At 38.2% G+C, this 72,089-nt stretch overlaps 5 protein-coding genes across 5 annotated transcripts; 3 read left to right on the top strand and 2 right to left on the bottom strand.

The window, feature by feature from the left end:
- Positions 1–11,845: 11,845 nt before the first annotated feature.
- LOC141439492 (dolichol kinase-like) lies at positions 11,846–17,729 on the top strand. Its single transcript, XM_074103771.1, has 9 exons — positions 11,846–12,056; positions 12,216–12,466; positions 13,041–13,252; positions 13,592–13,780; positions 13,928–14,137; positions 14,632–14,706; positions 15,110–15,287; positions 16,071–16,148; positions 16,712–17,729. Exons 1-9 carry the CDS (start codon positions 11,920–11,922, stop codon positions 16,858–16,860), a joined length of 1,479 nt encoding a protein of 492 aa, XP_073959872.1. The 5' UTR covers positions 11,846–11,919; the 3' UTR covers positions 16,861–17,729.
- Positions 17,730–17,763: 34 nt separating this feature from the next.
- On the bottom strand, positions 17,764–21,722 carry Sirt6 (sirtuin 6). The gene is made up of 6 exons (XM_074103772.1): positions 21,447–21,722; positions 21,198–21,325; positions 20,852–21,094; positions 20,255–20,428; positions 19,851–19,974; positions 17,764–18,602 (listed from the first exon to the last, which is right to left on the bottom strand). The coding sequence occupies exons 1-6, from the start codon at positions 21,510–21,512 to the stop codon at positions 18,195–18,197; spliced, it is 1,143 nt and encodes a 380-aa protein (XP_073959873.1). The 5' UTR covers positions 21,513–21,722; the 3' UTR covers positions 17,764–18,194.
- Positions 21,723–22,314: 592 nt separating this feature from the next.
- On the top strand, positions 22,315–44,629 carry Cbp80 (Nuclear cap-binding protein subunit 1). The gene is made up of 10 exons (XM_074104298.1): positions 22,315–22,504; positions 22,590–23,371; positions 23,780–24,198; positions 24,648–24,785; positions 26,001–26,104; positions 41,095–41,348; positions 41,875–42,118; positions 43,616–43,731; positions 43,844–44,032; positions 44,392–44,629. The coding sequence occupies exons 1-10, from the start codon at positions 22,459–22,461 to the stop codon at positions 44,503–44,505; spliced, it is 2,406 nt and encodes an 801-aa protein (XP_073960399.1). The 5' UTR covers positions 22,315–22,458; the 3' UTR covers positions 44,506–44,629.
- Positions 26,120–32,706, bottom strand: LOC141439873 (uncharacterized). Its single transcript, XM_074104294.1, has 2 exons — positions 32,600–32,706; positions 26,120–29,677 (listed from the first exon to the last, which is right to left on the bottom strand). Exons 1-2 carry the CDS (start codon positions 32,636–32,638, stop codon positions 26,402–26,404), a joined length of 3,315 nt encoding a protein of 1,104 aa, XP_073960395.1. The 5' UTR covers positions 32,639–32,706; the 3' UTR covers positions 26,120–26,401.
- An 11,478-nt stretch (positions 44,630–56,107) lies between the features above and the next one.
- On the top strand, positions 56,108–66,377 carry LOC141439525 (probable alpha-ketoglutarate-dependent hypophosphite dioxygenase). Its single transcript, XM_074103813.1, has 5 exons — positions 56,108–56,185; positions 60,545–60,760; positions 63,100–63,273; positions 64,300–64,473; positions 66,052–66,377. Exons 2-5 carry the CDS (start codon positions 60,560–60,562, stop codon positions 66,301–66,303), a joined length of 801 nt encoding a protein of 266 aa, XP_073959914.1. The 5' UTR covers positions 56,108–56,185; positions 60,545–60,559; the 3' UTR covers positions 66,304–66,377.
- The last annotated feature ends 5,712 nt before the right edge of the window (positions 66,378–72,089 follow it).

Here is a 72,089-nt window from a genome sequence, read left to right as displayed (position 1 = left end):
CTATTTGGGCGTGTGCCGCTCTGAATGCTTTCTGTGCGCTCGCTATCGGTTTAGAAGACGTTTCGGACGTCGGTACTTTTGTCGGCGCGTCATCATCATCATCATCCCAGCCTATACGTCCCACTGCTGGGCACAGGCCTCCTCTCAGAATGAGAGCTTGGGCAGTAGTTTCCACGCGGGCCCAGTGCGGTGCTTGTCGGCGCGTAAAAAACGTTAATCAGAATCATCATAAAATGCGTTTAATTAAAGTAGGTAGCCAGTTAGGGCCTTATCACACTAACGAGTTAAAAGCGATGCGAGCGCGCAACGATGTCGCTGCGAGTTCGCTGCGACGAAGACGCCTTTTATTATTATACGAAAGTCTACAATAGGCGTTTTTGGCACTAAAGCAGCGAACTCGCTACGCGCTCGCAGCAGCGACATCGTGGCGCGCTCGCGGCGATGTCGTTGCTTGCTTGCGGCGAAATCGTTATACGCTCGCAGCGAATTCACTGCACGTTTGCCTCGCTTTCAACTCTTCCGCAATCGCTAGTGTGACGCTTTACGCCAATTTGTCATTTTTTTTCTATTCGACTGGATGGCAAAGGAGCAAGTGGGTCTCACCTGATGGTAAGAGATTACCACCGCCCATAGACACCTGCAACACCAGGGGCATTGCAGATGCGTTGCCAACCTAGAGGCCTAAGATGGGATACCTCAAGTGCCAGTAATTTCATCGGCTGTCTTACTCTCCACGCCGAAACACAACAATGCAAGCAAATAGCAGTTTTCACGGCAGGATTTGCGAGCAAGATAGTGGTAGCAATCCGGCGGACCTTACACAAGGTCCTACCACCTGCTGGTCTTTAGAGGTTGATTTATAATAATAATAAATAACGATTAATAGTTACAACTACAAATCAAAAGCATTTTTTTAGATCTTATTTTAACTATGTCACTAAACATTTTACGTCCGACAATAAGGTACATTTTCAAATACGTTAATCATTTAGTGTTTGTTGAGACAAAATTATAGTTTTTGGTAAGAGTTTTAAAAGTGTTCTTAAATTAAGACTATTAAAATTAATCGTAAGTTATTAGTCTTTTTTAAATGATATCACTTCATATCACTAAATATTTTACCACCGCTGCACCGACGATAAGGTACCTTTTCAAAAATTATATAGTGATTGTACCAACTTTTTACTAAACTTCACCTTGAATTCTGAGACTGAAAAAACTAGTTTTTTAAGATTTGTTGAGTTGATTTGGTCTCATTTGGCTATGTTTTGACGTACTAAATATAAGCGTTTGTTGATTTTGACTGTTTAATTACATTTGTAAACCACAAAGTTATTTTTGTTAAAGTATTTTTTTTATACATTAAACAACGTTAATTCAAAACGGAGTAGTTCTTATTTAATGTCCAATTACGCATAATATTTTTTCCTTCGATAAAATCCAATGGAAATATACTATAAATAGAAAATTAAGTAAAAAATCCATCAACCTTTTTTTTACTTTATGCACTTTAGCAAGGTAAACTATAGGAAAACAGTTGTCCAATTACAAAATTGTTCTTGAAACCTGAAAGCCCGTACAATCTACTCCTCAAATAGCATGTTATCTATGTAACTTCCAACAACATACTTTTATGGGGTGTATAAGTTTGAATTAAATTTTCTCATAATCACTTTTCTGGCTTTTGAGTTTCAACAATTTTTTAAAAATATCTATTAAACCTACATGCATGTTTCTTACATGGTTCGATAGCTAAATGTATGTAGATTATGGGGATATCAATAACTCAATACCGACAACTAGGTACCTTTTCCCAGATAACGCCACAAATCTAATTAGAAACTACTTAAAACTAGCGTCGTGTGGCCGTCCGCAACAATTCCCCCGCCGCATCCGCAGCGGAGGCTTCTTCTTCAGTCGGAGAGAACAGCCAACCGCGTCGTTGGCCGCCGGAACACGCCGCCCGTCGTGCGCACGTCCGCGCTCCGGACGCCACCATCCAATCCGGGGAAGACAGCTTCTATGACCCCGCGCGACCGCACGTTCCGGGGCAGGTTGGCGTCTGATCCGATGGCGCAGCGCATAGTCGCGCAGCGCTGGCAGCCACTCGGTGTAGGCGGCGCGCAGCTCGGTGTCGGCCTCGCGGAAACATGCAGCGTTATCGCTGTACATGAGCCGGGGCCACCCGCGACGAGCCGTCAAGCGCCGCAGCCAGCGCCATGATGGCGGAGTCGGTGGAGAGGTTGACCACCGTCTCGAGATGGACGGCGCGCGTCGTAAGGCACGTGAACAGCGCCACCCATCTCTTCTCGTGCCGCCGTCCGATGGTGAGGGGGCCGAAATAATCGACCCCGCAGTTGGTGAAGGGCCGGCAGTGCGGCTCGATCCGAGCCCGCGGCTGGTCGCTCATCGCTGGAGGTCGGGCTGTCGCGCGTCGCAAGGCGCACGTGCGGCAGACGCGCGCCACCTTCTTAACGGTGGAGCGCAGATGGAGCACCCACAGCCGGTGCCGCAGGTCATTGACCACCCGCTCGTTGGATGAGTGGGCGGCGTCGCGGTGCGCCCTCTCGATCAGAAGGCGTGTCGCCCATCAAGAATGCCGGGCCTCTTCTCTAGGCCCGGCACCGGCGCGGCGTTGATTCGCCCGCGCATCCGCAGCAGGCCGTCCTCCAGGACGGGGTCGAGCGCGTAAGGGCGGCTCCTCTTCGGTAGCCTCTCCCCGCTTTGGAGGAGGCGAAGTCGTTCGTCTGGCACCTCCGTTGGTAGAGGTGCTCCTCTCGTCGCACTAAGTCGATAGTTCGCTTTTTACAGCGCGGTTGTGTGTTGTTGTTGTTATGTGTAGATCTCGGTGGTCGCCGTATCATTAAAAAACAACTTCTTTAAGTCGTCCAAGGCTTTTGATGCCAGGACCTCTGAACTTCCGTAACACTGCCGCTGGGTCTGCATCACCGCCTCGGGGTTGGCGGCAGTGTGCAGCAGCGACTCCACTACTTCGCGTGCGGGCCGCGCAAACATGAGCGCAGCCGCGCCATGTTATCGTTTGGCGTGAAGCTGTACGCCTTCGACGATTCGTTGTAAGCCGCCTGGAACGGCAGCCACTCCCTCGCCGCATCGGAGAAGGAAGGCAGCTCGTACACTTGGCGCGGTGGTGGACGCACCCGCGCCATCTTTTCCAGTGCCTCGGCGAGCTTCTCGATGCCTCGCTGGTGGCGAACGGCGCCGCTTGTGTTCGGGTGGTGGCGGAGATAGGCACCGCTTCGGCTCCGGTTTAGGCGCCTGTTGAGGCGTCGGTTGCTACGCCATGCTGCGCCGGAACCAATCAGCCCGCCGAGGTGCGCATCAACGGAGAAGTAGCCCATTCATATCGCAGTCGTCGCATTTATTATTCGGTATGGGCTAGTGTCGCAAAAATCAACTTCAAAAATCATTATTTCGGGAAACTTAACCTAATTAAAGCTAAATTACAGTACTAATATACAATAATCTTAAAATCTAATTAGAATCTATATAATTGAAGCTTAAGGGGCTGTTTCACCATCCATTGATTAGCGTTAACCGACGGTTAAATGTGATGCCGTCTCCGTTTATTCTAACACAACAAATAGAGACATCACATCTAACCGTCAGTTAACACTAATCAACGGGTGGTGAAACAGCCTCTAAATCTAATTAGAAACTAATTAAAACTACATCGTCGCGTGGTTGTCCGCAACAAAAGCAGAGGGTCGTGGGTTCCAGCCCAGCTCCGAGTTCTTCGGAATTTATATGCGGAATTACATTTGTAATTTACCATGAGCTCTTTGGTGAAGGCAAACATCGTGAGGAACACTGCACACTCCTGCGAAGAAATTCAATGGCGTGTGTGAAGTTCTCAATCCGCACTAGGCCTGCGTGAGAACTATAGCCCAAGCTCACTCATTGTGAGAGGAGGCCTGTGCCCAGCAGTACGGCGTAAATAGGCTGATGATAACGATAAATAAATAAATAAATATGGGTGACCAGTTGCTTACCTGAAGTTCTAGGCTTTGGAATATCAATGGTGATACCAGCTGTCTTGTTCAAGGAAGCAATTCCAGCAGCTATTTCTCCAGTTGGAACCTGTACACCTGCAATCCCCAAATATATAATTATAATATTATATGAAAACAGCTATTTGTATAGAATGCTATAAATTGGGGATCAAGCAGTTGCAAAATTTCGTTTCAAGATCTTATACAATTCTTTACACCTCAATGACTGATTGAGTGAGTAGAAATGTTGGACAACGTAAAGAGAACTTAATTCAAATCTACAATACATACTTTCACTCATATAGTAATGTATGTATGTATGTAAAGCTCTTTATTGTACAGAAAATTTAATTTTAATTCAATTTCATTTTTTTTTATTCAATTCAAACTACACATACAATTTTTTTTTTTCAAAAATGGTGGTACTTTACAATAAATTACACTGACTCCTACACTAGCCAAGGCCTGTTCTGTAGGTAACCAATTTGTATGTTGGTTAACAAAACTGAGGCGGAAAGTTAATACATTTTACCATATTAATTGTTAAACCATCTAGACTATTATTATTATAAAATTATATTAGTGAACAAAGGTATTCAAAAATTAAATTTAGCACTAGTTGTAAATGAGGTACTTTCTAAAATTTAATCGAAATTATGGTGATGGTGTGTGTGTGTGTGTGTGTGTGTGTGTGTGTGTGTGTGTGTGTGTGTGTGTGTGTGTGTGCGTGCGTGCGTGCGTGCGTGCGTGGTGCGTGCGTGCGTGCGTGCGTGTGGTGTGTGTGTGTGGCAAAATCATCCCTAACAGGGATCTCTTCCAGTTGACATTGAGTTTCAGTTAAATTCTTGTGTTTAGATGACCAGATGGACTAGTGGTTAGAGAACCTGACTACGAAGCTTGAGGTCCCGGGTTCGATTCCCGTGTCGGGGCAGATATTTGTATGAAAAATACGAATGTTTGTTCTCGGGTCTTGGGTGTTTAATATGTATTTAAGTATGTATCTATATCTACATAATTATATTTATCCGTTGCTTAGTTACCCATACCACAAGCTTTGCTAAGCTTACTTTGGGACTAGGTCAATTGGTGTGAATTGTCCCGTGATATTTATTATTATTATTATTATTGTGTATCAATTTTTTTGTTTATCTTATGCTGGTTTCCGAATAAACACTATAGTTGGCAAAGAGCTTTTACTAAAAATTGCATTTTTACAAGCTTTTATTTAGTTTCACCTACTCCCGTTGTCTGTCTCTGTCTGTAGTCAAATCTTGCAAGTATAATTTGACCAACTTCCAGTAGTCAGATTGACTTGAAATTTGAAATACTTATATAAATCGCGTGACAACACAATAATCTGGTAGTAACATCCTAGTAGTCCAGCCAGGATTGTCTCTGCAGGGCGGAACTCTTCAACGGTTAATAGCATCGACTTGAAATTTGGTATACAAATGTAATTTGGGTGACAATGCAAGTACAGTCAACAAAAAGAACAGTCAGCGTAAAAAGCTTGTATTCAAAATGAAATTTTTATGGTTAGGTTATTAATAGAAAACTTATTTGTTTTCAAGGTATGGTACATACCCTAAAAAGTAATATACATATATTTTTTTTAATATAGTAGTTAAATATAAATGTATTGTGTCCTGTATTGGCTGTCACATATCTTGCTTGTCACAAACATAAACCTAATTATTTATACTAATTACTTATTTAGATTAATTGGAAAAAAATTAGTTTGCCAAAACTAGTCAGTCTCCCATGTTGTCATGAGGCAATTAAAATTTTACTAACAGAAGTGAAAATGGTAAATTATGCAAATCCGTGTAATTCAAATACAGGCACCCAACAGAATGCACACATTTTCATCAATAATAGTGTATTCCAAAATTGATTTGCTTGGTTCGCATACACATAACTGTATCTACTTACATCACCCACTTCAATATAAGTCTGTTTAAATAAACAACAGTCGCATGAAATTACCTGCAGTGCTTGTTGTAGGCAAATCTGTATTAAAGGTGTCTATTGTCCTTGCAGCAGATACTTCAATTTGAGTTGAACCTGTAATTACAAACAATAAAGTTGTTAGAATCTGGCCAGCAAAAGCTGTCCACGCATTTTTTACCAAACTTTAATCTGGTGTCATTTTAGAAGACTGTCAAAATTGATATATTGACATTCCACATCAAATTTGTTAAATAATAACCCCCTTATTCATAAAAACTTAACAAGCCTATGTTAACTAACAAATGCTTTGTCCCTTTCTAACAAATACAAATGTCGAAGTGACAGATAAGGACAAATGAATTTTAGCGGCATTTTAACTAAAATAGGTTTGATTGTCGTTTATGAATAAGGGGGTAAATAAATAAATTCTAACCCGGCTTAGATAGTTTCGATATTTCTGCTCTAAGAAATAAATAAATTATTTTTTGTTCAATTCAACCTACCATTCTCAAAATGCAAAATTTTATAAGATTATATTATAATTAAAATGTTAGAAGACTATATTCAATGCCAATCTGGTCAAAATGGTCCAAAATTGATGCGTCTGGACTGTACATAAATGGACACTGACAAAAGTCATAAAATTGACCAAGGGACTCCTAAAGTACATCATCAACTTTCACACATTACTATAATTAATGTTGGTGTAGCTTGAAATCTCGAAGTATAATTTAAGATCTGGAAAATTTTAATAATATCTAAGTATCAACATTGTTTAAACAGTGTACAGCAAGAGTTGTCAGCCACATTTCTTTTTAATTTGCCGCAGTTTGTCTGGTACAGCTTTCGTTGGCCAATATAAGTCCATCATCATCGTCAGCTCCAGCATATATACAATATGTATATCACACCACTGGCCACAGGCTTCCTCACTGATAGAGGGAGGGCCCAGTGCCCAGTGCAAGTTGGGAACTTCACACATACCACCGATCACAAGTGCGTGCAGGTTTCCTCACCATGTATTCTTTCACCAAAAGCTTATGGTTAATGTTATTTCACACATAAATCCGAAAAACTAAGAGGTTTGAATCAACAACAGGTGGTAGGACCTTGTGCAAGGTCCACCCAGAGTTCTATACCACCTTCTTGCTCGCTAATCCTGCCATGAAGCAGCAGTGCTTGCACTGTTGTGTTTCGGCGTGGAGAGTAAAACAGCCGGTGAAATAACTGGCACTTGAGGTATCCCATCTTAGGCCTCTCGGTTGGCAACGCATCTGCAATACCCCTGGCGTTGCAGATGTTTATGGGCGGTGGTGATCTCTTACCATCAGGAGACCCACTTGTTTGTTTGCTATCCAGTCAAAAAAAAAAACAACAACAACATTCTGCTTGTGAGGTCATAGGTCAACTACCAGACTACCCACCTACCACCTGCGTATCATTATAAATGCAAAGTATTTCTTTATATATACATACCTGGTAAGTTAAGCACGGGTATTGCAGCTTTGCTCAATCTCTGTTTATCATAACAATTTTTTTTTTTGTTGTTGACTCAGTCCTATTCTTGAAAATGTATGTCATCGAACATTCTGACCCCACATTCGAAATCTGTCTATTTCCTTGGCTGGATCCGGAAACACATGAAAACTTACACCTATAAATAAAAATAAATATGTTACTCTTTTTTCAGATTCGTGTAAAGCACAATTGCGCACTTGTTCTTATATGTGCACTTGTGTTTTATCCTCATGAAACAAATTTGCACTTGTGCTTCAAAAGGGATAAAACCGGCCAAGAGCGTGTCGGACACGCCCAAAATAGGGTTCCGTAGCCATTACGAAAATATTTAGTAATATTTTTCTAAGGATTTCGTATTTTATACGGAATCTTCCAAGTTTAGGTATATTTTATACCTTAGGCTGCTATTTACTCTTAAACTACTAATAAATCTCAAGCAAACTTGCCGTTATAGTTTTCCTTTTAAGTTTGATATACTTACTACGGTTGTGAATTTTAATGAAAACGCCCTATTTTAATGACAATTTGCACTTTAAAGTTGAATATTTCGCAAACAAATCACTGAATTGAAAAATTGTCTTAGCAAACCAGTAGGGTTTTAAAAGACCTATCCAACGATACCCCCACACTAAAGGGTTAGGATGAGAAAAAAAATCACCCCCACTTTACGTCTATGGGAGGTACCCTAAAAAAAATTTAATTTACAGCTTTCTAGCATTGATAGTCCCTGGGCAAAGCCGCGGACGGACGGACAGACAGACAGACAGACAGACAGACAGACAGACAGACAGACAGACAGACAGACAGACAGACAGACAGACAGACAGACAGACAGACAGACAGACAGACAGACAGACAGACAGACAGACAGACAGACAGAAAGACAGAGACATGGCGAAACTATAAGGGTTCCGTTTTTGCCATTTTGGGTCCGGAACTCTAAAAACCGAACCCTTAAATGATCGCTATACAATGATCTGTCTGTCTTTTAAGATCCTTTTTCATCAGGGACATAGGGCTCTAAGCATAATTTTCCACACGGGACAATCTTCAATGTGGAGGTAGCATGCCGAAATTAATATCAATACTCAAACCTGGTGTGCAGTACCTTGAAGCTCTGTAAAAAATTAACCTTCGAAATCAACCCAAACAAAATATACCCTCATTAAAAAAGGTGTTTCCATACAAATTACCTACAAGTTGTCCTAAAAACTTGAAATTTGGTATAAAGGTAGCTTTTATAGCAGTCAATCAAAAAAATCTGAAAATCTTAATTTTTCAGTGACCAATATAAAATACATTTTGCTTAGGCGCAGGGTTGCTGTATTTTTGTTACATCTTAATTTTTACACTTAGAATTTTTTACCAAAATTAAGGCATGATGGCACATATTTTAAATGATGTTATCAAATAGAGTAAGTTAAAAGAAGCGTATTTTACTTGAAGAACTTTTCTCTGTAATCAAAAATGGCCGAAATAAAGGTACCCAATGTTAAATTTTTTGCAAGGAGCCGGGACTTGGAAATTTTTTGGCAAAAAGAAGTCATGATGACACATATTTTCAATGATGTTATCAAATAGAGTACGTTAAAATAAGCGCATTTTACTTGAACAACTTTTCTCTGTAATCAAAAATGGCTGAGATAAAGGTACCCAAAGTTTTAAATTTTTGCAAGGAGCCGGGGACTTGGAAATTTTTTGGCAAAAAGAAGTCATGATGACATATATTTTAAATGATGTTTCTGTATAGAATACGTTAAAATAAGTGTATTTTGTTAGACAAATTTTTCTCTGTAATTAAAAATAGCCAAGATATAGGGACCCAAAGTTTGAAATTTAGGTACAAGCAAAGCGAGCAGTGGTTAGTATGAATTGAGTCCACAACGCACGAGCCGAGCCGAGCGAGCGAAGCAAGCGTACCGCGGCAGCGGCCGGCGAATTGCCAGAACTGAATTAAGCCGTTAATCTTAGCTATTGTTGAAATGAAATGAAATAATTTATTTTGCTTTAGACAAGGTAATAAATGGTTTTATAAAAATGTGTTAAGGTGCAGTGACACATGTAACCAAAAACACTGGCATGAAAACATTAACTTATTAAATAAGTTCACTAAAAAGACAATTAATTTTGTAATATAAATAAATAATCTAAATTGAATAATAGTTATTAATTTATAGATCAATGTAACCCTGTGATAATGTCAATTATTATTTTAAATATTCTTTAATTAAATAAAATGCTTTGTCTTTAAGCCACTGATATAATTTAAATCTGAATTTACTCCTGGGCAACTCAGCTATGCTCTTAGGCAACTTATTAAATATTCGTATTGCCATTGGAAAACAGTTTCTGCAATACAAGTGTGTGTTAGTTTTAGGATAAATTAGTTTTTTGGGTATCTGGTATTAAAAAGGCACACTTGCTGTTTTGTTTTAGTGCTTTCGATGTAATTTGACAGTTACATATTTCAAAAATATATAAACAAGGGACTATCAGTAAATTCAACCGTTCAAACAGCGGTTTACAAGTAGTTAGAGGGGGACATTACATATGCTACTTATACATTATTTTGGACCAATAAATACCCTATTAATGTCTACTGAATTTCCCCACAATAGTATACATATGTTAATATTGATCCAACGTAGCCATGGTATGCATTTAGTGCTGTTTGTTCATTTGCAATTTTTGTAAGCCGCCAGTGTATAAGCAAAACAATTTATTTTATTTACTATACTCTGAACATGCGGTTTCCATGAACACTTATTATCTATATTAAATTATACCTAGAAATCGTGCTTCGTTTGATTCTCTCATTATTTGATTATCATAATGATACAGTGATATTTTCAAAATAAGCCTTTCCATTTCGAAATTGTACATATGTAGTTTTATTTAAATTAACATTCAAATTGCTGTCCTTTTACCAGTTTATTATGATATAAACAGTTTTATTTATTTCAGTATTGTAAGTTTATTTATTTTTACCTGTTATGATGATTGAAATGTCATCAGCAATGTTTGATTAAAATATAGGTTGAATGCTAATTTTCTTTCTTCTACTTCTATCTCATCTGTAGTTGGTCACAGTGAAAAGTACCCCTTTTAAAAGATGCTCATTTTAACATACTCTAATTATAACAATTATTTAAAATAGGGTTTATACTCACATAGAAAATAACATTGTTTTGAATTTTAAGTCCTGGCTCCATAGTAATTTTACTTGAAAATTTTCTGTCCAAAATATGGCTATGTCTTTTTTGATTCCTGTTTTTACGCGTTTCAAGCAATAAAAAAAAATGTGTGGTTCCCCGCTTTGGTATAGTCTGACCAACTTTTCGTACATAATCTTCGGTGCGCGAGTCCGACTCGCACTCGGGTTAGTTTTTTTATATTTTATTGAGGCTTTGGTACACATGATCAGCATTATTGGGAGAGAGACTCCAGGCCAAAGAGTATTGTAATGTATAGGAATCTCCAGGCATAATAATGATGTGATACGATGGCTGTGACGCCAAAAACATTGATCAAAATAAAAAATCCTCTCAACAACGGTTAATGATTAATTATTAACCTTTTAAATACACTTAGAATGTATAACTAGCGATATAATTCGCCTTTGCCAAGCTTATAGTTCAATATTTCACGAGACTGAAAACTCAATCTTACAATTGGAAAACTATTTTATTAGAATGGTTTTATTTACCTTTTCCACTTCTTGTCATGCATCCCGGCACGCAGCAAACGAGAATACATATTTTAACAAATACGTTAGTAGTGAAATAATTAAATCAAATTCTATCTCGTCTCGACAAAAAATCGAAGGAGCCGAAGGCTCAAGTCGGCTCACCTCAACGAATTAATGGAGGAAGCACTAAAACACTTTAATTAATTAACAATTCACTCAAATAAAGGCAACGAAAGGTTGGAAAAACTGTAACAACAAGTTTTCTTTAAAACTGCCGACCGACATTTTGTATTTTTTACCGAAGGGAAAAGCAATGGCGGAATCGACAGATACGGTAAAGTAGGTACGATTAGGTAAGCAATGTTACTAGTAAAATGTTCTCTGTTCTTTACAAATTGCTTGAGAAAGTTTAATGAATCTTTGAATAAAATGTTTAATTATTAAGAATGAATGTTTAATATGATATAAAAACATATTGATGTACTTTCACTTATATTTTGGTTATGGCAAGAAAGCAGAATTTATAGGTAAGTTATTTTAACAAGGAGCGCTAGATTTCGCTAGCTTCTATGCAAATTGAGGAACCTGCATACTATTGAGAAGAGACCATAGCGTGCTTTCAAACTGTCAGTGTCAGTCACGGTATGTCAAATCAAAACTAGAAAAAAAAAATTATTACCGCACGTACTAGGCGAGACGAGTTATTATTCTTCTAAATGTTATAAATAATAAAGTTTTTCAAAAGTATTTAAAATGGCTAGCAATATTAGACACATATACAATACGGTAGACGAGAACTGCTTAAGGCATATAAGAACTATCTATGAGCTATCTCTGTCTGTAGACAAAATCATAACATCGAACTTACGAACTGCTACAATAGAAACGAGGCGAGTACCTACTGTGCTAGATTATCTTTTAATTAAGTCCAAGGGGCAACTATTGATAAGTAATTTAGCAGTTATCTTTAAACACCATAAAATGCGTCATCTTTCATACAACATTGAAACATCCCAGACTGGATTATTAATCAAACAACTTTTTTTCAGACCTGCAAAATCCAATGGGCTATGGTGTTTCACTCTTCTGCCAGTAATTTTATTCCTGTACACCAAGCTGTATGATGTGCCTCAACTCTACAGGCTGGCAACGTTTTTGTCTATAGGCCTATCATGTTATTGCATATTGTTCATATTGTTTATGTCTGTATCTTGTTTAGTGTTGAGGGACAGTTTGTGGGGTGGTTGCCTACCATCTGGACTCATAGGATCTTTGCTGGTGTACTGCTATGTTAGAGAAGGTATGTAGGTAATTATCTTATACCTTTAAACAAGTTTACTTTACTGAATAACTGCAGATATAGAGTGGGTCAGGAGACCCACTTGCTAGTTTTCCATCCAGTCAAATAAAAAAATAAAAAAAATAGACTTGAAAATTGGCAGACATTCCTTGAGGATTATAGAGGCTCACTTATACCAGATTTCCCAAAATTTGATGGGATAAGTGGCCAGTTTTTTTTATTGGCCATTTCCAAAACTTGTACATTATTGTCCTAGCATATTAGCTTGTGGTTTTTAAGGGATTTTACTAAATTTCTATAGGAACTTCCAAAAATTACATTGCGGTTTCATTAACATTGCATTAAAAACATTTGTTGTGCCAAATTTCATGTCTCTAAACCCTGTGGTTGAGATTTTATTCAGTTTCCCTGGGAATATTGGGATAAAATTCCTTTGTGCTATTTCTGACATCTATCTATCTACATACCAAATTTCATCCAAATCTGACCAGCCATTTTAGCATGAAGGAGTAACAAACACATACACACATATATAAACTTTGCATTTATAATATTAATAGGTTTTTTTTTTTAGATATGCTGTTTGCAGCAATTTTCACATTGCCCCCTACATTTATTTTTAATGAAGTTCTCCGGAGATCACTGGCATATCCAAAGACATTTACTATAGGGGAAGCAATGATTGTTGCACAAGCTGTTGTGATATCAAGTACTGTGGTAGTGGCCAATTACACTTGGTATTTAAGTGAAGATGTGAAAATGGATCTAATCAATGTTGCAATTGTTGTAAGTTAACTTTTGAGTATTATGTTAAAATAAAACAAAACTCACCAAAAACTCAAAGATACTTTTCCACCGGAATGGTGAGACAAGGTGGAGTGAGATGTTGATTAAAATTAGTACCTATGCCAAAATTTTAAATCTCTCCTAGCGCATCTTCAAGCCAAATGTGAGTTGGGCTTACATGGAATTAATGAGTACAATATCATTAAAATTAAATAATAGTGGTTGTCTGATCAAACTTTGTATAATGTATAGGAAATAGAAGAGGTTCAGTCTTAGACTAAACTTATTGAGAGATAAAATCTAGTCATAATTTCAGTGAAACTCATTGGGTGTTTTCAGACAGTGTTATCAACAGTGGGATTAATTGTTACAGCTCTTTGTCATTTGAAACAAGAGCAAAGAACCCTAGTGGTCCTTGGACAATTTATCGGAGCAGCCGCTGTGCTGGAGTTGGTGGAACTACATGTGTTACTAGGAGGGGACTGCTTACCGAGATTGTTGTATTTTATATTTATGAATCAAAAAAGGGTGAGTATTTGTTGAAAGTCTTCAATAAATATTAAAACCGAGCTGGTAATGATGAAGAAATCACCACAAAAATGGTGATACCCTTCTACTCTTTTATGTGCTCTATAGTATCCATCCGTTGATCTATTGTGAATGATTCTGTTTCAGAGACAGCTGATAGGTTTTTGGCTGTTCCTAGTGATTGTGGCTGTAATCCTACTATACATACGTACCAACATGGCGGTAAAAGCCACTACGACGACGCGCAAAGCGTTCCACATCATGGCTGCGTTTGTGTTTGCGTCGGGTGTACTCTATGACATCAGTCTCATCAAGTTAGCAGCAGGGCTGGGGCTGGGATTGCTTATTCTTGTTGAGGTATGTGTAAAATGATTTTCAATCTCTGCTGACACTGAGACTTAGAAATTTTGTAGGAATAGGAGAGTAGGAATTTTGGCTTGTCTGTTCACTGCTGCTGGCGAGAATTCTCTTTGCACTAGTTGGTTGCAGTAACAAGGGCTATTAAATATACAACTTGCTCGTTTGACAGTATAGTCAGAACTTACGACGAGAGAACAAACCAATAATCTTGGCTCTTTTTGGCCTAGACCAAGTTATTTTTTTTTTATGACAGGGAGGCAAGCAAGCATGCGGTTCATCTGATGGCAAGTATTCAGCACCACCCATGAGTAGCACCAACAAATCAAGGAGAATCAATGGTCGGTTGTCGGCCTTGTCAGCTTTCAGTAGGGATTTCGATTGAGATTGGCAAAGATTGAAATCTTGGTTGGATCAAAAATTAAGTAATTTTGAATAAATTTGAAAAGAATTGAATACACTTCTTACTGGGTAATTTTATCATTGTTTTACAGGCACTGCGGTTATCTAAAATTGAGCCTATTTCATCAGCACTGCAGTCAGCGTTCCTCATATACAGTGATGAGAAGGTAATATTCATATAGTCACATTATTTACGCTGTGTAGACCATTCGTATTTAAATTCTGCGATTTTACTAAATTCCCATTTGAATGCTCAAAATGTATATTGTAGTTTTCAAGTTGTATAAAGAACACACTTGCAGAATTTCATGATACATACACATGTATATAAGTATCGGGATGAAAACTAGCCTATATACGTTTTCCAGAACCATTACAGAAATGGATACTTACGGATAGACATACTTCAATATATATTTAACACTGAGGACTTGAGGACAAACATTCTTATTTTTCATACAAATATCTGCCCCGAGCGGGGATCGAAGCCGGGACCTCAAGCTTCGTAGTCAGGTTCTGTAACCACTTGGCTATCTGGTCGTCTGTAGAAATGATGTACTTTACTTGCAGGACTGCGGCGCGTTCGCGATGACGCCGATCTACCTATACTTGGGGCTGGCGGGCCCGCTGTGGCTGGTGCCGCCCGGCGCGCCCGCGCTGCAGCGGCTGGCCGGCGTGCTGGCGGCCGGCGTCGGCGACTCTGCCGCCAGCTGGTTCGGCTCGCGCTACGGGGAGCGCCTATGGCCAGGTCAGTGTGATGCACGCTCTGTGAACTGTGATACTGTGCCAAGATCGGTATATGTGACACTGCCCTAGAGTCAAGTCAGTAATGTAATGTAATGTCCCCTGGCCGATATGCTATACCGACCTCAAATGGTATCCTGTATGACATTGTGCTCTAAATAAGTCAGTATACTGTGCCTCGGTCACTATCTCTGCCTTAGTCGGTATACTGTGACATTGTGCCCAGGTCAGTATCTCTGTCACAATCGGTTTACTGGGACATTGTGTCCTGGTCAAGTTACTATACTGTGACATAGTGTCCTGCTCAAGTTAGTATACTGTGCCCAGTTGGTATACCGTGACATTGTGCCCTGCTCAAGTCAGTATACTATGACATTGTGCTCTATTCAAGTCATTCTACTGTGCCCCAGTGGCTATAATATGCTCCAGTCGTTATGCTGTGCCTCGAGTCGGTATAGACTATGACATTGTGCCCTATTCAAAATAGTGTACTAAGCCACTAGGTATAATGGGCCCGCCCGAGTTAAGAAACATCGATATCAGTTTGTCTATTTATGACTGGACGGCGCTAGAGGTCGCTACACAAACATTAAAACTAAATTGTAGGTATTGTTATATAACAAAGAATCAGATGTAGTTATCAAATAAAGTTTAAACGATTTTTTTACATTCATGTATGTATGTCGTTACACCTTAATGTTAACCATGCCAAGCAAATAAATTTCATTTCATTTACATTACTGAATGATGGTGGATTATCCCAATTTCGTACTGCTTTCTTTTTCAGGTAGTAATAGAACGATGGAAGGCACATTATTCAACATCCTGTCACAAATCGTAACTGTCTATGGGCTTGTAACGTTTGGTAAGATATTAGCTCTCTTTTCGTTCTACGCGAAGGCTAGATGTACAATAAATATTGTGGTAGGTATACAGATACTTATCTATCACATATTGTGGTAGTTACTGATCGTGTACTTAGTCTAGCGTATATTGACAAATATCTATCTAATACCTGTAAATGAGCAATACTTTTATTTCGGGGATATCGGAAACGGCTCCAACGATTTCGATGAAATTTGGTATGTGGGGGTTTACACCTCTTCTATTTCTTCCGTGAATGTCGTTAGAGGCGACAAAGGATATAGGTTAAGGTATACCGTAGGCGACAGGCTAGCAACCTGTCACTGTTGTACCGTTTTTGTCAAACTTTAAACCTAAAATTGCTAAAAGTGGCTCCGAAGCGGTAACGTTTCGTGTGCTCTGCCTACCCCATTTGGGAATACAGGCGTGATGTTTGTAGTGTGTGTGTAGAAAGGTAGAAAGATATAGTGAATGCGATCTCGAGCGTTGGGCCGGCCTTTGGATTTGGACTATTTGAAGCTCCGACCAATACCACAATAGGCTCATGAAACCTTTAATTTTCAGATTTTCTGGATCAGGAACATACTTTGTTTCGTACGGTAGTGGCGGCGACGGCGTCGAGTCTAGTCGAGGCTAAAACAGAGCAGGTCGACAACTTGATATTGCCGCTAGTGACCCTCATCGCCTTCCAGGCCACGTATTTGTTTTGTTGAAGGGTTACATTCGCCGCGGCTGCCCCGAAGATACATCCTTTTCTTCCTAACGTTGGCGTCCGAATGAGACGGCTGTATCTTTGTGTCAGCCGCCCTTGTGCAAGTGCAAAGATATCGACACGGCCAAAGTTATAAAAATATGTATACACGACCATAATGTTAAGTGCATAAAGCCGTGTATACATATTTTTGAATCTTTTCGATATCTTTGCACTTGATGTAGATTCAAACTGTAGAATGATTTGGGACTATTTTCTGCTGCAAATGGCTGTAATATGATCCCTTTTTAGTCTCATAAAAATACTCTAAATATAACCAGCAAAAAGTTGGAAAACCCCCGACATTGTCACTTCAAAGTTCAATGTGTTCAATGATTTTGTTAAAACACATCTAAGAACCATCGCTAGAACACCTGCTTTCAAATTTCACCGCAGTAAGCATTATGAATGATCATGGATCTAGATTAGAACTGAAATACGCTCATTGAGATACGTTGTCATGTTAATCAGTCGAGGGAATAAATATCTATACAGCCATAGCGTCAAATATGTGTAACATAGTATACATCAACCTACGTACGCGCTATGCGTCTAAACGTATGGTTTGAGTACGCAGTCTCTTTCTCAACCGATACTTTGAAGAGGGACGGCATGCTAACAGCAAAGTGCGTGCGTAGCCTAAAAAGTGTATATATGTTTTGACGTCTCGATGAACATATATTTATGCCATTGACTGTACAATATGGCGAGTAAAGTTAAATACTTATTATAATTAAAACAATTTGTACATAATATTATTCTTGGGGAATAGGAGCATTAAGAGATTTTTTTACTATTTTTCTATATATTTTTATAAAAAAACAAACATTCCAAACCAAAGATGATTAAATAAGATACGAATGTTTATAAATAAAATGTTTATTATTAAAATGCTGTTTGATTCGAATTGTTCAGTCCGTTTAAAACTTAAATCTACATGTAGCAAGATGGTGTTTACAAATTAGAAGTAGTGCACTACCAGGAAATTTTGTGGTACAGACAGACCAGCAATAAAGAGCAGAAAATGCTATAATTAAAAGAAAATAAAAGCTAAATGCTGCATTATAACTGTATTCTTCTTTTATATTATTACTTCAAATTAAGATTATACCAAATAAAAGTCTGTGATAGTAAGATTCTGCTATTTCAGAATCTGCCCAAGAAAAATTGGCGATATTATTTTCACCAATAGATATTGGGCAAAAACACATTCACCATCTATTTCTACCCTTTTGTTTAATTTCTGCTTTTTATTGCCGGCGCTGTAGCTTTCTTTACGTGATACAAGCTGTGGTATCATTTTACAACATGATTGCTAATGTTTTGTTCGTCAGCGTCATTTTCAACTTTGATTTGTTCAATGCCATTTTCAGTCACACTATCACTTGGAACATCTTTAGCTTCCAGTTTGATTATTTTTGTTTTATCATCAATATTACTATCACCACTGATTCCATTAACATCACTATTTCTCTTCTTAATAAGTATTCGTTTTTTCTTAACGCCTTTGCATTTTGCTTTGAATATCTTTTCTAATGCTAAGACATCCTTTCTGGCGATTGTCCAGTCTACAATAGAACATGCAGCTAATTTCATAGGGTTGTCGTTTTCTGAGTAATCTGGTACTTGAATGCCGAGTATGTTCATTACTCTCTCTAATACTTCGTCTACATAGTAGTTTATTATGAGGTCTGCTTTGTTGTCCTGAAAATAACTTTTTTGTTAACTTAGTATCAACTTCCAATTTGTAACCACATCCAAATTGTTTTGCAATGGATTCCATCTCATGTTGGGGTAGCTGGTAATGAGCAGGCATATAGATTGGCTAGCCTGGCTGTCACAGGAGGGATTGATCGTGTTTCTAAGCCATATGGTACTGAATTAGTGCAATTGGCTAAGAAGGAGTGCTTTTCCAAATGGGAGGAACTTTTTAGTACAGCATCATTGACAAAGGGCATTTGGAGGGTACCATGCAGAATAAGGTATTTAAAGTTCCCTGGTTTGATTGTGCCGGCCTTTCCAGGGGCCTTCTTGTGTCAGCACTATGTGTTTGATCTGGTCACATTCCACTTAATTGTTTTTTGCATTTGATGAGAGTTGTGCAATCACCTTTGTGTATGGGATGTAATAAGACTGAAGACCTTATTCACTTTCTTGTGGAATGTGGTCAGAATAAGGATATCAGAGTTAGGTATTTGCATGGTATGGGCTTGTTCAATGGAGGTGTAAATGTAATTCTCAGTCGACCGCTTTCAGAAGAAGCGACGCAAATTTACAGATTCATTGGACGGGCCTTTGCATCCAGAGACGTGGTTTCAGTGCAAGGGAGAGTGTAATATCTGTATGTAGTGTGGTGTATATATCTGAGGCTCCCCATGAGGCTGACATAGTCACATTTGGTTTGCTAAAGCCTCGTTAAAATATCAGAAGGAAAAAGAAAAAACTTCCAATTATAAACATGAAACTCTTGAAAGTGAATTGTCGAATTAATTTAAATAACCCAGTGAAGATGTCAACTAGGGCTCTCCCCAAACCTAGATGTTGAAGACCCTAACATACTTTAAAAAATACAGTCAAATTAGAAACTTTTTTTATATTTACTTGGTAAAAACATAGTTTAATATTATTCTGTTGAGAGGCAGCAATATCCCACCCAATCAGGAAATAAAGCAAATTTATTCTAAAAGAAACTGGAAATTATTAATGTAAAGAAACTGAAAATTGGCCAAAGAACCATGAAACCAACCATGAACCATATTTTCTTTCTTTCTTTCTTTCTTTCTTTTTCTTTCAAAAGAAGTAGACAAAATGAGAAATGAAAAATTGCAAACTAGAATAGGGTTGACTGATGTGACCCATAAAATATTAAACAACTAAAAGGCTTAATAAATGAATTAATGTATGTGACTACAAGTAGACTACAAGTAACTATAGAAAGCACCAGTTACTTACATGTTTTGTAGGTTGCAGGTTACAGATAACTAATTTTCCACCATATTTTATTGTTTCTAAAGGTAAATTACCACTTGGAATGATCTGTAGTGTTGTTCCCAAGCATATACTTAAGTCTGCAATACTGAAAACAAAGACAGATAATTGTATCATGAAGAAGGCAGTTACATAGTTTTTTATACCTTTTTGCTTTAGGTGCGCCATGGCTCCAACATTACAACTCTAATAAAAAAATGTATGATCAAATTGGAAGAAACAACCTGGAAGCAAGGGGTCATCCATAAATTAGGTCACACCAATTTTGACTATTTTTAGCCCCCCCCCCTCCTCTTCACATCTGCAATACCCAAGTAAAATAACACTTGATTGTTTTTTGCTATCCATTTTCTCAAATTTTGCCTAACCTGGAGTGCCACTCTGCCATCAGCAAGTCATTCTCAGGCAGGCTGTGTTCCCAGTCCAGGACTCCGTCGAACAGGCGGCCGCGGCAGGGGCGCCCGCGTACGTGGTCCGCAGCACATGGTACCCCACTGCACTTCTTGCCAACAGTCTCAACAGGAGCACTTCGGACAAACTGTCTGAAAAGGAAGAAAAAAGTAAATTTAATTGTTTTTGGTGTTTTTTAGCTCTTGTATGAAGGAACTAAGAAACACAAACATAGCATCTGGTAGCGTGGTGAACTGTTGTTGCTCTGAGGATGAACTCTGGTTAAGATCGAAACGCTTCAGTGTAGTGTAGTGGTGGTGATAGTTGGGTTTGTGCAATATGTATGTGTTCATGTTCTTACAGTGTGGAGGTGGAGGAGCTGCAGAAACACACATTTGTTACTTGGACATAGCTATGATAAGATCATGGGTGAACAAATTAATTGTTTTTAGTTGCGGGTGAACAAAGATCCTCTGAAAAGTAAAACCTGATTCAATAAATTTACTTATGGATGGGTTAAGTCCCAGGCATCTGCAAAAATAATAATTAGAAAGTAGAGTTTGTAATTAACATACCTTTTGCATAAATTACATTCATCCACAAACATGTTCCCATGCAGCTCAGAAAGATACTTCCGTGCCAACCCTGACTTAAGATGCAAACCATCAATATTCTGGCTGACAATATAATGTACTTTTTTGCATTCTATCAGTTTTTTCAGTATTAGGTGAGTCTTTGTAGGTTTTGCATCAGCAAAGGACACATTAATAGAAGGTTTTTTTCCTTTTTTTTCCAAGGTCCATACGCCATTGGGGCCTCTGAAAAAAAAAGTAACTTTTTATAAGTATTTATTTTGCAGCCTTGGCTTGGCTTAAGAGATACTTCATGGCATTTTAAAAAATAAGAAATAAAAATATTTACCTAAAGTCTGGTATACCCGCCGAAGTGCTGATACCTGCGCCAGTGTGAATAACTACATGTTTACTTTGGTTTAGGAGTTGAGCTAAAAGATCACATTTCTTGTTAAATTTATCGATTGGCTCAAATTTCTGAAAAAGTATTAGTATAATTAATAAAGGGAGACAGACGTAATCAAGTGTATGACTACAGATAATTAAATTCATTAGATGAACAATAACTGGATTGGAACTTAAAATTTCATTCGGTTACCTCGGGTACGCCTAGGATGCCTTTGTGTTCGTACGGTGACAAACCCTCTGCATAATTACAAGACATTGTTGCAATTGGAATCACATTTGTGCTAATCTTAATAGTTAAAGGACAATTTCATTCCAAAACATTACAGAGGCATGTAGTGTTTTGTAAATTTTAAACATGTTGTAAACTATCTTGGGTGACAGTCTTTCCCGGCCCGGTTAATACCGACTTGGAAGTACCGACCCTGTTTTTCGTTTACTCGCCCATAGAAGCTCATGTCAGTTTCTATGGGCGTGTACACAAAAAACACGGTTGGTATTTCCATGTCAGTATTATCCGGGCCGGGAAAGAGTGCCACCCACCAAACCTTTACGGAGGCCTACTCGAGCTACTCGGGATAACGTTAAAAACTTGATTTACCTAAAAATATATTTTAGAATCTTGAAAAACAAAAATAAAACCAAGGAGTAACATTTATGAAGTGATTTAACGGATAAACGTCACTAAAAAGTGGTAAAAGTGTAAAACTGCCTCATTAAACCTTTATCGAGTATCGAGTTACTTTTAGCATTCTGTGTAACGAATTTCAGTCAAACTTTCGAGTATACCGTACGTCGATTCTACTAACCTAAAATATTGTAGATAGATGTCACTGAAAAGATCACAACGTTGATAATTACCGCATTTTATTTTCGAACGTATTGTAATTTTATAAAAGTCACATAATTGTATTCAGTCGTTACAAGTGTAGCGTCAGGCAAGTGCTTCAGTGCTTTGAGGCAACTTAAGTCAAGTCGCTGTCCAAATCCAGTAAAGAGTGACTATTAAGCTATACGTCTCACTAGTTACGAAATGCAGACTTCGTCTGCACTCGGGCTGTCACCAAAGAGTATATGTACCTATAGAGAAAAACTGTCACAAAATTTGACGTTGCAGTGCAAATCGTACATAATATTTATTTCTATTTTCTTAGTTTCTAAATAATCCTTTGAGCTTTTGTCTTGGCTAATTAATATCAGATATAATGAATCGCAGGAGAGGTCACGGAGAGGATGATGTAGACGGTTATGGTAAGTGTTTCTTTATCTTTTGAGGTTATAATTGTTTACGCTGCGACAAAAATTACAATGCTATTTTGTATTATTTTCTTTTCAGAACGCTTACACCGCAAAAGGCGCCGTGTATCGGAGAACCAAGAAATAGAAGATCGACTGGAGTCCCTTATTTTGAGAGTTGGCGAGAAAAGTAGCTCAAGTTTGGAAAGTAATTTAGAAGGTTTAGCTAGCGTTCTTGAAGCCGACCTGAACACTTTCCGTGTGAAAATCTTACGCATTTTAACAGAATGTGCTATCCGTATGCCCGAGAAATGCACTATCTACGCTACCCTCGTCGGTCTCCTAAATGCCAAGAACTATAACTTTGGTGGCGAATTTGTTGACTATATAGTTAAAACTTTTAAAGAAAACTTGAAGTCAGGCAAGTGGAACGCAGCTAGATACTGCCTCAGGTTCATATCTGACCTGGTCAACTGTCACGTGTTAGCTGCCTCGTCTTTATTGACATTGTTAGAGACCTTGGTTGACTGTGCTAACGAAGATGGAGTACCTCAAGTTAGGAGAGATTGGTTTGTTTTTGCGGTGTTATCAACTCTACCGTGGGTCGGCCGGGAGCTGTATGAGAAGAAAGAATCCCAATTGGATCACCTTCTCGTCACTATTGAAGTATTCTTGAATAAGCGCAGTAAGAAGCATTGGCCTGCATTAAAAGTATGGTCGGCAGATTCACCACATTTGCAAGAGGAGTACCTGGACTGCCTCTGGGCTCAGATCAAGAAGTTAAGACAGGATAACTGGTCCGAAAAACATATCCCACGCCCATATCTGGCTTTTGACTCCATTCTCTGTGAAGCTTTGCAGCACACATTGCCAGCTATTCAGGTACTTTGAGAATGTCCATTAAGTTAATCATAATTCCTACCAGTTATTCCACATCATTTTGTTAGTTAATCTTTCTTAATATTAATGACAATCAAGTCTTGTTTTTGTTGATTGATGCTTCACAAGTAAAATAAAATAACACTCGATACACTCATACTGAACTTGTAGGTGCAAAGAACACCAAGTGCAAGTGCAAGACATAGTCCTTTAACTGTGGCTCGAAAACCACTTCTATTGCAAGCATCATGAGTTGAGATAAAAGTGTAAGTGGATGCTCACAATACACCATCATATGAAAGTATTAGAACCCAAGGAGCTTTATTTAACTTACTCAATCACGTCCATTAAGAAGACTCAGTCATCAATATACATTTGACATCACTTTATACATTTTCCTTGTGATTTCAGCCACCACCTCACAACGACGGCGACTCGTACCCTATGCCGCGCGTAGTGTTCCGAATGTTTGACTACACAGACTGCCCTGACGGCCCAGTCCTTCCCGGAGCACACTCCATTGAACGCTTCCTAATAGAAGAACATCTCCACAATATCATTGAAGCATACCATTTGGAACGGAAAGAATGTGCAGCACAATTACTCTGTTTCCCTTACAAAGGGAAGATTCCATTGGAGTATTGTATTGTAGAAGTGGTTTTCGCTGAGTTGTTCAACCTGCCCCGTCCAAGATACTTGGAGATTTGTTACGGATCTATACTGATTGAGCTGTGTAAACTCCAGCCGTCAACTATGCCTCAAGTTCTAGCGCAGGCAACAGAGATCTTGTTTTTGAGGATTGATACAATGAATGTTGCCTGTTTTGATAGGTTTGTACTGTTTTTGTTATCCTTATTGGCATATGTCTTTTTGTTGTACTGTTTTTAATTCCATAAAGATTGCTGGAATAAGATTCCTCAAAAACTAATAACCTGATTAAAAAAAGGGCACTGATGTGCCAACAAAGATTTTCTTTAATAAATATTCCAATTGGATCAGGATAAATTCCCATTTCAACTGCTGGGATAAGAGACATTTGGTAAAAACGTTTATTATGCAATGTTCACAAAATCCACAATGTAATTTATGGGAAGTAGATTCTTTTAAAAACAGATGTGATAGTGCTCCTTGCTATCTGACGCCTAGAGCACCTGCTCCTCTTGTTCTACCCTAGGACAGGCGCTGATTTACAAGTGTGAAGTCTTGGGAAAAGGCTGGTCTCTATTAATTTAGGATATACAGAAAGAAAAAGAGTAATTTTATCCTTTTTTACTGTCAGATTCAGTAACTGGTTCTCGTACCACCTGAGCAACTTCCAGTTCCGCTGGTCGTGGGATGACTGGGAGGCTTGCACACAGCTGGACGCCGACCACCCCAAGCCGAGGTTCATCCGGGAAGTGCTGGCACGCTGCCTGAGGTGAGCTTTATTGCCTACTTTACTATGCCCTGGCCCTGTTGTTTTAAATGGCCAGGTTATTTTATTGTTTCCCCAAAGTGACCCAGCTCAATTTTTTTAATACTATTGCATACAGGGCTAATAAAAAAACACAATTCAATGTCCACTCAACATATTATAGTCTATGCCGAGAGTTAATAAGCAACAATGAAACCCTTAATAACATTTTGTTTTGTTATTGTTTGTGATTATTTGGTATTATTATTCTATGTGATTTGATCATTTTCATGTTCGAAATTAACAATGCATTGGTTTCAACTGTAATGCTGTAAACTTTCATTGAATATAAATAAATAAGTCTTGGTTTAGCGAAAGTCGCTCACTTATCGCAATTTTGCATTAATTGTAAAAAAAACGCAACCTGGTTTGAAGTTATAAATTAATATGGACCTCCGCAAAGTAACGCCTTATTGGCCTAGTGGTTAGAGAACCTGACTACGAAGCTTGAGGTCCTGGGTTCGATTCCCGTGTCGGGGCAGATATTTGTATGAAAAATATGAATGTTTGTTCTCGGATACATAATTAAATACATATTAAACACCCAAGACCAAACATTCGTATTTTTCACACAAATATCTGCCCCAACACGGGAATCGAACCCGGGACCTCAAGCTTCGTAGTCAGGTTCTCTAACCACTCCAGCCATCTGGTCGTCTAAAATATATATATCATTGTACTATGTCCTCGGTCCTCATTCCCCGGTCGCGTCTCCAAGCATTTAGGGGTAGCTTTCATTACGCTGCTTCTAAATGTTAGAATAACTTACCTCCTCCAGTAAGAAGTAGTGGGTCCCTGACAGACTTTCAAAGACTTACTTGGTGTGCAGAATGGGGAAGAATGTGGAAGATGATTTTCCTCTTTTCTTCTGACTGAGTTATTATTATGTGATGTCTTCATGTAAAAAATCACCAATGTATGTAAAAAAAAATGTGCATGTGTATTGATGGTATTTATTAGGGTTATGGTTTATGGGGGCGACTGAAAAACAGCGTCTGTTAGCCAAGGGACTTTGTTCTGCAAGGTGCAGGCATAAGCTGAGTCGCTTTCCCTTTTGATAGTTTGATTGTACTTATTATGTCCTATGTAGAATTTGTAAACAAACTATTAAATAAATTTCTTTTATTATTATTATTATGTATATTCCAAACTTCCACTTAAAAATATCTATCCTTCTAGGTTGTCGTACCACCAGAGACTGAAAGACATGATGCCGGAAGCTTTTGCCTCGTTTGTGCCACTCAAGCCCGAACCCATCTACAAATACTCTATGGAAGGCGCAGGTAAGAAAACAACGATTTAATTTAACAATTTACTTTCATATAAAAATAATTTATTTCATCTTATTCTAAACTAATCTAGAATGTTGAAATATTTACACATTGGTAACGCGAGCTATGGACAGGAGTGCGATTTGATTCAGTACTATGATTTTACAAATAAATGCTTTTGAATATTTTGTATCGTTATTACCTATTATTATCCTACGTACGCTTACAACTGTGATCTTTTTTTTGAGATCAGTGAGAGAGAGTTAAAGCTGCAATGAGTATTAAGAGGTTTTATAGAAGAAATTCAGTCTATTCCATGGCCATTAGTTCTAGTAAACTGTAAGGACGCTCCGGGTAGTCATCATATGCTTCTTCGTCATTGGAGTCCCGCGAAGCTACATGGTCGTCCTCGTTTTGGAATGGCGATTCGTGGTCGTCCGATATTGGTTCCTTCTCATCGTATTCATACGATTCTTCGAAATTCTCGTCTGGATGCTTATCTTTGCTCTCAAAAGCCTCGAAGAAATCTTCAATATCATCTTCCGCCTTCATGAACTGCTCCTGGTTAATACTTTCTTGTTCTTCTAATTGAGCCATTGATGCATTCTCTTTAGAGTCGTCTGGAGAGTCATCGAAAGTAAATCCTCCGAATATTTCTTGGAAAAAATCAGGAGTCGCAGTTGATTCAGTTGTTGTAGTGGATGTTGTTGTTGTAGAAGTGGAAGTCGTAGTTTCTGATTCTGCACTCACTGCTTCAGTTGTCTCTGGCTTGGTTTCTTCTTTAGTATTTAAAAGATTATTATGTTTCTTCTTCTTACACTTTGATTTGTTTTTTGGCGTCGTTGCAACGATTTCTTCCGTTACTTCAAATGATTCGTCATCGGATTCGGTGATTTCGTTTGTTTTATCACTAGGTGTTGTCATCGCTACCGTCGAGGGGACAAATTCTGAATTATCTCTAGACTCTTGCTCTTCTCCGCCCCCTTCATCTGAACTCACGTCAGACTCTTCCTCCTGGAAATAGTCTGGTGGCCCATTGGTAATATAAATGTTATTAGCTACTTCTTCGTACGCTGCTGTCGTTGTTGTTGTCTTTTCGGTCGTAGAATCTGGCTTAGGTGTTAGAGATTCTGTGGTGGACGTATGTTTGGATTTGTATGGACTGACGATATGGTCCTCACGTCCATCTTCGTCGTACTGCATATCAGTGTTTTTTGGCGTAGACGATGGGATGTTACCTTGGAATTTGGAGCCCTTTCTTCGCGGTGGGAAGTTTCCGGTCGGGGGTACAATTGTCCGTGGCTTATCTTCCTTCTTATCATCCTTACCAGAAGTGCTTCTGTATTTTAGAGTGGATTGTCTGTACCGATTCCGTTTTATGTGTTCACTTTGCGTGGGCGTGGGCTTTGTGATAGTGGTTGTTGTTGTAGGTTGAGTGGTCGTGGTCGTGGTTGTGGTTGTGGTTGTTGTGGGTAGAGGTGTTGTGGTCGTTAAGACGGGTGTGGTTGTTGGTTGTGTTGTTGTGGTTGTCGTGGACGTCGCGGTTACAGAAGTACTTGATATTAGTTCCGCCGTTACAGAGGCAGAGCTCGCTTGAGGAATCAGATCCTGCTTTCTTAGTTTTTGAGGAACCACAGTAGTGGAGGTTGTGGTTGTAATGCGTTTGTGTTTTTTAATTTTTTCTGGCTTCTTAAATTTCGGTGGCGGACGCGTACGTTTCTTGGGCTTGGGCGTAGTTGTAGGTGCTTCGGTGGTAGTTGTTGTTGTTATTCTTTTTTTATAGGGTGCAATCGTTGTCGTCGTACTCATTGGAGTTGTCGAAATCGTTGAGGTGGTGAGGGAAGTAGTCGTTTCGGATGGAGTAGTCTTCTCTTTATCAGCAGCCATTGGCGTCGTTTTTGCGAAGGCGCCCAATACGTTAGTCCATTCCGCGTCGCTGTCGTCGGCGCTGTGTGCGGTTATAATCTCGGGTGCGGGTGTCGTCACTTGTTGCGCTTTTATGTTCTCGTGTTTTTTCGGTGGTTTCTTATCGGTCGTATTGGATTTACGGAAATGATTGTTGCCGGTAGCAACCACAGCTTTCTCAGTCGTGTTGCTGTTCGCATAGTTCACAGTGATTGGCCTAAATGCAGAGTCAAATAATGGATCCGGTTCAGAGAACTGTATGTCTAGTACTTGCGGGCTGGGTCGGAAGTCTGTAGGCCGAGAGGGCTTGTGGTGTTTTGACGAATGGACCAGTCGAAGCGGTGGCATCGGTTTGAAAGGTTTCTTGTCCATGGTCACGAAAACGCCAGGTGGTGCGTTGTAAACAGGAGGCCTCACGTGGTCCGAGGCGTAACTGATTTTACCTGTCGTCGGCCTATGCTTGCTATAAGTCCTATGCGGAGTTACATGTTCAGGTTGTGGAGGTTGCGGAGTAGTTTCTTCTGTAATATTTGGTTTGAGCTTCGTTGTAGTTTCTATGGAAAAGTTCTTTTGCGGTAAAATCGGACTAGGCGGAGTCGGGAGCACCGGCGGTCGCTGTGTTTTGCCGTGCTTGTGCGGTGGCCTGTACCTGTGGTCCTGTACGTACGGATTGCTGACGACGCCGATGGCATCTATGTCCAAGTAGTGGTGTTGGACGTGCGGCTGTGGCGGGGGAGGGATCGGAGGGATGGGACGACTGTACTTGTAAGACATCGGCTTATTCCCATAAGGATTCAGTTTTTTCTGCTGGTGTTCACTCGGTGCTCCGACGTGTCCCACTTTAGAGTACTGCTGATACACCTGCGGGATGTACTGCTTCGGCTTGTATCGCGGATGAGGTAACTCCTCGTCATCATCCGTGAAGAGGGAACTGAACAGTCGGTCCAAGCTGTTGTGATGCTGCCGAGCTTGGTTCCGACCGGTCGGCGCTATGTTCTTGTGGAACCAGATCGCCCGTTCGTTGCGCGGCGTTTCTGCCTGAACTGGCGCCATTTGATAGTAGCGGTTCTCTTTCGGCGTTTCAATAACTTTTTCTGGAACGCTCTCGCGTACAGTGAAGGTCCTCGCCGGTTTCTCGTACGGCTTGGTTTTCTTCGGCGTGACCACGGAGAACGTCAACTCGTAATGATATTGCCCCGGGAACGTCTCCGCGTCCCGCTGTCTCTCCCGCTTGACGGACCACAGCGCTTTCACTCCATCCATGCAATCGTCGTCCGTGCATTTGTCCTTGAACTTGTCGTCCTCGGTGAACCTGAAGCTGTGATGCTCCTCCATCAATTTTCCCTTCGCCATTATGGCGACGTCGCCTAACATTACCGGTTCTTCGGTTTTAGTTCTTTTAAACGGCGCGCGTTTGACTTTGTCCCAGAGGTCGCGATCGTCGAATTCCGACTGTGGGTCCTCGTAGATGCCCTTTGCTATGAGTTGGTCTATCTTGTCCCTTACGAGCGTGAGGTAGACGCTGTGCCGTAAGGCATCCTCCCAGTAGCGAGCGGGGCCGGCGGGGGCTGCAAGCCGGCTCGCGTCGCGGGCGCTCCGCACTTCCCGCCACTCATTCAGCGGTATCGGTATAGGCTTGAAGTCATCATCCGAAGCGGCTCCTCCTCCATCCCTTCGTATCTGAAATTCATAAACGAACATTTGAAACACAAACTCTAATCAACAACTAATTGACTAGTCTATTATTAGAATGTGATTAGCTGTAAAGATATGTGAGCATTTCAGCGTGCGTTTGAAAGTAAAACGACGCTTGGCGGGAAAGTGCGGACACTGGCGTGTGGGATCGCGTGCCGCGCGCGCCGATCCACCGCTCGCCAATTTCCAATCGGTTGATTACAATAAAATTCTGTTTATTTGAACTGAAAATCGATGTTTATAATCTGATATTTTTAAACGAGCAATTATTGTATATATAATAATGATTTTGATGAAATTGTCTATATGAGGGTTTTCGGGGACGAACAATCGATCAATCTTCGTCTTAACTCTGGGAAAACACGTGATTTCGTGTTTAGTCGTGGCAAAGGTATTAAACTGAATTCTTAACTTTAAAACAACACTCTATTGAAAGTGTTGGAACGTTGTTTGCGCAAACATCTACATTAACAATGGAAATCTCGTCCGATAGACAATAATTGGGTGCAAAGTAGCGTATAAAGACTAGTTGCGAAACTCTCTCACAGGTTGTAAATTTGTTGAGAGTCATGAGTCAAGGTTAGCTTAATTAACAGGTTCATAGATCTACATTTTATTCGTAGGTAACACGTGATTAACTAGTGACCCCTTGCAGTTTTGGTTGCGAGTATGTTCCACGAATTTTCGTATTGCAATTGTGTTAGATTCATTGAACGTATTTCTTTTTCCACTGAACGTATTACGGCATAGATTATCTGTTGTATCGAGCTTATGATCTAGACCTACATGCGCATACACCGTGGCAATTTATCGTAATATTTTTATGTACAACTTCCATTCAATTTCTTATACGTTTTGCGCTCAAGGTGCGCATTTAAGACGCTCAACGGCAATAAAAATGGGTTCTTTAAGTACTTTATTTGTATATTTCTGCATCCGAATGTGGCCGAACCTGATCTTCTATGTAATAAATTCCTGTTTTTTATGCTGTCAGCGAGTCAACACGTAAACAGATGTGCAATATTGCACTTAGCGTCATCGCTGAGATGAGATTCGTCGTTCCACTTAGCTGGGAAAATAGCATTCTACAATACTCGAGCTAAGGTCATTGTCTATCACATGAGATTACCTAACCGAAATTGGGCTGTGGTTGAAATCAGCAATAGAATTAATTTTTTTGTAGTTACAAGCTTTTTTGATGAATGTATCTACTTATATATTGTCATCCAACTTACGTGTGTTCCAAATTTCAAGTTATCCCAACCACTGGAAGTGGGTCAAAATTAAGATTTGACCCAACAAACAAGGCAAGTCAAATAAAAGCTAAAAAAAAAACTTGGTAATATAAATGCTGGTTATTGATTTGGATACTATTGCATCAAAGATTTTAAATATGCCAATTGGAATTAGTGTTATGATACATAGAGCTAAGTAGGTAAAAAATAAACACAACTAAGTAAATGTTTATTATATTTATTTATTTCGGAAAGATCCATATTGTCTTAGTAACCATTAGTTCCACTAGGGTTAAAAATAAATACAGGGTGTTAATTAAATAACTGAAAACCTCAGACACCCCAAAAATATTTTTTCATTTTAAGTTAGTTAATTGCATTTATTTTCGAATACCTACCTTCATTATTTCATTATTTCACATTGTAATCTTCATTAAACTTGCATTAAAAGCACATTGGGATAAAAATAACCTATGTGTTATTACAGAGATCCAGTTGTGTGCACCAAATTTCATCGAAATCCGTCCGGCCACTTAGCGAAGCAAAAAAACAACCGCACGCACGCACATACAAACTTTCGTATTTATAATATAAGTACCAAGTATGTTCAGAGAAATCATCATTAATCATCACAATACAACAACATTTAAAAAATTAAAACTAACATTTGATATGTTTGTTACGGGATGAAGGCCGTGATTACTTTAATGAGTTTCCGATCATATCAAGAGTAAATAGCCGCGGTACAGTAAAAACTGTTAAAACTATCATCACAGAACATCTCACTAAAATACTACTCGACTAATATACTCAGTTTATGACGCCTTAACTATAAATAATTACTTTGCAATAACTTTTATTGAAGCCACTTGTCTTATAGGTAAATGAGGACGTACGTTCTAGCAGAGCTACGAGCATTAAACAACCTTAACTCGCATGAGCGTTGATCTAACTAGAAGTCGAAATGGTCACCATGGCCGAAATTGGTCGGATAATTTATTCATTATATTTTTATAAAGTAATACAATTGGCATTCACTTCAAGTCACATATGTACAAGCAATTTACAAAAGATTGTCATGGTAGCCCCGGTTAGATTAACTGCAAAACTTTTTTGCTTATCCTTAAATTGACACTGTGCAATAAAATTGGTTTATTTTGCTGTTGTATGGTCGACCAAGTAAAGTGCTCTACAGTTTTTAGACCGTTCTCATATCAGAAAAAAAAAACAATAAGGTGCCATGTTGACTTACCTATATATCCCCTTCCTAGCCCCCTTCCCTTGGCCACTTCATAACTTAAGAATAATTTTGATTAAAATTGTGTAGACAATTGTTATTGACTGTTAAAACTTTTCTAATGTAGGTACCTAACCTTAGCGCGCTAAATTACAACCAATAGAATTAGATACCTACATGAAAATGAATGTTTTTTTTGGAAACTAATGACATTCACGAGGTAATTTTTGGGAATACCCACGGATTTTTTACGAAGCCTAACAGTTTACGCGTGCGAAGCCGCGGGAAAATGCTAGTAAATGATAATAGTCTGCAATGTTAGGGTGGTAAAGGAATTCCTTCGACTACACGTAAAGCCAGCCCTCTACTAATCAACTAAACTAAACAGAATCATGCTGATACTATTCCTAACACAATAAACAAGACAATACTCACAAGCAAAACTAACAAAACACGTATGACCCCGGACCGCATCTTTGATCACTGATTCACGCACATAGATCGATAGATCATGGATCGTAAGTTACGCGTGCGCCGCGGGCGCGCCGGGCTTCGGTTACTGACGGCGGGCCGAGCGCGCAGCCCCACTCGCGGCGGCATACGGAAACTCGCCCGCTGAAACTATTGGAAATTGAATCGATTTGTGTTATGTTGATCTGAAAATTGTATTAGGTATAAGTTATGGGTGGACATTCTTGAAAATAAAATGAAAAATTTTATTTGGGTATTTTACATGGTTAAAACAGACGAGGTTGGAGCCTCCTATTAAGCAAAAAGTATGTGTCAGGAGACACCGCTCCTCCATAACAATAAACTACTTAACTATAGTAAGGTTAGTCTAGATCCCGTCTGACAAGGTTCTAGCTTTGAAAAAAAATCAGCTCTATCGGCGACTATCGTGTGCCTTTGTTTTATCCTTCAGAATTTTAACGTACGTATCTTCAATTCAAAGCTACTAGAACCTAATAGGTAGAGGCTAAACGTTTCACAGTCCATAGTGAACATTTGAGGATAATGTTAGTTTACTTAAGTTTGTGAACGAAAATCAAATTAAATATTACATTCATAAGTGCTTGTTATGTCCTTAATGGAACAAATATATTTTAGACTTCTCATGCTCGTAAAGTTCGTGTTTATGCTGGATCTAGGCGACATAAAATGACTTTTTATGCTATTCTAGTGCATAAAGTAAACTCTTCTTCTAAGACCAAGGCAATCAGGTGTAAACTGTTGGAACTTTTTGGTGTTTTGTAAACCTAGTTATAAAGCTTTTTTTCTTCCACAAACAAAGAAGTTTCTACATATTATTTTAAAAATCAATCAAAATAGATCAATAAAACTAAAAAATTATAAATATAATAGTAATGCGTGAACAACAAAAGGTACATAGTAAGTCAACAATTATCTCCACTGTTGCTATTTCATTTCCTCGCCTTCGAAGTGAAAAGCAGTGTAAAACTCGAGCATTAAACCCATTTTCCCCTCGACGTGTCTATCCATCCTCGCCGTACCGCTATATGAACGTCTTTGGTATAAAATGACTCGTTTTATGCTTTTGTTGTACAATCTACTATTGAATTTGAACAAGTTAAAAATACTCCGCAATTATGTAGGTATGTATGTATTATTTTTTATACTTTTTAGCAGCCATATCCTTAAGCAGCTAGAACGAGTTCCTAATTAGAGAGTCGTGAAATACCTATTTTACTTTTTGTTTCATGAGTCGCGGTACAATTTTTCCCAGGGTACTGAAATTTTCTACGCAAAAAGAACAATGACTCGATAATGGTCACTCATTCATTGACAGAATATATTTACGTTATTAAATCACTAAAAATATTGCACACGCCGAAGTTTTTAAGACATAAACATTGGGCATACAGAGTGTTTGGAAACAGGATCGACAAACGGAAATAGAAAATAGTTAAGGCCAAATGGAACAAACTTGTTATAGTGATTGATCTCTATGCTAAAATTTATGTAAGTACCTATTTTTTTAACAACCCAAAATTTGGCCTTCATAAACTTTCGTAGTTTCATTCCTAAACAATTTATAACGTTATTTTTTTCTCCTCGTAGGTCGTAGATACCTAAGACCCACCCACGTCAAATTTCGATTATTAGAATTTGAAACTTATTATTTAAGAACGTTGAGGCATACGAGGTTAAATAACTCACTGTTTGTGTTTGTTATATTTTCAGATAAACACAATATTTGAAAATCAAATGATGAAAGTTTACAAACAAAATTTAGGGGTCATTATTGCAAATAATGTATACATATTACAATTGTCTATTTCCTATTTCGATTTCTCGAACCTGCTGCCAAACACCCTGTACAACCCATGTTTGATATGAAAATGAAAATGTGTTTATTTAAAAATATACAGTGGTTGACAAGAATTACCAGGGGTCCCCGCACTAGGCTACGCCTGTAACGCGGGGAACCTGTTAAAATTATTATATAAAATTATTAATTCTGGTTATAACTGGCTTAACTAGGATACAAAACCTTCGTTTAGCTATAAAACTTACTTAAAACTTTACTTATATTCGTGGAACTCTATTCGTGGTTATTCCTCTATTACATTGCCCCCAGAAGTAAGGTGATTTCCTTGAGTTAGTTAGTTAGTAATAAAATAACGAAATTAATAAGACATGAAACTGTTTTTATTTCCTTATCCTTGTTAATGTATGCAGTACACAAATTTCCTAATAGAGGAGTCTAACAAAACTGGTGTCATATTTTCTTTTCGCACCTGTCAGAAATTTTGGGTTCTTTCCACTTCTAATGAACAACTGCCGATTTTGGATTAAGAATTGGTAGTATTTTTGTTTTTTTGGAGAAATATCAGGAATTTTCCTAATAAGTACTGAGATAAAAATTAAATAATTTTAAATCTCGAAAACGTACTTTCTGTCTGACCTTTTTCCTGAATTTAGACTATATTCGGCCAAGTGCGATTTACATTCGTGCACTGAGCTTTCTTTCTGTATTATTTGATAGTATGAAAAAAAATGTGTTTTTTGAGTTGTAGCTGCTTTGTAGTTCGAGATTCTCCGACTAATTTAAAAAATATATCATTGTATAAAAGTTACCTTTTTTTTGGGAATAAAGTAGGTATTTCAGCAAGTGGTTGAGTTAGTTTGATTGAACATCCCTTCCCTATACATGTCATACAATTTTTTTTAGACGTGATTGACAAATTAATGTTTTCTTACATTGATAGTTGTTTAAAGTGTACCGCATCAAAGCGTGACTTTATTTGTCATCAAAAATTCCGATGAAAAATCTTTCAACGATTCATTGTACAACACCTTGTATAATATTAAAATCAAGGAGTGAAAATAAAGCTCTGAAGCAATAAGGCCGCCTATTGCTTACCTCAGAATGTCTCTGTGTATATACCTGTGTTTTCTGTACCGCTTGCTATGTGCTGGTGTGTAATAAAGAGTTATTGTATTGTAACCCTTAGATGTTAATTATGTACGTAAAACGCTACCAATGCCGTTGATAAAAATAACTAATTGACACTCGTGTGCTTGTTTAGTTTTACAACTTTTTTGTTTAATTTAGTATTGTAGATTGGCAAAGTTGTCGCACGGTCGTACTCGTATCTGCAAAATGAACAATACTAATTTATTATTTGGCCGAGTCGCAGTTAATCTCACGGAATGAGAACTCTGTTGTTTAATTACTCGTTCGCGACTTTATTAACTTCATATTACCCGATGATTTAGTGTACCAGATATGCTTTTAAATTATAATTTATCGCATTTCATGTTTTTAATACTTTTTCTCAAAAATGACCGTAAAAGTTGACATTATTCTTTACATATCAGAAGGTGAAGTGCATAGTTTATGGTCAGCGAAAAATTAAAAAGTTAAAAAGATTGCAGGCGCGCTAGCTCGACAATAATGAATTAGCGCGCCTGCAATCAGTCACTTTTTTTTAAAGTTAAAAATGCCATGGAAATGTTGGCACAAGTCGTAACAGCCAAGTGTAATGGCCGGTATCAGATATTTTGTTGGAACTCCGGACTTTTTCTATTGGGTCTGAAATAGCTTGTGGTGTTGGAAAAGTACACCTGCAGTTTATTTTTAATGAAAAAAGGCGGGAAAGCATAAGAAAAATATTGGAATAAAATTAAATTTTATAATATATTTTGAGAAAGTTATATTATTAATTATATTTCAGAATTATTCACCATTTTTGAGAAAAGCTTTATATTAGTCTCGGCTGGAATAGCAATTGCTGGCTTCGTATTAGTTAAACGCAGCAAAAGGTTGGCAGCCTGCCATAAGAACCCTTTGCTACGGATTGTCACATTCAAATGACGTAAACCAAGATGATAGTTAATGGACTCTCTACTTCCCGACTGGCCTAGCCCACTAAACGGCCAGTTACTCGACCATCCTTCCTTATGTTGTACCCTGTAAGCGTAAACGACTGGCAATTTAAAATAATGGCCGACTATCGCTGTCCACATCGCAGACAATATCTTAGGAAACTGCGTTGACAACTTTGTTTGGAACAAAATTGTTGCATTTTGCTTCCTGTGTCAACGAACGGCTTGTTGCAATGGCTAATCGACAATCGAGATTTGTCGGTTTTATTGTGATTAAGTCAAATATGCACCGTTTCGAAATCGTTACAAATTTAAATTGCACTAAGTTTGAATTCGAAGTTATAAGTGTGCTGGCGATAGCTTCGCGCGCGATTTATGACACGGGAACAAAAATAATACATGTGATAAGTGTGATGAGGAGTGGGGAGGGGAGGGTCTTAGAATGATCTAATTTAATAGAGATGGTTCCTAAGGTTAATTAAATATCCCTAAAATATTTCTAAATATTCCTATCCTATCTTATATATTCTGTGTAGATTCCTCATAATAGCGATATAGTTTTTTCTTGTAAGTATGTATACCTACTTAGGAAATTACAATTTTATCTCTAATTTTAAGTCAACTTAAAGTACAGATGCAGTGAAGAAGGTTTTGCTATCGTATTTTGTCGGAAAAGTTCGTAACTTGCTTCGTTGCTTGCTTGCTTGGTTTTACAGGTGGTAGGACCTTGTGCAAGGTCCGCCCGGATTGCTACCACCATCTTGCTCGCTAATCCTGCCGTGAAGCAGCAGTGCTTGCACTGTTGTGTTTCAGCGTGGAGAGTAAGACAGCCGGTGAAATTACTGGCACTTGAGGTATCCCATCTTAGGCCTCTAGGTTGGCAACGCCCCCAGGGGCATTGCAGATGTTTAAGGGCGGTGGTGATCTCTTACCATCAGGAGACCCACTTGCTCGTTTGCCAACCAGTCGAATAAAAAAAAAAAACTTGCTTTCTGAACTCGCCTACGTTTACTGAAGCTAATTGAGAAAACAACAATACGAACTTATCCGACAAAATACGATCGTCATCATCATCATGTCAGCAGAAAGACGTCCACTGCTGGCCATAGGCCTCCCCCAAGGCCCTCCACTCAGACTGGTCTTGTGCTTTCCGCATCCAACGCGATCCCGCGATCTTATAACCAGGTCGTCGCTCCATCTTGTTGGAGGCCTACCGACAGCGCGTCTCCCGGTCCGCGAACGCCATTCGAGAACCTTCTGCCCATCGGCCATCAGTCCTGCGCAGCCTTCAGTTTCGCAATTCTTCGGGCTATGTCGGTAACCTTAGTTCTACTGCGGATATCATCATTTCTGATTCTATCCCGCAGAGAAACCCCGAGCATTAGACCTCTCCATAGCCCTTGCACAGACAAAGTACGATGGAAAAACATTATTCACTAGATCGTAAATATTGATGTTTTATGTGTAAAATTGAAGCAGTTATGTTTATCAATGTTGCTGAATTTCTTTTGTGCGCAAAAATTCGTAACTTCAGGCTTGAAGTATGTAGCGGCGGCCACGCGACGCGGGCGCGGGCCGAGTGAAACCCGTCGCGTGCGCACTTTCCATCTCAGCTTTTCGCCGTTTTTGCATTCGGAGTTCCTTGCGCATTTTTGTTTTAGTCGTGTTGTTTGACTTGTTTGAGTTGTGGACCCCTTTGTTCATAATCCTCATAAATAGAAATATATTTTAACTAAACTTTAATTACCTTGCGCGCGTAAACTATTAGATTCAGCAATTGAATCGAAAGTCCGGGATTTTACTTAATTCACACGGGAATTTCCAAAAATGATATCGTACTTTGTATTCGTTGATGTTTCAATAAAAAATAATTGTGGCAAATATGACTTTAAATTCAGCTGGTAAAATTTCGAGATTTTATCCTGATGCCGTGTGATTATCGAAATAAAAATCTATGTGTTATTCCAGACGTCCAACTATTTACATACCAAATTTCATCCAAATCCGTCGAGCCGTTGAACGTGAAGGAGTAACAAACACACACGCACGTAAGCACGTACAATCGCGTACTCACGCGCATACACACAGACACATCGAGGAGTCCATGCCATCCATCTAACGTTCTGTGCTCTTATTTAGGCTTTTAAAGTGAATGATGCAGGTGATACGAGTAGAAACAACTGTATTCTTATGTCGATCAGTATGCTGGTAATTATGGTCACGATCTTTAATTTGTGATCCACTTTGTAGGAAAATCCTTTCAATTATCTCATATATATGATCCCAAACGCCAGTAAAAATTTGTACTAACTGCGGAACCCTTCCGCTTTAAATAGTTTACAGCTGAAAATGTTTACTTTACTTTTATGTCACACGCGGAACGTAACATTCACAACTACGACATTTATCAAGACAAACAATTTTTAACTGAAAACCAACAGTGATTGGACTCCATATTGTCAAGTTGCCGATGATGGATGAGTAATGTATTCGTGAATATTCGAATGTATGAGTGCATGTATGACAGCCGTGGGACGTTATGCGTGGTCAGTAGTAATTTATCCGCTTTCCTTAATGAAATCATAATGTCGTTAGCTTTCATCGTGTATTATTTAATATAGCTATATGTGCCTGGTTTATTTATGTACTCGCCGCCATATAGCTGGGAACAAAATATCTTTTTCACTTCTCATGCTTGTAAAGTTCGTGTTTATGCTGTATCTAGGCGACATAAAATGACTTTTTATGCTCTAGTGCATAAAATAAAATCTTCGTCTAATACCAACTCCAGACCAAGGTAATCAGGTGTCAACAGCCACAAACAAAAAAGTTTCTATATATTTTTTAAATATTTTTTAATTTATATAAAACTAAAAATCAATCAAATCAATCATAATAAATCAGTAAAATTAAAATAATGGATAAGTTCGCCTTTGTACATATATTCATTGTTTGTCATCTGTGCTTGTTTACTTATTTTGTACAATAAAGAGTTTACATACATACATACATAATGCATAAAAAATATAAGGTACATAGAAAGTGAATCATTGTTTCCACTGTTGCTATTTCATTTCCTCGCCATCGAAGTGAAAAGCAGAGTGTAAAACTCGAGCATTAAACCCATTTTCCCCTCGACGTGTCTATCCACCCTCGCCGTACCGGCTCGGGTGGCTATATGAACGCCTCGGGTAAAATGGCTCGTTTTATGCTTTCGTTGTACAATCTACTATTAATGAATTTTTAATTTACTGATGGTGCGCTATATACATGGACCTATACATTAATGTTGTTGCGTATATAACAAATAGGTTTTTTTTACATAATAGATGCACGAATTAAAATGGGGAGATGGGATTTATTAATAAAAATAATTTATTTAAATGAACAGAGTAACGTCTAAAATGATGACTAATACAATATTGAGTTATTCTAATTTGCTATTAATATTTATGACAAAATATTGCGGAGTAATCATTGACGTCATGATATAATTTGGGGTAGCGCAGACAAATGAGAACTGTAGTGGCTGTTCAACCTTAACTCACGCGTTGGCAATCCTCGTGGATGTAGCTTTAGTATCTGTATTTTTGGTCTGGTGCTGTATGCAGCGATATCTCCTATAAACGAGCCTACTCATTTCTCAAAGTACCGGCAACGCATCCGTAACTCTTATGTCATGGATGTACTGTACATGGGCGGTGGATTGCTTTCCATCAGGTGACCTACCTGCTCGTTTACCCCTATGATATAAAATATCCCACTAATATTATAAATTAGAAAGTTTGTAAGTCTGTATGTTTGTTTGTTGGTTACATTTTCACGTCTTTCCGCTAAATTGATTAGATAAATTCGGTGTACAGATAGCTTGAGTCCCGGGAAAGGATATAGCATAGTTTTAATCCCGGAAAATTGCGTAGTTACCACAGGATAGCGGTAAACGAATTCTGCGCGGACGAAGTCGTGGGCAACAGAGCTAGATAAATGCTACATAAGTAAATGAAGTTCTCGCAAACATTTACTTGTTTAAATATCGTTTTTTTTTCTTTCAGTTGATCTAGCTCTCAGTATAAACCACGGCTTGTTCCCACTGCGTTGCTCAAGCCATTGTGCGCTTACTTATCTTATCGCGCATCTACATTAATTAGACGAAGTATTGCGTTAGGTTATGTCTCATTGGACGTCTTAATATTTTTAATGCGTGGAGTGCTGTTATGATTGCTTTTGGGTTGAAACATTATGCGTTTTCGTTGAAATTTTCGTGAGAGCGAGAGATGGATTGTTTGGTTAGTAGTGACCGACGGCGATGTAAGGACAAACTTGAATAAGAGCCGTATTGCTTACTGTTTATTCTGTAAGTAGGCTGCAAAGAGCTCTTATTCATTTCACTTTTTTTTAAATTATCATCACTCGAAAATACCATCATCGCCAAGAAGGGTCCAGCAATTCAAATTCAACTACAAGTTTAATTTTAACTGTTATGGTTGATTATTTTAACCCATCTGTCCCTTGTGTCCTTTTCCAGGAAAAAAACCTTGATCCGACCTTGCATATCATTAACAATAGTACACCTTTTGCAGCTTCCCTGCCCGGTACAGAGGCAGCACACCAGCTGGTGGTCTGCGTCCGCAACAAGTGCACCCCCGAGGAGGCCCTGAACGTGCTCCGGGAGCTGCCCAACCCGTTGCGGGAGGGCGACCAGCCCTCCGCCGCCCAGGCGGCGCCGCACAACCCTCTCAAGATAGACGTATTCGTGCAAACCCTGTTGAATCTTGGCAGCAAGAGTATCTCGCATAGTTTCGCTGCTATATCCAAGTTTCATTATGTTTTTAAGGTAAGTTGGGAAAATGTTTGGTTGCTAAAGTAGAACGTTGAGTTTTAACGTATGGGAAGAAAAGGCGGGGTTTGGGGTGCAGAAGGGTTAGGTACAGGAGGGTTTGATTTTGAAACAACGGGAATAACTTCATTGGGCTGGCATACCTACTCATAATAAAAGGTTGCCATTTATTTTAACGATTTTTTTCTTATACCCGTCTTCCTTGTTTATTTGATTTGATCTAGATAATATTTTGTGAAGATTTTTTTAAATATTTGTTTCTATATTTTTTTGATCGAGAGCTAATCACGTCTACACCCTTCATCATAACTTATCCCAAAAAAGATTGTATTAATTATTTTTTATTTTTATAAAAGCTTATTTATATATATTTTTTACTAGGCATACCTACTTAGTAACGACTATTTCTATATTATTAAATTGGTATGTTGCTAAAAAAAAAATTCTTCCCCATTTTGAATCTAATATTGAATTAAGACCACAAGATCTCAACAAAAGCCAATCAAAAACCTTCCTATTCTAGATCCTAGCAGAATCCGAGGAAGCCCAGATTTGCATCCTCCGCAACGTCTGGGAGCTCTGGCAGCGGCACCCTCAAATGGTCTCCGTGCTCGTGGACAAAATGCTCAAGACACAGATAGTGGAGTGCAGCGCCGTCGCCACGTGGTTGTTCTCCAAGGAGATGGCTCCATATTTCACCAGCTCTCATCTCTGGGAGATCCTGCATCTCACTATTGATAAGATGAACAAGCACGTCTCCAAGCTGAGTGAGTATACTTCTTGATCAATCAATATCAATATATTTTATTTAATTAAATAAGGGTCTAAATATAGGTGTTACATAATGTCTTAAACTTTCGTGATTTTCACTCATAGTCAAAATACCACGCACAGGACTTATCACGCTAACACACACGAGTAATATTTACCTCGACTCGCGCTGCTAGGCAGACTTGACACCCCACACTTCAGTCTACTCGTGACCACGGCCACAGTAATGTTGCCGAAACGTCGAGGTAAATATTACTCGTGTGTGTTAGCGTGATAAGTCCTGTGCGTGGTATTTTGACTATAGGTGTTACATTTCAGTCGGCAGTTCATTTCCTTATTTCACCAAATCATGGAGTACAAATATTTCATTTATTAATTACAAGCAATATAAAAAATAATTTAGAAAAATATGTGTCCGAGGCATGCCAATCAAGTGTCAATAAAGCATATAAAATTTTCAAATAAATAATTTAAAATAATGGATGTACAAATTAGTAATAAACATTTCATCTCTTTTTTACACTGAATACAAAACAAATCCATGTCCGAGGCATAGCACTCTAATTAAATATCAAGAAGCTATATATTATTTTAAAATATTATCTAATGTCACAACAAATAGTTTAAAATAATCGATAAAAATAACAATAGTAAATTATCAATAAATAAAAATAGCTAATTAACAATTCGTCCTAAACTCATCAACAGAGTAGTAGCTGTTTTCTACCAAGTGGTTAAATATTTTTTTCTTAAATATTGGACGGACCCATCTCTTTCTCTCTTCATTTTCATTCTCTTTCTTCTACCCGAGGTCGTACTGACTAACGCGCTGACGTTTGCGATCGCATTCACCATCTCTTTCTACTGTCGTCTTATACTGTGTGGCAGAGAGAAGTGGTGAAATCGATTGTGATTCCGAGTGCGATAGAAAATAAGGCTTCTGATGTGAGAGCGGGCAGCAGCCGCTCTATTCTGAACTACGAACTTTGTACTCCAGCACTGCGGTATGGAAGGCAAAGGGAACCTCCGCACTAGAAAGATCCACCTAGCAAGTCGTTATGAAGGTTACGCTACTAATCCTCATGCGACGTCCACAACTGCTTTTTCGAGAGTGTAGCGACTTGGAAGAGAGATTGACTGCCGCAGAGCTCAAAGGGAGGGTTATGTTTTACACCGTCATGACCCGATCAAAGGGTGGAAAACTCCATACTTATCCCGTAGTTATTCGTCAAAATCTTCCTTATTTCTTATTGTCATCATAAAGGGAATCTCTGCAAAATACAGCTTTCTAGGTTCAGGGATTTTGGCTGGACGTCATGAGTCAGTCACTATAATGTTTCTAACTGTTAATTTATCATAATCTAACTTGGAAAAGGATAAAGGTGTTCCCGTAGAAAATTATACTGCTGACTAGGGACGCTATGGCACTGGTTTCAATAAATAGATCCCAATAAATAATTTGTTAATTTATGGTTATTTACATGTTTCGTAAGGTCGCGAACTCCAAGAGGCCAGGGAAGCGTTAGCTCGAGCTGATTCGTCCAGTTCCGACTCCGAAGACGAAGGAACCAGCAAAAAGAAGAAGGACCAAGATAAGCCTACTGAAGAGGTAATAATATCGTACATTTTTTATTTGGGGTTAATAATTTTTGAACTTAAACTTTTTTTTGACAAAATACCACCTTTGAGGAAGTTGTTTGAAGTAGATTTGTTGTCGTCAGGCGGTGGAGCGCATGGAGGAGCGACTGGAGGCAGCCCACATGGACCAGAAGCGGCTGTTCCTGATCGTGTTCCAGCGCTTCATCATGATCCTGTCGGAGCACCTGGTGCGCTGCGACACGGACGCGCGCGACCCTGCCACCGGCTGGTACCGGAGCACCGTCGGACGGCTGCGGCAGGTCTTCCTTGCGGTCAGTACTGCCAGCTACGTCGGGTGACACTATTTACCGGCCCGGATAATACCGACCCAATTTTCCGTGTATACGCCCATACCAACTGCTATTTTTTAATAACAAAGTGCTATTTTTTTAAATAGGCAAGTCCGCCCCCTTCCACGAGTTAAACTGTAACTAGTAATAGTCGATCAAAACTTAATATTGAATATTTTCCATTCCACCTGGATATTTCGCATGGAAATCCTACACAGCGCGTGGCCCAACACGCACTTGGTCGATTTTTTTTAACACGCGATGTTGAAAATCAGTGACTTGGTGTTGAAAAAAAATAGAAATATCGACTTCATAATTTGACTTTAGCTTTCTATTTACAGCATCACGAACAAGTGCAGAAGTACAGCAGCACGCTGGAGACGCTGCTCTTTACCCAGGACTTGGACCCTCACATCCTGGACGTGTTCCACCAGTTCGTGGCACTAACAGCCTAAACTACCGCCCATCATTTACGGTGACAAATTAAGTTTTTATTGGTTCACGGTCGTCTGCCCACTTTCCACTTATATTATAAATACGAAACTTTGTAAGTCTTTTTTTTTTTTTTTATTCGACTGGATGGCACGTCTCTGCAAACCAGCTTGCCAACGATTAAGATGAACCTTCCAGATATACCTCCACGAGTGCAAGGCTTCACGGCAGGAAGCGAGTTGCACGGATAGTCTGTTTACCTCGCTAAATGAATCTTAAGATTTCGGTATACAGATCGGGGAAGAGTTTTTATCGCTGAAAATGGCTTAGTTCCCGCGGGATAGTGATAAACGAATTCTACGCGGACGGAGTCGCGGGCAACAGTTATTTAAGTATATTTGTTACGGGATTTAGCTCGTGATTTTATTACTTTTAATGAAGAAGTTCCTATGTTCATTAAAGCTTATAAAAGGAACACTCAAGGACAAAAATATAAAAAAAAAATTAGCCACCATGGAACCTTTTCAAAGGAAATTCATTACGATTTTCATTGTTAATTAATGCGATGTCACTACTATGATGTGTACTATGAAATGGTTCCATGGCTCATGAATTGAAGTCCGTAGAATTATAATATGCGATCATTGTGGGTATTTTTTTTATTATGAAGCGATTAACCGTGGAACGGTTAGTTTAGTGAAAGAGAAATAGTTACTAACGTCACATATTTCGAGAGTGTAAAAAAGGCAATTTTTGTTAGTTTTGTGTTATTTCTACTCAGAATAAATAATGCTACCGATTTTGGTATGAGAAAAATGTAGACTGGGCCAATCAACTATTTTACCGACACTGGGCGTCTCCTGCGTTACCAAAATTGTCTCTGGCGTTACCAAAAATCGTACTTCCAACAAGATATTTCACGGTTTAATAGGTTGAACTTACGTAGGATGGCATGTATTCATGTACACCATCTATTAAATTACAGAAAAAACATGTTTACTTACAAAAATCTGCAGTTGTTTGAAAAATGTCGCGGACAGATTAGTGTCGGTAAAAAAGTTGATTGGCCCGACTATGTTTTTAGTTTACGGCCATGTATGAAGGCAATACAACCCACGAAATGTGACAGGAAGTTTTACTGCAAAAGGCACCTTGGATGTAAAGTTTAAAATAGAAAAGGTTAAAATTGATGTGAGAAATTCGTCGAAAAATTTAAAGTAGTAAACTTGAATTTTTTCGCAAAAAAAAAAACAAATGTTTGCCGCCGTAATATTTACAAATCCTTCCACTGGTTAGATACCCTGGCTAGGTTATAGGATAGGTTTATCCCGGAAAATTGTATTATTCTCGTGGAATAGCAATTATTGGCGGACAAAGCTATAAACAATAAAGACTGGTTGAAGAAATTGTGAATGTACAAATCGTATACAGGGTGTCTTCAAATTCTTCCCCAATTTCAGTAGGTTATAGGTAGAGTCATTCACGATGACGCGTGTGGTTCTTATTACGATGTCATTAATGTCTAATTTTGACAAAATCACGCGTCTTCGTGGATGGCACTAGGTATATTGGGTTACTGACTGAACGTTCCTGTAATAGGGCCCACATGCATTAAGAAAAATGCTAACGATCAGACTGCATTCTTCGACCGGTACCGTTTACTGTATCGTGTGTGTGAGAAAAATGTACATTTTTGTATGATTTTATGTATGAAACGTGGAACGGAACAGTATCAAAATTCGAATAGATAAATCGGAATGGATGAATAAGACTGTAATTGAACCCACAGCCACTATTGCGTCGTCGTGGTCGAAATGAAGATCGCTACGATAAACTGTAGCGTGTGTGTGGCGTAAGAACTTACGATAAATTGGTAAATCGATAAATAAAATGACTGATTGATTGATTGATCAGAGCGATCGAACGGTGCAGTCTGATCGTAGGGTTTTTCGCAGCGTCTAGGCCTTATAAAAGTTTCTTATAGGAATTTTTGATTCAACATGTTATCACGCCTTGAACACGGGCACTTTGAACATCGATGCATTTTTGGAAAGATTTGTCAACTACAATTAAGAAATAGGAAAAAACACACACACACAAGAGTGCTCAGCCAAACTAAGCCAATCATCTGCTGAAATATGCCGGAGTAATTTGAAAGCACTTTGTATAGTAAATACCTATTTTGGACTGTACGCGCATTATGTATTTTTTTATTTTTCTAGCGCTTTACAATTAAGTATAAGGTAGTTGACAACGTTCTCTAAAAATTCCAAGACACAACCATAAAAAACAATAATGATCCTTAAAATCAAATTAATTTTCAATTAACTATAAAGTTTATTATTGAATGCTTTAAAATCAAGAAATAGTCAAATGATAACAAATAAGGGATGTCACTCGCTATGGCCCTACAAATTCTATGGGGCAATTGCATTTTGACAGCTAAAAGTATGCCAGTGAGGGCTATCGTTTTTTGTTCCACTAGATGGCGCACTGTTGCGTGAGGTTTTTAAGTATGGCTTTCAAAGTCTGTTTTTACGGGTGTGAAAACAAAGTTTAGATTAAAATCATATTTAATACACCTTAAAACCGTACCATAAAAATATTCGAGCATGCCACAGTGTTGCATAGTCCCCGTTTTCTTCGGAAAAAAGGGAGGACAAAGGTTTCCGAAAGACAAAACTGTCTCAAAACACAGACATTCATTGTCCCGGAACGCATATTTGCCATAATTAATTTCAGATCAGAACCCAAAAACTACATTTCAAACGACATTTCGGAGACCTCACGCTACACTAGCGCCTCTAGTGGCGAATTCATACGCGATAGCCCTCATTGAATGGTGACGTCAAATGCCCTATTTATTATGTATAGAGAGCGGATTTGAAGTAGCGATTACAAGTTTAATATGGATAAGACTAGTACAAGTTAGTATTTATTTTTGTCAAAAAGGTGCGTATTAAATAGGATCTCTTATGTTTGAGCTGTATAGAACTCCTTTTAATTAGAATAGAATATTTTTCTTTACATAAAGTTTGTTGCAAGAATAACATTTATTGAATTTAATTATCTATAAGATTGCATTGCGGTAAGTAAATAAGTAAGTAATAAGATAACTGTAAGACAAACAACATGATATCTATTGAAATGAATAAATCTATCTATCTACCCAATCGCACTAGTCATATCCACATTAAACTCGTAATCGCTACTTCAAATTATGTAACGTTTAACAAATTGACTTAATCACTGTTTATGAGCATTGTTAAGCGTGTAAAATAATATGGTTATGAAAAATGGAGTTAAACGATCATTTAAATTCTATTTATTTTTGTATCGAACCATGATTTATGGGAATGGACTTTATCAAAGACCTGTCTTAGTTATTAAGTATGTTTAAATTATTATGTACTTGCGTGTTGGTTGTATCCTTGTATCATGTAACTGCACTCTCATACAATTTATGTATGAAATGAACGTCACATATTCCTGTCATATTCATGACGTAGAATGGTTTAATATGGCAATGTTAGTTGATGTCTTTCTGTCAACAATACACAGTATTTCTGTCACTAAATAACCCAGAATGTTTGTGTGATTATTTAGAATAACGATATAACGAATATTTTTTCATAAGCATAAGTAGACAGTTAGTTTCTTGTAAATAAAAGTAAAGCTCAGTTTGAATACCTTTTTTTTTTAAATTTAACCCTTGTTTATAATAAGTTGCTAAAACGTACTTACACCGGAAAAACAGACGGAGGTGAATTGCATTCCTTAGCTGTCCGCATTATCATCATTTTCGGTTTACCTTAGTCCACTGCTGGACACAGGTCTCTCCAATGCACGCCACGAGCACGATCCTCGGCCACTCTCATCCAGCCAGCCGCCTTGCGAAGATCATCGCTCCACCTAGTCTGAGGGTGTCCCACGCCCCGCATTATGAGGAATGAAAATTATGTGCTTTATGCAAGTGTCCGGAAGGAATATAAACAGATGGAATCGCAACTTGCCGCACTCCGGCGCCGCGCCGTGTCAAGTTACGGCGTCGTGCCGGCCGAACCCTAATTTCATGTAATTTCTGCGCTTACCAACTCCAAAATGTACAAGACTCATCGTGATAATAACCCTCTAAGTTATCATTTAGGTACACTTGTTTTCACTATAGCAAGGTGAGCGTTCAAGTAATACGTAACGCAATTTGGGGGAAGGGGGGTCTTGTAAAACGTAACGATGCGTTACAGGGGCGGGAGTGGGTTTCAAGCAACGCGTTACGTCACAGTTTTTTTCTACCAAGTAGATACTATAATGTCCTCAAAAGTGGAAAATTCGCATCATCAGTTGTTGTTCTTTGGCCTATATAAACACTCACATGCCGAGTTACCAGTATGACTGTGGCAAAAAATGCCAACTTAATTCGGAAAACGGCTTAAGAAAAGCTAAAAAAATTAAATAGACATGGCCAATTTGGTGTAACGTAGCATTTAAGAGGGGGGAGGGGGGTACAGAAGCATGTTACGGCGCGTTACATGGGGGAAGGTGGAGTCAAAAATGTCCAAAAATTGCGTTACGTATTACTTGAACGCCCCCTCTATTCAACCTAGGTCGTGACAGTACTGTCAACATACAACTGACAACTCAAGGGCCCTTTCAGTGGGATTATTCGCGGAAGTTCCTTTGGCTGTTCCTTCGAAGAAATTATTGCATTTTTTTCGCACTAGTTCTTTCACAAGAGATGAAGGAAGAACTGCGTTTATTTTTTCGCTTTTGTTCCTTTCGCAGTAACTTAATTAGCACCTTCAGTTCTTGCAAAGGAACAAGGGCGAGAAAATAAACTCAGTTCTTCCAACTGGTGCGAAAAAAAACGCAATAGTTCCTTCCAAGGAACAGCCAAGGGAACTACCCCGAATAATCCTTTCAGTGCCGGTTTTAGGAGAGGGGGGACCGGGGTGCCAGGTACGGCCAAGGACTTTAATTCATGGGCCACCATGGAACGGTACCTTTTCAAAGGAAAAGTCATTACGATTTTCATTGCTAATTAAGACGATCACTGTGAAATGGTTCCATGATAGCTTATGAATTAAAGTCCTTGACCGTACTATATTATGGTGTCGCGCGCGCCAGCTCAACTTAAATTTTATCTTAAGGAAAAGTAGACTCAGCGTATTTAACCGACTTCAAAAAAAGGAGGAGGTTATCAATTCGGCTGTAATTTTTTTATGTTTGTTACTCAGAACTCCGTCGTTTATGAACCGATTTGAATTTTTTTTCGTGTGTATATAAATGCTTTCAATTAGATCCCATTAGCGCCAAATCAGGATCTGATGATTGGATCCTAAGGAAATCGAGGGAGCTCTTCAAATATTGTAGGGACACCTATAATAATTTGGATATATTATATTTAGTAGTAACTCGTGCATTTGCTCTTGAAAATCATCACTTGGTGAAGTGGATCTGATGATGAAGACCACATTTGACCAACGCAGGTACTAGGTACTCAATAACAAGTAATTGTACTTCACGGGTTGAAATTAAATTACTTTAACACAGTTCCTAAGCAATTTATGCTCGTCGTAATGTATATAGTGAATTGGAACGAGTGGTGAAGCACCAGGACTCGTCAGTAATGAACGTCTCTGCATCGGAAAAAGCAATCTTTCGTAAAAGGTGACGAGCAGTTGACATTAAACTATTGTATTTTAGATTATTTACACTAAAAAGCGTGTAAAAAAATTATAGCAAAAAATTTAAACGACTACAGAAACCATGAAAATAATTTTCTAGCAGTCTAAAGTAGGTGCCTCAGCACGAGCCAGCAGGAGTGATTGAAGCTCAATATACTCGTATAGTATGTAGTTAACCTGACCTACATAGGTACTATAGGTACGAGTATACGACTAAAGGTCCACTCCTGCTGGCTCGTGCTGAGGCACCGACTTCAGACTGCTAGAAAACTATTTTCATGGTCTTTTGTAATCGTTTAAATTTGTTGTTACATTTTTTTTACTTTTATAGACTTACCTCATAGGAGTGAGTATGAGTTCTATGTCTAACAAATAACAAACACGACCCGTCATTTTGTCTCTTGTCGTATCTAAAAGGGCGCCAAAGACTTGCACGGGGCCGCCTTTCTATATAATAATCAATTCATTTATTTCGGGCAACTTGGCCCATATAATAAATACCTTACAGACTAACATACATATACAATGTACTCTGTGGGGACGGCTAAGGCAGGCCCTGGGCCTATTCCCCTGCCGATAGCCGAATGATCTGCCAACTCCAAAAAATATCACATGTAAACATCTTCGTGTTATCAGGAACGATTGTAAAAGTCATGGACCAAATTAACATCTGACCCCGATAGCGCTATGACGCCTGTTATGGAAAATTAAAACATGATATACTACCATGGATTATATAACAATATAAGGGGTATTGTACAACCGTACAGATGTAATAATGTTTTAGCATCGTATTTTGTCGGAAAAGTTCATATATCTTGCTTTCTCAACTAGCTTACTGAAGCTAAAGAGACAGCAATATAATTAGGTATAAGTACGGACTTATCCGACTAAAATACGATGGATAAACATTAATCACCAGATCTCCAAATGTATAATAACTGTATGCGGCTCAGATCAAATAAAAAAAAAGTACTTTTTTGATCTGAGGTATGCGGGTGAATATTAGAGCGTTTTGAACGCTCATGCGTGTCAGACGTTATTATAAGTGCGAAAATTTATGAGTGTGTGAGTACGTGTATGTATGTTACTCCTTCACGCTGAAACGGCTGAACTGAACTAGATTTGATCTCGATATTCCCGTGGGTGGGATCCGTTTTAGCGTGAAAGAACCAAACAAAACAAGTGTCATGCAGCTCAGATACCTAGGTAGTGCCAGTAGCTGCACGGCAGCAGGCGGGTAGGCACTAAGCAATCTAGCCCTATACTAACGCTACCAGGTGCAAAATATCCCGCTGAAGCTTATATTTAATTAATACGAGAGTGAGAGGGACGGTACGATACGGACTTCGACTTTTGAATTTCGTAGTAGCCTCCCTGGGCTGTGCAATGAAGGTAAGCAGCGCAGTTGGCTACCCACCCTGCTGCTGGCGCTGGCTATGCGTGCTGGTGCAGCTATTGGTGCTGCCTACCTGAATTGCATGCCACTGAAAAAACAGTAGGACAGGCTAAATTCCTGAGATATCACGTAATTGTCTATATCATTATTGGAAACATTTGAAATCCTACAAATCCTAGATCGACCGTTGGCGAGTCAGCCAGTCAGGCAAATTTTATTTTCACATAAGTAATTAGTTAAACTAAAAATTTTATAATAACTGTAACTAGCATGTTATTGGGACTAGAGCTCTAAATTATTATCAGATTTTGATATTGAAACATAAATAAGCTGGCAATATGTTTTCGTTATTAGTGGCTATTATATAGGTAGGTATTGAAACATGTATGTTATAATAATAAAAAAAATAATAATATACGAACCTTAACAATAATCATATCATAGAACCCATGAAGTTTCCATAAACATGGCCGCGCGATAAAGATGAACGCAATGTTATTGGCTGGTAATATTTGGTCATAAGTTCAAGGTTATCTTCTGCAGTCATTATTACTAAGAAATTGGCACTTTGATTAAGTAATTTAATAACTTTGTTTTTATTACCTACGAGGTTTGCCTTATTTGTATTATAAGTCGGTTTCCGATTGACTTGAAAATTCGCAGGGGAGACTGGGTTTTGTTATAACAGGGTAGGTACGGTTGTAACAGCTCAAATATTTCCTAAACTATCTACAGGAGTGAGGAGTACAAAGGCAAAGGGACGCGGCGGGCAGGTATAGCCACGATTACCAGTGTCACTGCGCCGTCCGAATGGTTAAAAAGCGTGCAGGAGGTTATATTGTTTTTTCCATGGAAAGTCAGTATTTTTGGTCGATTTATTCTCAAAATATATTTATTAATAATGCATATTAGATTTCATAGATTTTTCTCCGTATTCGCCAAACTTTTGTGTGTAATCAATTGTTAGTTTCAGTGTAGGCTATTTTGTTTCGAACGTGGATCCGTTTTACTGGCACAGAAGGGTGTTGGGTACGGTTGTAACAATTATTGTGGGTACAATTGTAGCACTTTTTGGTTATTTCATTTTGTTTTTGATTTTTGTTTTTCGGATGTAACAAGAGTTTTTATTCATTGTAGATGCCCAGTAAACGTCAGGAAGACATCCAGAGGCGAAAACGATCAAGAAGTCTTTAAAAATGCTCACAATTAAGTGAAAAGATGGAAATTCTTTGCGCCAAGCAGCAGATATTATATACAAACTTAATTATGTTACACTGATGATATGCATTCGTAAGAGAGATGTTAACAGAAGAAGACGAGAAGATGTTAACATGGGGTATTTAGGTCATAACAGCGAGTTTTTACAGAAGAGCAAGAGCATACTCTAGCTAAGTACCTCTCGCGATGTGCAGACATTTATTAACAATAAACAATACATGACAAACACTAGTGTACGGTATTAATTTTGTTGAATTTGATTGTCTTTTGTAATAAAAATAATCGAAATTACTCATTTTTGTTCATTTTGGGTATGTTTACAACCGTCCACGGCATGGGGACGGTTGTAACAGTGGCACACAAACTGAATAATGCTTTGCCAGCAAAAAAAAATCCATATTGATATTTATTTTAAGTGTAATATTAACTCAAAAGAGTATTCTTGAATCTGTAATGTTGTATGTAGTTCTTAGAGCTGTGACAGCAATAATATGAGCCATAAAAGCAAAATTGTTACAACTGTACCCAGTCTACCCTATTATTTTCGAGTAAGTAAAGTGATTACAAAAATTGATGGATGGGAGGGATGTGACTATGATATGATGGATGACAATGCAAAGTAACTACACCATGGTCAGTAAAAAGTACCCTCATTATAAAACTAAGTATTTCTTTAAAAAATTCGCTGATTTGTTCCTGAATAGAGTCAAAAGTAATGTTTTTCTAAAAGTTCTCACTTCCTAGCTGTCCACTGATATAATTTGTTATTTACCTACTTAAGCTGCTCGTTGACCTCCAATTATACAATTATATTGTTAGGCCAAACATGTGATAAATGCTGGATACTTCACTGATATGACGTAAAGTGGGGGTGATTTTTTTTTCTCATCAAACCCTATTGTGTGGGATATCGTTGGATAGGTCTTTTAAAACCATTAGGGGTTTGCTAAGATGATTTTTCTATTCAGAGATTCGTTTAAGAATATATTCAAATCGAGCCCCCCCCCCCTAAAATCTAAACCGGTGGGTGGAAAAATTTGAAAAAAATTCAAGATGGTAGTAGTACCTATATCAAACTTTCAAGGAAAACTATAACGGTTAAGTTTGCTTGAGAATTATTATTAGTAGTTTAAGATTAAATAGCAGCCTATGGTATAAAATATACTTAAACTATGGAAGATTCCGTATAAAATACGAAATCCTTAGAAAAATATTACTTATTTTTTTTGTAATGGCTACGGAACCCTATTTCGGGCGTGTCCGATACGCTCTTGGCCGGTTTTATTTTAGTACCCATTAATTAATAAATTTTAATCCTGTTTGCACCACCATCTCTGCAATAATCTACTATTTCAGTAGTACCTACTTGTCGTCACAGAAAATTATCATACGGATACGGCTTTTTAGCCATACCTACGAGTGTGCGGTCACATTTCACATTTCTAATCATCTTATTATTGGTTCTGTCATTCTTTATCTCAATCGAAAGAATACCTAAATAACCGTGGGGGATAAGGGACAAAGGGGAAAATATCGCGAACTGTTTAATCTCATACAAGTCACTAAAATGTGATGTAGAATAGGAATTCCCGTATTTTTACGAATTTATTGGCTAATTGGGAACGAGGTAAGCATGGCATGGCAATGAGTTACTGAAACCACATCGTCGTTAGAACAGAGCGCGTGGTTAGTGAGACTCTACCTCTCTTTCCCAGGTTACCATGAGCAATGGGTCCCATGGGATCGCTAACGTTCATGACCCGTCCGTTTACGACTGACCCCTGATTTCCTCTGTCGAGTCAAAAGATAAAAATACTTATGGTGCGAGGTGCCTTTAGCTTTTCTTTCCGTATTATAAGTATATTATTTTTTGGTGTGGATTCATTATTATGCTAAATAAGTGTTATGCTTCTTTATAATTATGCAAGTTCGCTGTAATGCACAATTATTTTATGCCAAATCTGTTATGCGAATTCATATTAGGACAATTAATGTTAATGCGAAATAAAGGGCACCCGCATGGGGCACATCCCGCTTAGTGTTCAGTTGCAAATGAAGTCTTTAATTCCGTATACACTTAGGTAATTTGCTTGAACACTTGAAAATCGTTATAACATGCAACTAAAGTGCGCTGTGTTTTGTCTATCTGTGTGCGATTTCTTTTCGATTTCAATCTATAGTAGATTTGCGACACCAAGATCCAGAATACAAGAATAAATATCACGGGACAATTCACACCAATTGACCTAAGTAGTCCCAAAGTAAGCTTAGCAAAGCTTGTGTTATGGGTACTAAGCAACGGATAAATATAATTATATAGATATAGATACATACTTAAAAACATACTGAACACCCTAGACCCGAGAACAAACATTCGTATTTTTCATACAAATATCTGCAAAAACCTAACCTAACCTTAAGAACTATCACACAATGGCAATGGGGATTGGGAATGTAATGGACTAAGTATAATTGCAGTTCACTTTCTAATTTTATTGTTCGTAGAAATTGGGACTATCGCCATTTCATATTTTAGCGTAGTCTATCATGGCCCTCTATGTTGGTAGTGGTAGAGCACAAAACATCTCCAATAAGACAGAATCGAAGAGATCTATAATCAATCACCTGTATGAAGGGTGGCATTGATAGTCACTGATATAAATAAATAAATAAATATCATGGGACACTTGACACCAATTGACCTAGTCCCAAACTAAGCAAAGCTTGTACTATGGATACTAGGCAACGGATAAACATACTTATATAGATAAATACATACTTAAATACATATTAAACATCGAAGACCCGAGAACAAACATTCGCGTTATTCACACAAATATCTTCCCCGGCCGGGATTCGAACCCAGGACCTCAAGCTTCGTAGTCAGGTGCTCTAACCACTTAGCCATCCGGTCGTCAATAAGAAGTCGCGGTCACTCGTGCTAGCCATCCCTGACAGCATCACCATCTTCTCAAAATAATTTACAGGATCATTAAAAGTACGCACGGTCCAGTACTAAAATATAGTAGATACCACATACATATGAAACACTCAATAACCACAACCCTGCATACATCGAAAAAAAAACGTTACGAGACTGCATCTAATTTAACATGTTCATCTGGCCTGTCTACCAATTTTGAGAGTTGGATATGTTTACACTCGAGAATTTAGGCCGCATTGCACTTCGTGCATGATGAGCAAACCGGGGCTGATCGCTAGTTACCTACATACTTATTTTATTGGATGTTATGAATTGGAGATAAAGTAGCTGAACTGATAATTAAGTCAAAGGGCACTGATAAGTGCTAACCATCGCCATGTGGAAGACATAAAACTCATGGGATGACCATAGCTCCGGCATTCGGTCGCCGCTGGGGCAGATTTACGGATCGCGCTCAGGTAAATATGTCATGGAATTTAGTAGCTATTTTCTGAATTCAAGGAATTTGCAAAATAGGTAACTGCTCAGTGCCTTAACTCTTTAGACGCTTGTGGTGATTAAAGACAGTATTAACTAAAACTTAACCAACTTAGAAAAGTTCAAAAACACTCGACATTGTCATTTAAAACTTTAACTTAAAAACGAAAAGCCAATTTTTGACAAACATAGCTAAAAACCATCGCAAGTAAATTCGCTTTCACGCAAAAACCCGCATCGGAATAGGTCCATCCGTTTGAGAGCTACGATGTCACAGACAAGACACAGACAGACAATCATTGGTGTCAATCTTATAACATTCCTCTTTTTTTGCGCCAGTGGTTAAAAATAAAGTCATCATCATCATCATCCCAGCCTATAAACGTCCCACTGCTGGGCACAGGCCTCCTCTCAGAACAAGAGGGCTTGGGCCATAGTTCCCACGCGGGCCCAGTGCGGATTGGGAACTTCACACGCACCATTGAATTGCATCGCAAGTTTGTGCAGGTTTCCTCACGATGTTTTCCTTCACCGCAAAGCTCGTGGTAAATTTGAAATGTAATTACATGAGTTTCGAAAAAATCAGAGGTCGGGCCGGGCGAGTGCGAGCCCTCTGCTTGAGAGGCGATAGGTCAAACCACTAGGCCACCACGGCTTATAAAAAATAAAGTAATGCCCTAAAATCAAAGGCTTAAGATTCTAGTCAAGTGTAGTACGTGTTCTGATATTCTTGAGCAACTTGGCCACATCGATGTAAGTACCTATCCTTTGTAGCCCCCCTGGCCCTATACCTATAGGCATTATGAAGTGCAAAATTTGAACTTTGTATCTTGCCGTCCCGTTGCGCTTATATTATTTAATACGAAAGTAAGAAGGACGGTACGATACCAACTTCGAAGTTTTGACGAATCGTAGCACTTGTGACTTTTGTGGTAGGTGTAGGGGGCGTGTCCTCGGCTATAACGCCATCTTTTTACATTGTGCCCATTATTGTGGGCAAAATAATAAATAAATAAATATCATGGGACACTTTGACACCAATTGACCTAGTCCCAAACAGCAAAATGGATGAACGGTTCGTGGAGCTTAAACTGATCTACGTACGCACAACTCTACACTGTCGGCAGACTCCACCTTGGGGCAATAAGAGAATATAGATCGTTTTGAACTCCGCAAGTGCTGACCCACTTCAGCTGCTGACTGTACCTTGTTATGGCTCTGCTTTCAAGGCTGGCTGAACGCACTTTTTTATACTAATATTATAAAGAGGAAGGTTTCGGATGTTTGTTACGAATTAACTCAAAAACTACTAGACCGATTTTAAAAATGCTTTCACCATTAGAATGCTATATTATTCCAAAGTGTCATAGGCTTAGATAATGTAACTCAAAGTGTAAAAAAAGTTGCCATAAAACATCTTTCATCGCATGCGCTGTGGAAACTATTGATGATAGAACAAAAAAAACGTTCTACAATATTAAAGGAAAAAAATATTTATTAATATAAACTTATAGAAAATACAATCATATACCTAAGAGCTAAATACTGCTAAATAATAAATCTACTAGCTAACTTAAATAATATTTTTATATTTTATAATATTAAAGAATATATCAATATCTACAAAAATCTTTGCGATACCATATGTCCAACTATTGTAGTTATGTTACTACAACTACTTTTTTAAATTTTAAAAGTTGACTGAAATGCCGACTAAAATCAGACCATGTTATCCATACCCTTCTATTAATCCTTATCCAAATAAATAATTTCAAATTTAAGACGGTTTTAATACCTGTACATTACTTTTTGAATTAATAAAATCGGACATCCCTTTCAAAAGATATTACGAATTTAAAAATATCAATCTAACCAAAAAATGCATTTATTTACTGTACGTTGACGCGCCCCGGCTTCGCGCGGGCCGGGGGTAGTTTTTGGGAAATGGAGCTGAAAAATGTGTGTGAAATGCCCTCGATTAAAATGACCTTTTTCGAGTTCTGTGCTCTATGCCCAAAGGGTAAATAAAAATGGGACCCTATTTCTAGGACTCCACTGTCCGTCTGCCTGTCTGTCACTAGGCTGTATCTTATGAACTGTGATAGCTAGACAGGTGAAATTTTCACATATGATGTATTTCTGTTGGGGCTATAACAGCAAACACTAAAAACAGAATAAAATAAATATTTAAGAGGTTTATATTAAAATTTATTCTCATATATTAAGGGGTGCTCTTTACGGCAACAGGTAGTTGTTTGAAATATTCACTGAATATTTATTTGTATTTTCATTCACTTCAAAAATAAATACTTAATTAAATTAAAATAGAATAAATATTTAAGAGGGGCTCCCGTTCAACAAATGTGTTTTTTTTGGTCGATTTTTGCTAATGTCTAATGTTGTGTAGGTACCTACGGAACCTTTCGTGCGGGAGCCAGAATCGCGCTAGGCTGATTTTTATTTATTTTGCCCGTGCGAATCTGGGGCGGGTCGCTAGTGTTTTTATAAAGGTGTCTAGTTTTATAAAGATATAAAACCAAGCAAAATATTTTTTTCTCAGTGTTAATAAAAAAGTAAACTTGCTAATTTGCACAAACATTAGGTACGCTTTTTTGCCAACTTATTTTCTTATCGCTTAATTCAACTGACCGCGGAGACCGTAGGCATCGAGCGGCTAATTATACCTTGTAATGTAAGATAATACGCCCAGATAACTTTAAAACAACCAATAACAATTAAAATGCGTATCAGTTAAATATTACAGACGCAACCGTCCCCTTATTACGTTATTTATGTACAGTCGAACAAACTTTGTACTACTAATGTCATGTTGATATGTCCCATACTTTTGTCAAGGAAATAATAGTGAAATTTATTATTAAAAGTTTCACTCTGCACTGATACCTACGTGAATCGATTTGGTCGACAGGGTTCACTAATATGTTGCATAAAATCGAATGTCATGCTTTCGTTTCCATTAACAACAATGAGTAGAATCATCATATCACCGAATTACTTTTTGCAAATATTTTTTTGCATACTGTCATTTCTCATAATTTTGTAAAGCAGAATATTAACATGATATAATATCGATGAGTTATAATATTTATATGTTCGAATAGTTATTACACAAAAAGATATATTTCAAAGTATTTGAAGCGTTAAAACACCCTAGTGTTGTTTTAATTGTAATTGGCAGCAGTAAGATTCTGGCGCTTCGCCTGCTGCCGTCACAGCACGCTAACTTTGCTGGCCTTAATTTAATCTTAACCCATTCTTATGGTAGCTGTTCGTTCCTTTAACTATGTCATATTCATATGCCATGTTAAGGTTAGCACAATTTAATATTCCTTGAAAATACAATAAAAATCAGCGATACTAATGTTCTGCTATTTAATATTCTGCAGAAGTATATTCGGCGAAAACAGTGTTCTGCTATTGAATACTTATTCTGAGAAATGACTATTATTCAAACTGATAATTAGGCAAAGTATATGATTATGCATTAGAAACATTCGGCTAAAAAAAATTATGTGATACCGGTTATGCGAAGGCATTTCGGAGAATCAATATTATGCAAGATAAAGGGAACCCGGTCGACAGTAAGTACGTATGACTTCGCTGCCCTGTCGAAATCGTCGCATATTTCGCTTTTAAATTAACAATCTACATAGTATCCTTTGGAGTTTAATTTTATACTATTCAGAGCAGCATAAAATCTGGCCCTCAAATGTATGCAGTAATAGGTAATTTTGAATGTAGACAGGGCCAAATTTTGTGCCGGTCAGTAAGTATATAACGTCATGGTCAGTCAAGTCAATTAGCAGAAAAACGACTATCTTGTTGTGTGAAACTACTTTTTTAAAGAATTTCAATCACATCACATCATTACTATTCGAAAATATTGTTTTGAATTTGTGAGTTACAGAAAATTTCAGCACTGGGTCTCTAAATACGATAATTTCATGCACACACTGATGTGATTTTTATCACTTTTCAATGACACTTTCAAGCGACGTGTTTTCAAAAATCGGTCTTAAGTCCCCGTAAACTTCTTACATCTCCGCCGTGCTTACTTTACAAAATTTCTCCAGAAAAGAAACCATCCAACACAGGGAGCTCAGCAATAGGTTAAGGGAGGCAACAGGCAACCCTCGCGCCGGCAGCTTTCTCGCGCAAAGAATCTCAATCGCAGTTTAACGCGGGAATGCTGCCTGCCTGATGGGCACCATGCCAAGAGGCCCACCTCTCTTTTTTAATTAAAGTTTTAGTTATTTTAATTTAATAGTATTTTTAGTCCTATGGATATTTTGTATTTACAAACAATTGGAAATTGACAGACGTAATCCAACACAATGGTGAAGCTAACTAAGGAGCAAATCCAGTTCTTCAAGGACAATGGCTACATCAAGGTGTCGGGATTGTTCACTGAGCAGGAGATGGACGTCGTCTCCAAGGAGTACGACCGGCTGTTCTTCCTGAAGAACAACCCTGGCATGGAGGCCGCGTGGCTGGGATCCGCCATGAGCAAGGCTACTGACAACCAAGAGTATTCCGTAAGTACGAACACCCCATCACAATCAGCTGGTAAACGTCAGAGTTAGTATTTTTAGTAGGGGAGACCATGGTGTTAAATGGGGATTTACTCGAGCGTCGCAGGGACCTATTAGATTTTGTAGATTAGTTGATATGAAGAAATAAGTTATATGATACCGAAACCATTCATATGCCGACTTGCGTGGTAGGGGCCCGCCCATCCGGAAGGGTAGAAAATAAACAGAATAAAAATTATTTCCAACGCGTCAGATAATCAAAGGGGATGTTAAGTGAACCCTAAAAATGCTCCTATTCAAAAAATTGTCGATTCGGAAGTGACGCAAGCTCGTAACAAATTTTAGAGAATTAGAAAAAAAACGATGTATTATAATATGTAAACTTATATTAGCCTATATAGCAGGATGCCAGTATCCTTCCTTATGTTAATCTGACACGCTCGAGTAAATCCCGAAATCCCCTCTTGGGCTCCCCTACTATTTCTAATGCTCGTGATCGCATTCACCATCCCATGAATCTCTTTGTAATAATAAAGCTTGGTCACCGTCCCAATAGTTCTGAATTAATTGCCGTTGTTTCATTCTATGCATCCTCCTCTATAATAGTGAGTTTAATCGGGGCATCAATATCAGTCCACCCTGACTGAGAGTCACTCTTGCGCTAATATTCGTAGATCATGCTTGTCTGCGTTTGATTTTGCTCCAGGATTATCTAACGATTCTCCAACATTTTTAGAACCAAAGCAAATTAAACGCAAGCTTACGTAAATTAATTTGTTACAATCTTCCCCCTCCACTCAATAATATCTATAGGTATACAACGTATTTACTCTTTAGACAATGACCAAAATCCCAGTTAGAGTTACTTGTCAAGAATGTTCTAATATTGCAAATTATTTGATTCATCATTATCATGTCAGCCGAAAGACTTCCACTGCTGGACATAGGCCTCCCCCAAGGCTGTCCACTCAGACCGGTCTTGTGCTTTCCGCATCCACTGCGATCCCGTGATCTTAACCAGGTGTCGCTCCATCTTCTTTTTTGGTGGATTATTTGATTGGCTGAACATAATATTTTGTTTTCCTAAGTATTAAGTCATATATCAGTTATTTTCTCCATTAATACTGAGGCGTTTAGAATGAGGCTTTGTTCATAGATTAGAAATACCCTAATCAACACGTTCTACTTTTTCGTCTTCGTCCAAAGTGTAGACACGTAAAAAAAAATTAGCCGGACCTCAGCGTATTGTTTTGTTGGTCGAAACAGCGCGTAAAATATAGCCAATGAGATAGCAATAGCACTATTTACTTGGTCTGAACTCTGAACATTACTTCTGACGTCACTTGCATGCAACTGCGTACAAAACATGGTCATAATCATCTTGTTTTGACCGATATTTTTAATGTTAAATGTTCTTTATCCTATCGGGTATTATCGCATTATGGAATAACTATTTATTTTGCTATTACTATGTCAATCTCGACAATATTTATTTGCAGCAATTAACGGCTCAGTTGAAATCAGTGGAACGGAATTTAGCGATGATGGCTTTGGTTCTGATGCGAAATTTCTACCGCACAAAGAAAAATTTCTCAGTACCTATCGTTTAAGTTTCTCAAATTTTTTGTCGAAAATATTTTTCCCAAATGATTATTATCCCAACTGTTTCATATGGATAAACGTTTTTTTAAAAACTGTAATAAATACCGTAAGCCCCGTAATAATAATAATAATAATAATTCCCGTCTAGATAAAAGTTTAAAAACCAATAGGAGTTATTAAGTTATCCACTCTAAATCCAATCAGGCAATGTTGGGGTCAGAGTCAGAGGGCAAAGTTGAAGCAGTTTACGGTAAGTACTTCAGGATTGTTATAAAAGCTACATAACCTAACGTACTTAAAGATTTCTACAGAGTTCTACAGGATACTCCTGAAATTATATCCTGAATATGAATTGATATGAATTTAATAAGTAAATATTCTAAGTTTATTTTAAGATACACCTAAACACCTCAGTGTCAAATCTACGTAGATAATATCTTGTATTATGCAAGACAAGATGTAAGATGTGTCTTGTATTATGTAATACAAGATATTATCTACGTAGATTTGACACTGAGGTGTTTAGGTGCATTGTTTATTGAATCAGGCGTTACTTTGCGGAGGTCCATATGAATGGACTAAAACATTACTTTGTTTTAATTAATTTAAGTGTATAGTGTCTGTCTGCTTTAACCATGTTTAGTAGTTGGTACTCATAGGCAGGAGTGATCATTTCCCATCAGATGACCCACTTGCTCGTTTACCTCCCTCTCATAATAAAAAAACTTTCTCATTTCCAGGTGCACTCCATCCACAACCTCCAGTACCACAGCGCGGTCTTCTCGCATCTGCTCCACCACCCGAACCTCCTGGACACGCTGGAAGGTGTCATGGGCACTGAAGACATCCTGCTGCATCACACAAAAGCGCACTTCAAGCCGCCTAAAGTGGGAGCGCCCTACCTTATGCACCAGGTAAGCCAATTTTTAGTCACAAAAGGTTCTAAGGAGACACAGAAAACGCTACATATTCTACAATGCCGAATGGGGTTTTGCATTTTAAAGGTCTCTACCCAAAAAAGTAAAGGGAACACAAAGATCTCTTCCCACTACATCGTATCATACCATGACAGTAATAGGAAAGTGTCAGGCACGGAATGTAACACGCATAGATGACACGCGACGGCGACGGTTGGCTAGGAAACGTGCTAGTGGGCATAGTCTCATACTTTTCAATACAAAGAATATAATTTTGTCTGACACGTTTCTATTACGGTCATGGTATGACACGTTGTAGTGGGAAGAGATCTTAGTGTTCCCTTTACTTTTTTTTCAGAATTAGGTAACTTTGGTTGCTCCTTACTCAGAATCATTAGCACTAATGGAAGAAAAAGCGTTCCTATTTTTTTTACAAGCTTTTTATTTAGTTCCACCTGTCCAGTTGTCTGTCTGTCTGTCTATTTGTCTGTCTGTCTGTAATCAAATCTTGAAAGTTAAGTTTGACCAACTTCCAGTAGTCAGATTGGCTTGAAATTTGGAATACCTTCTTATGTAAATCGCGTGACAATACAATAATCTAGTAGTGACATCCTGGTAGTCCAGCTAGGACCGTCTCCGCAGGACGAAACTCTTCAACGGTTAATAGCATCAACTTGAAATTTGGTATACAAATGTAGTTTGGGTGACAATGCATACTTGCAGTCAACAAAAAGTACAGTCAGCAAAAAAGCTTGTATTAAAAATGTTTTATTTATCGTTAGGTTAAATTATTTATCACTTTTGTGACTTTTAATCGTACAATTTATGGATCGTCACAAAATTAAGGCATAAAAATTATACGGTAAGGAGACCCCAGAATTATTTACCTCATTCTGGGAAAAAAGTAGGGTGGGTACGCTTAAAATTAAAATCCTCAAATATTACTTCCTGAGAAGAAATATTTCGCACTGGGACTTAGATATTACTAGAAATATGTTGTTATTCTTTACTTGACCATTCCAGGACTACCACTACTTCCCGTTCAAGAAAGACTCCATGGTGGCGGCATTCATCCACATTGACAAAGCCGACCCCGAGAACGGTGGTCTCTGCATCTACCCCGGCTCGCACAAGCTCGGCCCGCTGGAAGACTTCGGCTCCATCGAGAAGGGAGACGCGTATCATTACATGAACCCGGTAAGAATCTGAGGAATTACTGTAACTCGTGGGCTTTTGCCATCTGTTTCTGTCATCATCTTACACCGTTAGACAGAAAAAAATAATGAATGCGATCAATCAGCATTTCGACCTAGCTGGGCGATTCCGGAGACGTGGGACCAACCCTACACTAGTAATTGACAATGGATCGTTCACAATCATATTCAAGTAAAGGTCTCTACCCATTACACCGTATCATATCATGACCCTAAATTACGGTTCGTTGCTATTAGGGTCCCTAATATTAACGAACGTATCAGGCAAATAATATATAGATTGTACAAAAAGAGCATAAAACGAGCCATTTTACCCGAGGCGTTCATATTGCCACCCGTACCTGCCTGTATGGCGAGGGTGGATAGACACATTGAGGGGAAAATGGGTATAATGCTCGAGTTTTACCTCTGCTTTTCACTTCGATAGCGAGGAAATGAACAACAGTGGAAACAATTTTTCACTTACTATGGTACCTTTTATTGTTCATGCATCACTATATAATTATAAATTTTTAGTTTTATTGATTTATTTTTAGTTTTATATAAATTAAAAATTATCAAACAAAAAATATGTAGAAACTTCCTTGTTTGTGGCTGTTTACCCCTGATTGCCTTGGTCTTAGACGAAGATTTTACTTCATGCACGAGAGCATAAAAAGTCATTTTATGTCGCCTAGATCCAGCATAAACACCAACTTTACGAGTATGAGAAGTGAAAAATATATTTTGTATCGAAAAGTATGAGACTATATGCCCACAACCCGTTTCGTAACCCGTATGCGCTTGACATTCCGTTCCTGACACGTTTCTATTACGGCCATAGCATATACCACACACTTTTGATTTGTGGAGTGACCATGTACAGTCGAACAAATTGAATCATGACCCAGGGTGGAACCTTTGTGCTACTAATGTCATGTTGACATCACATGCTTTTGTCAAATAAATCATTGTGAAATTGATTATTAAAAGGTTCCTGCCTGATCATGATTCAATTTGTTCGAGTGTACTTAGTATACTTATCTAATTTAATACTTATCGTTCTCAATATTAAAAAAAAACGTTACGTATCTCACTAATACTGGTACGAGTACGCCTTAAATAAATCCGGTAGGGTTGGTTCTGCTCACCCTTACCTTGAAGTGTATTCCTTTTAGGGTTCCGGAGCCAAAATGGCAAAAACGGAACCCTTATAGTTTCGCCATGTCTGTCTGTCTGTCTGTCTGTCCGTCCATCCGCGGCTTTGCTCAGGGACTATCAATGCTAGAAAGCTGTAATTTTGCACGGATATAATATATATAAACTATGCCGACAAAATGGCATAATAAAAAATTCAAAACAATTTTTATTGGGGTACCTCCCATAGACGTAAAGTGGGGGTGATTTTGTTTTCTCATCCAATCTTGTAGTGTGGGGTACCTATAATTGGATAGGTCTTCTAAAACCATTAGGGTAAAAAATATTACTAGATTTTTTCGTAATGGCTACGAAACCCTATTTTAGGCGTGTACGACACGCTCTTGGCCGGTTTTTTGTTCTTAATTGACCACATGTTTTCCAGGCCGATTATCCCGTCGAGAAGGCGACCCCCGTGTACGCCGAGCGAGGTGACGTGGTCATCTTCTCCTACTTAACCCTCCACGGCAGCTACCGCAACCTCTCCGACCGCCCCCGCCGCATGTTCCTCATCCAACTCATGGCCGCCGACGACGAGCCCCTCGCTGACGTCCACAAGAGCTTGGGCCAGGGTTGGGTGCTCCGTGGGAAGAATGACAAAAAGAAAGCGACCATGGCTGAGCGATTCCTGCACTGATTTTGTGTTGTATATTCGATTTTGTACTGATGTGATATGTTTGTTAAGTTTGTTAAGTAAATAGCTTTTTTTTATGTGTGGTTTTGTGTTGAGCCCACAACCCTTATGGGTGTTGCCTTTGGCTTCGTTGTCTCCTGCCTAACCACATCCCACCCCTGGACAACTATATACTAAGCCAATGCAAAAGATACAGTCAATGAGGGCTATCGTTTTTTGTCTCACTAGATGGCGCAATGTTGCGTGAGGTTTTTAAGTATGGCTTTCAAAGTCTTTCAAAATCATATTTAATACACCTTAAAACCGGACCATAAAAATATCGAGCATGCCACAGTGTTGCATAGTCCCCGTTTTGTTCGGAAAAAAGGGAGGACAAAGGTTTCCGAAAGACAAAACTGTCTTAAAACACAGACATTCATTGCCCCGGAACGCATATTTGCCATAATTAATTTCAGATATTGCAAAATATTCACAGAATTATTCTAATTATAAATACTTAAACCCGCGTAGCTCACCCAAAAACTATGAGATACATTTCGAGACCTCACGCTACACAAGCGTCTCTAGTGGCGAATTCATACGCGATAGCCCTCATTGCTTAGTTTGGGGTGGTTTGGGACTAGATCAATGGGTGTCAAGTGACCCACGATATTTATTTACTAGCTTTTGCCCTCGACTTCGTCTGCTTAGATTTTTATATTTACACAATACCCCATAGGAATGAAATTAATACCCCGCATGGCCCGTTTCCGTGGGATTTTCGAAAAATCCCACCAAATTACGGCTAACTAATCAACTAAAAAATCTGATCAGCAAGTTCCACATACCTACAATGCTCAAGGAATAAGCATCGAGTGATCTCAAAGATTGGACACATCACGCGTAATGAGGACTCCATGGAACGGCTTATGGTGCAGGGGAAAGTTGAGGGCAAAAGATCTCGCGGACGCTCTCCGACACGGCGGGCAGACCTCATCAAATCTGTGACGCACTCTAATATAAACGATTGCTCCCACTCTGCCAGACATCGGGCTACTTGGCGACGCGTCGCGACAGCAGCAGTGGCACAGGAATCGATCGACCAAAGCATGACCACGACCACTCTGTCAAGAGTGAACGACTAAGAAGAGAAGATCTCAAAGATGGCGTACGATGTCTTTGAGATCGCACGCAACCCAGACTCGCCCTGGCTTACGTAAGTAACAATGTAAACTCATTTTTAGTTTACTTGTTACTTAATGTTTACTCGTTTCGTCAAAAGATGGCACTGTGCAAGTGTGGCAATTAATTTACTGTCGTATATTTTTATTGTATTCTTAAATCAATTATTCAATTTTTGTTGATAATGCTGATATCCGTACCCCCTCCTCTAAACTTAGAGTTAATTTGCTAAGTTTGATAAGTCCATGTCATGTCACACACAACGTATTAATTTCAGCGCCATCTGTTGGTTTAGCAGAGTACTTGATAGTTTTAGCACACTTGAAAAAAGTCTGCACCTCCTTCCTAAGAAGTGTCCTAAGATTCAGATGCAAGTTTAATTTTTATAGCCTATGCCTAGCAGGTGGCCGGGGATTTTCTCGACAGATTAGTAAAGTTTGCATCGAAATCCGTTCAGCCGTTCTCACGTTATGCGCGCTAAAATAAACGACAAACAGAAACAGATAAACAGACAAAATTCTAAAAACAACATTTTTTCGAATATCCTCCATGTTGTACAGACTTTCAACTCTCTTCAGCTTTATTACATGTACTCGTATAGATTAAAAAAAAGATGATTCCATAATACAAATTGCCAAACCTATGGTGGGTATTTTCGATTGTCCTAGCAACTGGAGTTTTGGTAGGTATGATGTTTGCTCTATAGCACAACCAATAACAAAAGTAAAAAAAATAATCTGAATTATTCTGTCTGTCTGTCTGTGTCAGTAACCATCTAAAATGACCCCACACTGCCCTGCCCTGCTAACACTGGATATTCATAGATACCTGCAAACCCATTTGTACGTTGTGTCTGATTTGCACTTCGCAGGTTTGGTAGTTTGACCTATGGCTTCTCAAGCAGAGGGTCATAGGTTAAATTCTTAGCTTGAACGTCTGAGTTTTTCGGAATTTACGTGTAAAATTACATTTGAAATTTATCACGGTAAAGAAAAACATCTTGAGGATACCTGCACACGCCTACGAATAACTTCCCAATCTACACTGGGACTGCGCGGGAACTAAGAAAGCGAAGAGGCTTGTGCTTGTAATGGGAGTTGTATGAGGTAACGGCACCTATTTCCGTGGGGGCTAAGAAAATTTTTCTAAAAAAGTAAAAAATAAGCACTTCTGAATAAATTTGAGTCAGGAGATATTTTTTTATTAATATATATATGTGATCATTGTATTTTTTTAACTTTTATTGTTTGTTTTCGATGATAAATTTCGATGGTAAATAATATTTTTTAAAAGCAGAAACGAGAAAACCTCTAATCCTGTGGTATAATATTGTACAGCGGTGATCCTAATTTCTCGGATTTCGGCTCCTATTTCCGTGGGTAGGTACCTACCTACCTAGCGACAACGTATTTTACTTGGTTCCGTATAAATAAATTAAAAAAAAATACTTTCACTAGATTTGTATATTTTATGTTATGTTAAGTTTTTGTTTGTGTTATTTATATTTTTATACGTTAAAATATTTTAAAAATCTTTCTTGAAGATAATATAAAGCATCATAGATTAAACTCATCATTATAAATAAATAAATATAGATAATGTTGAAATGGCCCATATATTTTATGGTACCTACTCTAAATTTTAATTTTGATGACATTGCCACTCGGTATTAGGTTGTTATTATTATTATTATATTATATTTAGCCTATAACTGTGTCCCACTGCTGGTTGTATATTAGGTTGTATGAGAACTTATTTCCGAGCCATATAAGACGAAAGGATATACGAGTTATACTTGGTATGGGTAGGTATTTCACTAAATATAAACGAAACAACGTCAATATTGGTGTCTTAAATGTTGATATTCCCCATTAAATTATGTAAACATTTACATTTCTGTATTGGAATACTAGTCTAGTTTGTATTACAATGATAGATAAGTAAAATGTTTAAAATCTTTGAATGTACCTACCAAATTTGGCAGCTGAAGTTTGTTTACATTTAGTTAAAACTACCTATCCAAACCAAGAAAGTATTAGGGTAAGGCCGCGAATTTTGACCAATGTGACATAGAAATAACATAAAAAAAATACGTGACGTTACCATAAAACGTAACGCAAATTTTTATAAAGCCTAGATCAAACTGGTAAAAATTCCCATTAGATAACGTATGTATGAAAAAAAAATACATCTCATATAATAAAGTGAAGTTTTTATTTTTACTAGAACTTTCTGACGATACTGATCTTAAATCTGTCCTATATGAGATCTATAGAGCTAAACATGAGAATGTGGAAGTAGAAGTACCCTCTAGTTGACGAACATCTTTCCAAAAGTGTATCTTTACATGCCTCTCTAACACTGACAATAAGGTGCACATTTATAAGCATAACGAATTTGGATGTGGTTTTTTTTTATTCGACTGGATGGCAAACGATCAAATGAGTAAGAGATCACCACCGCCCATAAAAATCTGCAACACCAGGGTATTGCAGACGCGTTGCCAACCTAGAGGCCTATGATGGGATACCTCGTGCCAGTAATTTCACCGGCTGTCTTACTCACCACGCCGAAACACAACAGTGCAAGCACTGCTGCTTCACGGCAGGATTAGCGAGGAAGATGGTGGTAGCAATCCGGGCGGACCTTGCACAAGGTCCTACCACCTAGTTGTGAGCATGCTTGTGACTTCGACTGTACTAGCTATTAAATACCTCAAAGAAATGGCCAAAACCCTAAATCACAGGTTTTACCAATTTAGGAAGTAGTATCTTAGTTAAGTGGACAATGTAAAAAGATGTTTTTGGAAATAAATTATTATGATTATTAAGTTTAGGTAACAAATGAACTAAGTAGGTAAGTGAATCTCTCCGTTTGTCTCTCACTTTAAATACGCTATGCATGTAGCAGGACGTGAACACAGAACTCGCCACAATTCTCTTGTGCCGATCCCTGCACCTACAGATTAAAATTTATTTAACTTCAAAATATCCATCTAACTAACTTACTGTGCGTGCAGTCATTGGAAACCTAATAATAAACTGGTGTAAGTTAGAATTTTTCTGTGTGAACTTCCCTTTACCACATTTTTTCGTTACGTTATGTACAAAATACGTAGCATTTTGTAAAAATGTAACGTAATCGTAACGAAAGTGTAACGTATTTTATACAAAAAATCGTTTATCATGGTGAATAACGACATTTTGAACATAATAACACATGCCACTTACATGGAAAAGATTACCCTATCGTATGAAAAAACAACCAGTTAAAAATAATCACTACTTACCCTTAAAATCGAACAAGCACTTTCGACGTTTTTTCGAAAAAAACCTCCGCGTCACTTTTGATGGCTGTTTGTCAACAAACTGATGAGAGAGATTTATTTATCTCATCGATGTTGCCCTATTAGAGTATTAGTTGCCAGTGTACAAAAACAAATTTCTACCGAAATTGGCGTTAAAGGTAGCTTAAAAAAGCGTCACCTAAGTATTCGTAACGAAAACGTGGTTTTTTGGCACGTGAAAAGAAATAAACATAAAACATGAAAATTATTTGATTATCATGATTCCGCAATCGGTAGGACTATCGTTATATCATAAAATTTCGTTTAAACAAAATCATGATCATGAGAAGTTAAATAGCATGAAAATAATAAGGTATTAAAATAAGGTATTAAGGTATTAAGGTATTAAGGTACTCGTGGTCAAAAAAAATAGTCAATTTTCGTTACGTTTTGGACGGTAATATATTTTTATTATTTTTTTAAAAGGGTTTAAATCAATTATCTCATTTGCGACCTTGAGAGTTTATATCGTGTCATATAATAAAAAAAAATTAAACCTCTAGGTGTTATCAGTTTTTTTTTATCAGCCTTCCAAATTTGAAACGTCCAAATTGGTCAAAATTCGCGGCCTTACCCATTATTATTAAATTTCGAAGATGGCTACAGTAGAACAGTAAAAAAAACAAAACATTTTAAAATCAAATGTGTTGTTTTCGAACTGAGTGATAGATAAGGCATGACATTCATTAAGAAATTTCGTCAGCTAGCATTTAAAAATAACAAATCTATTTTCGTTATAAATATAACATTTTGATTCTGTTTGTTTGTACAGTCAACTTACATCGTAGTTAAAAAGTTTGAAGTAGGTGTTCTTAAAAATATAGTAGGGGAGCCCAAGAGGGGATTTTGGTATTTACTCGAGCGTGTCAGATGAACTTAAGGAAGGATACTTACTGGCATCCCGCTGAGTACTTCTACCATATAAGTCTATATCGATAACGTCGATTTTTTTCTGCATTTAAAAACCGCTACGAGCTTGCGCCACTTCCAATCGTCAATCATTTAAATGGGAGCCTTTTTAGGGTTCAGTACCCTTAGTGTATGTTTTCGGTTACAAAATACGTCTCGATCGCTTTTGCATTAAAATCTCAATTTGTATGGAAACACGAACGATATTTTAACGCGAACGCAATCGAGACGTATTTTGTAAACGAAAACTTACACTAAGGGTACAGTTAACATCCCCTGTGAAATCTGACGCACTGGAATATTTTTTTATTATTTTTCCTTAATGTTCTTTGCTAAGTAAGAGCAGTTGGTACCTATCCTCATCGCAAATATG

The sequence above is a fragment of the Choristoneura fumiferana genome, chromosome 21, assembly GCF_025370935.1.
Source record: "Choristoneura fumiferana chromosome 21, NRCan_CFum_1, whole genome shotgun sequence".
Lineage (NCBI taxonomy): Eukaryota > Metazoa > Arthropoda > Insecta > Lepidoptera > Tortricidae > Choristoneura > Choristoneura fumiferana.
The sequence above is the reverse complement of the archived record's forward strand: the minus strand, read 5'-3'. Positions and strand labels throughout refer to the sequence as shown.

Bases quoted from the DNA above. Each gene is read 5' to 3' on its own strand.
- LOC141439525 (XM_074103813.1), top strand. From the start codon at position 60,560: ATGGTGAAGCTAACTAAGGAGCAAATCCAGTTCTTCAAGGACAATGGC. The intron at 60,761-63,099 runs GTAAGTACGAAC...TCTCATTTCCAG, and splicing joins CTGACAACCAAGAGTATTCC to GTGCACTCCATCCACAACCT. The intron at 64,474-66,051 runs GTAAGAATCTGA...CATGTTTTCCAG, and splicing joins CGTATCATTACATGAACCCG to GCCGATTATCCCGTCGAGAA.
- Cbp80 (XM_074104298.1), top strand. From the start codon at position 22,459: ATGAATCGCAGGAGAGGTCACGGAGAGGATGATGTAGACGGTTATG. The intron at 24,786-26,000 runs GTGAGCTTTATT...CTATCCTTCTAG, and splicing joins GTGCTGGCACGCTGCCTGAG to GTTGTCGTACCACCAGAGAC. The intron at 26,105-41,094 runs GTAAGAAAACAA...CACCTTTTGCAG, and splicing joins ATACTCTATGGAAGGCGCAG to CTTCCCTGCCCGGTACAGAG.
- Sirt6 (XM_074103772.1), bottom strand. From the start codon at position 21,512: ATGTCTTGTAATTATGCAGAGGGTTTGTCACCGTACGAACACAAAGGC. The intron at 21,326-21,446 runs GTAACCGAATGA...ATACTTTTTCAG, and splicing joins GCATCCTAGGCGTACCCGAG to AAATTTGAGCCAATCGATAA. The intron at 21,095-21,197 runs GTAAATATTTTT...TTTTTTTTTCAG, and splicing joins GCGGGTATACCAGACTTTAG to AGGCCCCAATGGCGTATGGA.
- LOC141439492 (XM_074103771.1), top strand. From the start codon at position 11,920: ATGGCTAGCAATATTAGACACATATACAATACGGTAGACGAGAACTGC. The intron at 13,781-13,927 runs GTGAGTATTTGT...ATTCTGTTTCAG, and splicing joins TATTTATGAATCAAAAAAGG to AGACAGCTGATAGGTTTTTG. The intron at 15,288-16,070 runs GTCAGTGTGATG...TTTCTTTTTCAG, and splicing joins CGGGGAGCGCCTATGGCCAG to GTAGTAATAGAACGATGGAA.
- LOC141439873 (XM_074104294.1), bottom strand. From the start codon at position 32,638: ATGCGGTCCGGGGTCATACGTGTTTTGTTAGTTTTGCTT. The intron at 29,678-32,599 runs GTGAGTATTGTC...TATGAATTTCAG, and splicing joins GTGTTTTGTTAGTTTTGCTT to ATACGAAGGGATGGAGGAGG.